Consider the following 72,089-nt stretch of genomic DNA (forward strand, 5'->3'; position numbering starts at 1 on the left):
GATCCTTGGTTTTTCGGGTTTTTCCCCGCGTAGAACTAAAGGTGTAGGCGCAATGTTTCGATGGAATCCCATCCGTCATCATCAGGCTTTAGCTTCCTTCTTCTGGGAGATGGTGATGATGGTGATGATGATGGATGGGATTCCGTCGAAACGTTGCGCCTACACCTTTAGTTCTACACGGGGAAAAACCCGAAAAACCAAGGATCCATATATATATGTATATATATATGTATATATATATGTATATGTATGTGTATATATATATATATATATATATATATATATATATATATATATATATATATATATATATATATATATATATATGTCAAATGCTTGTTAACTATTTTTAGATTACCTTGCTAGGCCCCAAACATGGGACAAATCTTTATTTCCTGTGTCAGCCTAACCTGAAGACCATCGACAGGCAGTAGTCACACCGGTGACAGCTTATATTTGTGTAAATTTTAAATTGCTAACAAAGAATTAAGGGAGACTGATATGCATTTCAAACTTATTAGTTTTCATCAGTCAGCCATACCCTACTGAGATTCGAACCTGGGCTGATTGCACATTAGGCAGTTGTTTTCACCTCTAAGCCACAGGATCTCTCTCGCTTTGTTAGCTGAGAAGCAAGGGGAGATATATGTCAAATGCTTGTTAACTATTTTTAGATTACCTTGCTAGGCCCCAAACATGGGACAAATCTTTATTTCCTGTGTCAGCCTAACCTGAAGACCATCGACAGGCAGTAGTCACACCGGTGACAGCTTATATTTGTGTAAATTTTAAATTGCTAACAAAGAATTAAGGGAGACTGATATGCATTTCAAACTTATTAGTTTTCATCAGTCAGCCATACCCTACTGAGATTCGAACCTGGGCTGATTGCACATTAGGCAGTTGTTTTCACCTCTAAGCCACAGGATCTCTCTCGCTTTGTTAGCTGAGAAGCAAGGGGAGATATATGTCAAATGCTTGTTAACTATTTTTAGATTACCTTGCTAGGCCCCAAACATGGGACAAATCTTTATTTCCTGTGTCAGCCTAACCTGAAGACCATCGACAGGCAGTAGTCACACCGGTGACAGCTTATATTTGTGTAAATTTTAATATATATCAATATAAAAACATATACCTTTTATAGCTCACTACAGAGAAAAACATTTTCAGGTGATATATTCTTATAATGAAATGTTTATATTTTATTGTCCTCATTTTCATTGGGGGAAAAAGCTATAGTTCTGAAAGTGTTTGAGTCCCATTTCCTAAGGCACATCAGAGAACAACAGTAATCTAGCTTCCAGTTCAGTTCAAACATAACAAATTTCCTTTGTTCAATCTCCTTAATATATAATATTCCTTGAAGTTCCTTTTACATAGCATTTGGAAGTGCATTCTTACGGAGGAAGAATTCCACAAAATATGCACATGTTTTTGTAGAAATTTTGTACTCCTAGGAGAAAACATAATTTATTTAATACCAGTACTTTGCTTTCCGCCAAATGGTATTTTATTGCTTGCACAGGAAAACAATTTTATGTATACCCAAAATAACCCATGAAATTTTAATTGCTATGAACATATCTTTTTTTAAAAAAAGAAATTTCTCAACTTTCAATTGTCCATATTTTCCTTTAACCACATGATTTTTTTGGTCATTGTTTTTTTTCTTTTTTCGTTTTCAGATATTTCTTTCAGCATTATGTCTGTAGCCACTACCTTTTCTTCTGGTTCAAGGGTATTATTAAGCAAAACCTGTATCTAAAATAAAGCAAAGAGTAATAAGGGCAAGTGTTAATCTAAGCAGTGTATTTTATGACATAATTTAACATAATGAAATGTATATCAGATACCGTAATCCTTTTCTTTATAGAGTAGAAGGAACTGCACACACAGAGATAAATGGAAAGTCAAGTAACTACCATTCTTGTCAATATTCCAAAAGTCCTTCCAGACCTGGTTATATCACCAAGCTTGGGTCCCAGGAAACCAATAACATCCTAAGATAGGTCCACTATTCATTCTCCCATGCCACTGGTTTGTATATCTTTTTAATATCCTTTAATTTTTTAATAATGATTGGTTTATATTTTGCAATCATTGTATCTACATAATTGTTTTTATTTGATTATTGTATTCATTGTATTTACATAATTGTTTTTATTTGAGTATTGTATTGTTTTTCTATGGTCTGGCTGGAAAAACTCAAAGAAGTAGTGCAAGATTGGAAGATGTGGAGAGACCTGGCCCATGGAATCCCCAAGAGTCAGACACAACTGAATGGATAACATCATCATCATCATCACACAAGTGATTATACAAATCAAATATATAAATGGAAATGGCTTAACTCTTGTTCTTAATAATTTTGGGGGCAAAGGTACAGGAGACATTTCACTGGGAAAAGTTCTAACAAGCTTGCTTTCCATTTTCTCCTTCCCTAGCAACCCAAAACTGCTTCTAAATGCCACATAAAGTATAAGGGGATGGGATTTCACATAGTAAGTTAGAGAAAAATTCAAATGGGGATATCTTATAGAAATAAAAGCTGCCCACAGAAAGTATCTCCTCTAAGTATTAGGTGGACATTCAGACACCCCAGATTTATACACCAGGTATTGGGCTAGTGGTTAAGGCATCAGGCTAGAAATTGGGACCCTTCCTTGGACATAAATAACCGGCTGGATGACCTTGGGACAATCATTCTCTCTCAACCCAAATCACCTCACAGGGTTGTGATTGTGGGGAAAATAGTAGGGGAAAAGAGTATTTTGTAGATTTGCCACCTTGAATTTTTTTATAAAAATAATAAAGGCAGGATGAAAATCCAATATATAAACTATCAATATAGTAGTAGACTGCAAAATGAATATGTGTTAAGTTTCTTATTGCTATTTAAGAACTGGGAGTAGAATCCAGATCTCAGAAAGTAATTGACCCCTTTATTCTGCCCTGGTCAATTCCCACACGAAATATTAGGTCCTTTTCTGGACAAAAGAACATCAGCAAATTGGAACAAGTTCAGAGGAAGATAATAAGGGGGCTGGAAATAATGAAGGACAATTAACACAATGGCAAGAAGCTGGAGCAGATAATAATAGTTTTGTGATACAAAGAAGGTAACTGACTTGTATGTTTGCCCAAATATCAGGACCACAGCCAATGAGCTAAAGCTACAAGAAAGTAATTTCATTCAAGATCACAGATGGAATTTCTTGACATTAAGAGTCAGCCACTGAAATAGCTTGCCTTACAAAGTGGTTATGTTTACTTCGAGTGGAGGTCTTCAAATTGAAGCATGGTAGCCAGCTAGCCAATTAATGCTTTAGCAAATGAGCATGCACTGAGCATGGAATTGCATAGTTGGCTTCTAAAATCTCTTCAGTGTTATGCTGTTATGATTGTGTTTTATTTATAGATCATTACGTTTACGTTTTACGTTTTACGTTTTATTTAATTTATATACCGCCCTTCTCCCTGGGGACTCAGGGCGGTTCACAGGGCATATAAATAACAATACAATACTATACAAAAGTTAAAACAAAGATTAAATCAGTGCCCAATTAAAAAACAATAATGCAATCTAAAATGACAATTTAAAACCCAACTCCCCCATCAGGCCAGACCGGCCAATTCAAACAAATGGGTCTTCAGACCACGACGGAAAGTTCGAAGGTCCGATGCCGTCCGGAGCTCCACCGGCAGTTGGTTCCACAAAGCCGGGGCACCCACAGAGAAGGCTCTCCCCCTGGGGGCCGCCAGTCGGCATTCCCTGACCGGAGGCACCCTGAGGAGGCCCTCTCTGTGGGAACGCACAGGGCGGAGGGGAGTTGAAGCCGGCAGCAGGTGGTCCCCGAGGTACCCCGGACCCATGCCATGTAGGGACTTAAAGATCATAACCAAGACCTTGAACCTCACCCGGAAGATTTTTATCCCACTTTTATTTTGTATCAGCAAACATACAGTAATAGTCCTTCCTTCTCTTATTTTCCCCACAACTCTGTAAAGTGACTTGGTCTGAGAGATAATGTGTGATCCAAAGTTATCCAGTTGGCTTTCATGTCTAAGGGAGATCTAGAAATCACTATCTACTGAAGACCAGCAGCTTAACCACTATACCAAACTGGCTTGTATTTTAGGCCCCAGCCTGTCATTCAAATGCTAAGTACGGCGTTTGGCATAAAAATAATTGAACTATTCCATTTCAGGGCAAATACTTTTTGTTACCTCATTATGCTATATTTTCATATTCTACTTACCATTTGCATTTGAATGTCAGTAGTGACAGTGGTTATGAGAACATCCAGTGTGAACCTGTGACAAAGAGCATTGTTACTTTTTATAAAGGAAAATTTTTTGAAAAGATGCTCAGTTTATGCTGCCATATTTTCACCTTTCAGTGAAAGAATAAAATTGAACTGTTAAAGCAGGTTGATTTAGGGTTATGTAGTTAAGATTCCCCTTCATGGATTACTGCCTTGTCGTGGCGAAGGGGTTTGTGTAATTCAATGAAGCTCTGAGCTATTCCGTGCAGGGCCACCCAAGATGGACAGGTCATAGCAGAGAGTTCTGACAAAACGTGATCCACTGGAGAAGGAAATGGCAACCCACTCCAGTATCTTTGCCATGAAAACCCTATGGACAGTACCAAAAGGCAAAACAATATGATGCTGGAAGATGAGCCCCTCAGGTCGGAAGGCGTCCAATATGCTACTGGGGAAGAGCAGAGGGCTAGTACTAGTACCGCCAGAAAGAATGAAGCGACTGGGCCAAAGCCAAAAGGACACTCAGCTGTGGTGAAAGGAAAGTCCGATGCTGTAAAGATTTTTTTCTCCATAGGAACCTGGAATGTAAGATCCATGAATCAAGGCAAGCTGGATGTGGTCAAACAAGAGATGACAAGACTGAACATCGACATCTTAGGTATCAGCGAACTAAAATGGACAGGAATGGGTGAATTTAATTGAGATGACCAGGTATACTACTGCGGGCAAGAATCCCTCAGAAGAAATGGAGTAGCCTTCATAGTCCATTAAAGAGTAGGAAAAGCAATACTGGGATACAATCCTCAAAATGACAGAATGATCTCAGTTCGAATCCAAGGCAAACCATTCAATATCACAGTAGTCCAAGTCTATGCCCCAACCACCGATGCTGAAGAAGATGAAATTGACCGGTTCTATGAAGCCCTACAGCACCTTATAGAACTAACACCAAAAAATGATGTCCTTATCATCATAGGGGATTGGAGTGCTAAAGTAGGAAGCCAAAAGATAACCGGAATAACAGGCAAGTTTGGCCTTGGAGTACAAAATGAAGCAGGGCACAGGCTGATAGAATTTTGTCAAGAGAATACGATGGTCATAGCAAACACTCTTTTCCAACAACTCAAGAGACGGCTCTACACATAGACATCACCAGACGGTCAACACAGAAATCAGATTGACTATATGCTCTGCAGCCAAAGATGGAGAAGCTCTATACAGTAAGTAAAAACAAGACCAGGAGCTGACTGTGGCTCAGACCATGAGCTTCTCATTGCAAAGTTTAGGCTTAAACTGAAGAAAGTAGGGAAAAGCACTAGGCCACTCAGGTATGAATTAAATCATATCCCTGTTGAATATATAGTAGAGGTGACAAATCGATTTAAGGAATTAGATCTGATAGACAGAGTGCCTGAAGAACTATGGACAGAGGTTCGCAACATTGTGCAACAGGTAGCAACCAAAACCATCCCAAAGAAAAAGAAATGCAAGAAAGCAAAATGGCTGTCTGAGGAAGCTTTGCAAATAGCTGAGGAAAGGAGGGAAGCGAAAGGCAAGGGAGAAAAAGAAAGATATGCCCAATTGAATGCAGAATTCCAGAGAATAGCTAGAAGAGATAAGAATGCCTTCTTAAATGAACAGTGCAAAGAAATAGAAGAAAACAATAGAATAGGGAGGACCAGAGATCTTTTCAAGAAAATTGGAGAGATGAAGGGAATGTTCAATGCAAAAATGGGCATGATAAAGGACCAAAATGGCAGGGACCTAACAGAGGCAGAAGAGATTAAGAAGAGGTGGCAAAATTACACAGAAGAACTATACAAGAATGAGCTTAATGTCCCTGATAACCACAATGAGGTGGTCACTGACCTCGAGCCAGACATCCTAGAATGTGAAGTGAAGTGGGCCTTAGAAAAGCTGAGCAACAACAAAGCTAGTGGAGGTGACAGTATTCCAGCTGATCTATTCAAAATCTTAAAAGACGATGCAGTAAAAGTGCTACACTCAATTTGCCAGCAAATTTGGAAAACTCAACGGTGGCCACAGGATTGGAAAAGATCAGTTTACATTCCAATTCCAAAGAAAGGCAGTGTCAAAGAATATTCCAACTATCGCACCATTGCACTCATTTCTCATGCTAGTAAAGTTATGCTTAAAATTCTACAAGCTAGACTCCAGCAGTATGTGGATCGAGAACTACCAGAAGTACAGGCAGGATTTCAAAGAGGCAGAGGAACTAGAGATCAAATTGCCAACATACGCTGGATCATGGAGAAACCTAGAGAGTTCCAGAAAAACATCTACTTCTGCTTCATTGACTACGCTAAAGCCTTTGATTGTGTGGATCATAACAAACGGTGGCAAGTCCTTAAAGAGATGGGTGTACCAGACCATCTTATTTGTCTCTTGAGAAACCTCTATGTGGGCCAAGAAGCAACAGTGAGAACTGGACACGGAACCACTGATTGGTTCAAAATTGGGAAAGGAGTCCGGCAAGGCTGTATACTGTCGCCTTGCCTATTTAACTTATATGCAGAGCACATCATGAGAAAGGCAGGACTAGATGAATCAAAAGTTGGAATTAAGATTGCCGTAAGAAACATCAACAACCTAAGATATGCAGATGATACCACTCTAATGGCAGAAAGTGAAGAGGAACTGAAGAGTCTCTTGTTGCGAGTGAAGAAGGAGAGTGCAAAACTTGGGTTGAAACTAAACATTAAGAAAACCAATATCATGGCATCCGGCCCTCTCAATTCCTGGCAAATAGATGGGGAAGAAATGGAGGTAGTGACAGATTTTATTTTCCTGGGCTCCAAGATCACTGCAGATGGGGACTGTAGCCAAGAAATTAAAAGACGCTTGCTCCTGGGGAGGAAAGCAGTGGCAAATCTAGACAGCACACTAAAAAGCAGAGACATCACCCTGTCAACAAAAGTGTGTATAGTCAAGGCTATGGTCTTCCCAGTTGCAACGTATGGCAGTGAAAGTTGGACCATAAAAAAGGCTGAGTGCCAAAGAATTGAGGCCTTTGAACTATGGTGCTGGAGAAGACTCCTGCGAGTCCCTTCGACTGCAAGGCGATCAAACCGGTCAGTCCTAGAGGAGATCAACCCTGACTGCTCTTTAGAAGGCCAGATCCTGAAGCTAAAACTCAAATACTTTGGCCACCTAATGAGAAGGAAGGACTCACTGGAGAAGAGCCTAATGCTGGGAAAGATTGAGGGCAATAGAAGAAGGGGACGACAGAGAATGAGGTGGCTGGATGGAGTTACTGAAGCAGTAGGCGTGAGCTTAAATGGACTCCAGAAGATGGTAGAGGACAGGAAAGCCTGGAGGAACGTTGTCCATAGGGTCCTGATGGGTCAGACACGACTTAGCAACTAACAACAACAACAAATTAAGATGGGCAGCTATATAAATTTTCTAAATAAACAAACATCTATATGAAAAGTTCACACTGCATGTGATCCAATTCTTTCTCAGTAAATCTAGTGAGCCTAAGAACATCTAGATTTCAGCTGATGGAATGCTAATAGGAGAACAAAAGAATAACCAGTTTAGAACTGGTTCAGGTTGCATAAAAAAGAAATTAATAAAAATTACTTCCCAGCTTTCTGTGAGTTTACAGTCCCAGTATAAATGGATATATAGAAGAATTTTTCTGGATTTATACCAGAGTGTTGCTGCTTACAGCAACAGATTTTCTAAAATAAATAAATAAGGGAGCAGTTTTTTTGTTGCTTAATGTTGATGTCTAATTCTGTTGTTCATGCATAATGGAATAAAATATTTCAGGACAAATATTCTCCCCCAACCCCAAAGATATGTAACTTGACTGTCATTACCTAATGGGAAGATTTTCTGATACAAATGTCCATGCTGTCAAATATCCAATCTCATTCTTGGCCACATTCTGAATTGCTTTGGCTGTGATAATTGGTGGATTCATCTCATCATTGTGGATATAATGCAAGTATCTGCACAGAGGTTTATTCACAATAAATCACATTTGTAAGAAGAACATTCATTTCTAAAACACTACTAAACGTACAATTATAAATGGGATCTTTTATAAATAATGGAAAGAATGGGGGGATATACAAAGTTACCATTGTTATAGGAATTACAGATACGTTTTGATAACGTTACATTTGGAAACTTCAGACAAAGCTTGTATTATGTCTTGAACAATTAAGTGCATGACCCACCAAAGCTTTGAGACATTCACAAAGTCATTAAAAATGTTTTTCCTTTAAAAACATATCAACCATTACAGTCACCCCCATTATGGAACAGCGCTGCAGATAGTTTCTTCTAAAAACACAAACAACTGAGGAGATAGACAAGGATCCTGATTTCAGAACTTTTAAAATTATAGTCTAGTGTTTCTCAACCTTGGCAATTTTAAGATGTATGGACTTCGATTGCCAGAATCCTCCAGTCAGCATCCCTAAAGCTCCCAAGGTTGAAAAATACTGCTATAGTCAGACTTCTATTTTCAGTCAAACAATAAGATTCAGTTTTCTGTAAGAAAGACAATCAAAGAAATGCACAGAAGAATGCAGATAAGACCAATTGTGAGATTTGTTACATGAATTTGTTCATGTTTGTTACATTTCTAACATTTATCTTGGAAACATGATTTTTTAAAAATATTTTGGTTTTGCCAATTTAATCATCTGAAAATAAATTCTTGAAGAATGTGCAAAAGTGAGAATTTCTAGGTGTATGTAAAGTAACTTTATTCAGAAAAGTGATCTTACGATCAAAGAAATGAACAAAGGAATTTGAAAAATGGAACTCCAACCTTACCATGCAGCATTTTTTGTAGTTTTGTGTTTTATCAAGAGAAAGGGATGTTAAACATAGACAGCATTCAACTATTAAGCAAACTTTCATGTTTGCAACTTTTTTTAAAAAAAGAATAAATAATTATACAATCATGAACTTAAGGAATCGCTGTCCATATCTAGCAAGAAGTGAATGAACTATGTAATGTTGCTATTGCCTCCGGCTTGTGAAATTATTTATTTTTTCAGTCAGTGCAAACATTAATTAAATCACCTCTGAAGTAACCACGGCATGCGAGTGCAACTCAAGGCAAAGAATATATTGGATCTGTATGCATCTTCAGTCTCATTCTTTTTAAAAATTTTCCATAAAAATTCCCATTCTTCCTCATTTCCCATCCAAATGCCATAGCAACAAATAGCTGAACTAAAACAAACAGGAACCCTGCAATAATAAATGAAACAACCTGTTAATATAAAGAGATGAAACTAGTCTTTCTGATTAATATAATCCTAAATAGAGAGCATTCTATATTTTCAGTTGTTCCAATAGTAGTCATCTAGCATACCCAATTAGACACTTCTTGCACAAAATAAATTTACTTTCATATGCATTATAAGTTGCATTTTCTATCCCTGTGTAGTTAAATGATAGAATCCCTAAAGCATGCAATGTTGTTTTTCAGCTTCTACCGATATGGTTTATTGGGATTTTAGTTAGGATTTATAGGGACGCGGTGGCTCAGTGGGTTAGGACGCTGAGCTTGTCGATCAGAAGGTCGGCGGTTTGGCGGGTCGAATCCCAAGTGCCGCGTAGCAGAGTGAGCGCCTGTTACTCGTCCCAGCTTCTGCCAACCTAGCAGTTCGAAAGCACGTAAAAATGCAAGTAGAAAAATAGGGACCACTACGGTGGGAAGGTAACAGTGTTCCATGCGCCTTTGGTGTCTAGTCATGCCGGCCACATGACCACGGAGACGTCCTCGGACAAGCGCTGGCTCTTTGGCTTTGAAACAGAGATGAGCACCGGCCCCTAGAGTCGGAAACGACTAGCACGCATGTGCGGGGGAACCTTTACCTTTACCTTTAGTTAGGATTTATTACTTCTGCTCTGTCCCAATACTTTGTTTTTGTTTGTCTTCTCTGTACATTTGGTGCTTATTTTTACAATCAATGTCTGGTATTTACATAGCTTTAGACATGTGTTTTGTGGGAAAAGAGTAGATTTTATATCAAGGATGAGATGATAAATTCTATTTACTCATGTTTGGAATTGTTCATCCACTTGTTGAAGAATTCAGAAGCTAGGTTTAAACAGTCGCGAAGCCCAAACCAGCATGCTGTTCTAAGAATGCCTTCTACATCACATCTCCAAAAATAATAAAAATGAGAAAGAAAGAGAAATCTATTAAATACAATGCATTACATCAAAGAATCAATACTATTTAATGCATACATTTTAGCACCTGGGCTTGTTTGCAAGGTCATATTTGTAGTGCATCTTCTCTGGTCTTGACTGAATAAATAATTTGGAAAATTGATGAGTTACTATCTCTGCCTTTTATCATGAAGGTGGATTTTATTGATTTTTCCTCCTCCTTCGTTAGCTTTTTATTTATTTTTTTGTTATGACAAAAATACAGACATTGTCAAAGAAAAGGAAAAATACAGAGAAAGTGCTTTTTAAAAAAAGTTAAAATAGTATTCTATCATAATTAATTTTGTATTTTGTATTTCTTTTTTTGTCATTTTAAAAGCAACACAAAATAAATAAAACATTACTTTTTTGGTATGATCAGTTCTGTTTTGTTTTGTAGTGTGTTTATATTCCTTACTTTATTGTAAGCCACTCCGACTCAGTTTGGACTCAGGTACATGTAAATTGAATTAAATAAATATATACACTGTTTATTACATGATTAATCATCCATTTATACAAACGAGGATCACAAACACAATAAAAGAGCTCTTAATAAGGAAAGAGACTAAAAGGATTCAATCCCTGCAACATAGTAATACACTATTACACACAGTTCAACACACACACATATATATAAACAGCGGTAAGATATAAACAGTGGGTGGCCCTTGGACTAAATGCTTTTTGCTCTGCCTGAACCTCTCTCCAACCCTTGCTGACAAGTATAATTTCCTGCTATTTTGACACAACGAAAAGATACATTTGGTTAAAAGAATAAAGATATCCCTAACCCTGCAAAATTAAAAAGACAAAAAACCCACCAAAAATCTGGAAGGGGGGAAATCTATAAATTACTGATTCTGCCTAGGTGTACAATTCTGATTTTTTTTTAAAAAAAGTGTCAGACTCTGCCCATCAAAAAATCTATTAACCCCATTACGCTTGGATAGTCAGCTTTTGTTGAAAATGTTATATGGACAATGCTTCTTTAAAATGCATGTTTTAACAATGTTCTACACTTACTAAATTTGAGGAGAAAGTAGTGGATTATATAAATATGACTGTGACAAAAGTTAAAATTTTCAGAAGGCAATATTTTCTTGAATTTCATACATATTACATGGAATCTGACAACTGGACAATGTAAGTGGATTCTTTATGCCTTACTATGCTCAAAAGACTGATATTGCAGCTTTGGAATGATAAATCCATGGCCCCATTTATTTGGTGGGCTGATGACCTGATTACACTTGTCATCTTTGAATGGATTGTCCATAGATGTAGACTTTGTATGGAGAACTTTATTTGTATAATGAAATCTGGAACTCATTTATACAAACACAAAAGTTTAAACACCAAAGATAGTTTATTCCATTGTATTAGAAATAAATATACATGTACGTGAGTAATGCCTATACTAAATAAGAATATATAGAATTGTACCTGTTATAATGATATACGAGGGCAATTCAGAAATAAATCTCCCTTTGGTTATCGATGACAGACACTTGTAGATACAGAACTTTTAATATACACATAAGAAAACTACAACATTACATTGCTTTTTGACATAAATCGCCATTCAAATTGAGGCATGTCATAATGTCTTACAAGGTTTGAAATTCCTTAGTAGTAGTCACTCGGCACCAAATCAGGGCTATTGGGGAGGGTTGATCAAAGCATCCCAACGGAACTGCTTCAAAAGTTCTTGGGTGCATCTAGTGGTGCGTGGGCAAGTGTTATCATGAACCAACACCACTACAACAATGTAATGTTGTAGTTTTCTAATGTGCATAATAAAAGCTCTGTAGCTCTAATGTGCATAATAAAAGCTCTGTATCTCTGTATCTGTGAGTCTGTCATTGATAACCAAATGGAGGTTTATTTCCGAATTGCCCTCGTATTATAGTTCAGGGGGAGAGGGGTGTCTGGTTTTTTTCTTTCATTTTTTTTAAAAGGAGCTTTTTATGCACTGGATCTTTTTTGAGAATATATGTATCTGCATTATTTTTATGTTTTATTCCTTTTCTTTTTCTGTTATTTTAAAAGCACTAAAATATAAGTAACTAAAAGAAATGTTAATCCCTGATTTAAGCATGAACTAAAAACATGTTTGAAGACAATTTGATGACAACACTATGTGGCTATTTTCTGAAAAATAAGAGAGTGGTGTGTAGGTATTACACAGGAAATATTTAGTATGAAGTATATAAATTATATTTATTTGAACATTTTAATTGGAAAGGAATTTCTCCAATATCAGTGAAACTCATTATTACTTTGTATTTAACAACAAATTCTTCAATATTTTAATCATATTTAAGACTTACTTGGTGAGTGGCTTCATAGCCAATGCTTTAGGATTCTCACGAAGAAGATTTGCATAGCGATGATATATTGGTGTTATTCGTGGTAGTAAGTATTGCTTTAAAGAAAAGAAAAAGACATCATTATTTTATAATTGGGAAAAAGACACTGATTCTTGACCAGTGACAAATCAAATCCTCAAAATATGGAAAGAACACATTTTTTGAGAAATTATGGTCAGTCCTATTAAACTTATTTCCTAACTATAGGTTTGATATTTCTTGTTATAAAGATGCTTTCCCATTCTACTTCTCTCAAAGAAAAATAATTTTTATATTCTCCAAATGTACCTCCATTTCCTGTACTTGAATTAAGGAGAATATATATGTGATGGGGGAATGGTCTAGTGGTGAAGACGCTCGCCTCCCACTCAGAAGGTTGGGAATTCAATCCTAGACAGCAGTAGATGTTTCTCTCTTAGGGCACAAAGAAAAAAATATTTTCTGCAATCTCCACATAGGCATCAGGAAGGGCATCCAGCCAATAAATGCTCAACTTCACACAGTCACCCTGACTCTACCCCAAATTAAAGGACTAGAGGGTCATTTTTTAAAAAAAGATGTACGCACACAGAGCTTCTGATTGTATAATTTTTATCAGAATCCGATTGTTAGCTTGTAACATTTTGCAAAATGCTCCAGAACAGAACAGATCAAAAACTTAGTTTCTTTCCTTCCTTAGTGTGTTGAGAATATTTAGGCTGAATATAGTCAATTTCAGCATCCACTTCTGTTACCTTTAAAACTGGGTATAATTCAGGATCTCTCTGAAGAAAATCCCTGTCGAAAATGCCCAGTACTTGCAATGCCATGTTCCACACTGTTAAATCATCTTCTTTTTCAAGGTATTTTGTCAAATACAGTGGAGTCTCATATCCAGTGTGATTAGACCTATATAAAACAATTCATATTTAATGTGTGGTTCTCAAATATTTTTCAATAAATCTCAATAATATTCTTTTACATGAATAGCATATTTAGAATCCTACAGACAAACCTACTATAAATATTAATCATGAACAAGTATTACATGGAGTTGTAAAGTTTGTAAAACAGAATCCATACACATATACACAAGAACAGATGAATAAGAGCAGTGACATGAAAGAGACAAAAACAAAAGCTGTTTGGTAGGAGTAACATATATGGTTCACTTCGGAAGGTATCAATATTTGTACTCCTTTCTGAAAATTTAGTAATTAGCAGAGATTGCCAGTCCTACCATAGCTTAGGAGAGTTTTTGAATCCTGAAAAAGGGTGCATTTATAAGTACATGGTTAGAGCTTCAACAATATTATGATCAACCAAAGAAACGACATTTGAGAAAAAAGGCCTTAAAACACACAAACGCATACAAAGCTAACTTTCCATACTATGTCAACTGAAAGAAGTTGAAGTGAATATTCCTTTTAGACAATATGGTTTCATTGACTTTAAAACCCATCAAAACCTCTACCTGAGAATTGTCTTTTAAAAACGGAGTTTTAAAACTAAGAGGGCTGACAAGCTTTGGACTCAATCTTGTCCCGTTCTACTTTTTTTTTTCCAATGCTTGCTACGTTAGAAAACCTTTGGGATGAATCAGATTATTGAACTGCAAAAATTAAGGCATATAAAAATATTATGATGAAGACCTGGGGTAAAGCAGCAGCACTGGGAACAAGAAGAACAGAAGCACAAATGAAAAATATTTGTAGATTGCAGAAATAAAACAATTGCTTGTAGTTTATAACCTTACTATTGACACAATATTCCTTTGTAAATAAAATCATGTAAGAAATTCTGCAAAGCACCTTCCCAACTTACTTAACTGCTCTCAACATGAGGATGCCACACAGACCACCACTTCATATATGCATTGCACCTGAAATGGTTTAAATTGGTTTCAAAACCATAGTGACACTAAAGGTATTTACAGAGGAAATGTGTATTAGGCAGTTTCCGTGTTCAGAATTTAGAGATGTCCAAGTATCATTATTTATCACAGACTTTCCCAAGTTGGGATATTCAGCATAAAAGCAATTAAAGAGGAAAAGATAGAAAAAGAACACAGGATATTTTATTAGTTCAGGACTTGTCCATCTTGAAATACCTATTAATTTTGTCTTTAATTTGCTTCTGAGTCAGTAGCCAGGGAGAAGAAAATACTGGCAGAATTCAAGATATACTCACAGTTCAAAAGCTTATGAATGGCGAGGACTTGAGCTGGATCAGGAAGTAGGCTGAGGCCAGAGAAGGCAGGTGGTCTGAGGCCAGAGCTGGAGCAGAAAAAGGACAGGAGCAAGAAACAGGATAGAGGCAGGATAGAAAGTACATATTTGGAATGCAGATTTAAAAATGCCAGTAAGAATGATTGGCAAGAGAGGCACGTGCATGGCCAAGGCTGCAGTCTTAAATACTTTCAGCGGAAAGTCGTAAATGAGATTTACATTTGAGTATAGATTCTCGGGACTGCATTACACAGCATCACAGGCTGAAGGGTAAAGGGACTGAATTATGAAGGATCTATTCCTACAATAAGCAGCCTGGAATGTATTGTAAACATGTACATTGGGTGTGATCAAGCAAAAGGCCATTCAATGTAAGGGCGAAGAAAACTGGCCAACCATTGCTCTTTGTCACTCTTTCTGCTGCCCAAGGAACAGTAGCAGTTCTGTCCTTTTCCCCAGAGCTTATGACCTATTTTCAACCATAGGCTCCTGCTACCTATTTATAGTGAAAAAACTTTACTGTGTAGCAGAAGGGATGATGATAAACCTCCCTTGTTCCCAGCAACCTTGTTCAAGATGTCTTTTTCCTTTCTCCTATGCGTTCCTGAGGGACGCGGTGGCTCAGTGGGTTAGGACGCTGAGCTTGTCGATCAGAAGGTCGGCAGTTTGGCGGGTCGAATCCCGAGTGCCGCATAACAGAGTGAGCGCCTGTTACTTGTCCCAGCTTCTGCCAACCTAGCAGTTCGAAAGCACGTAAAAAATGCAAGTAGAAAAATAGGGACCACTCCGGTGGGAAGGTAACAGCGTTCCGTGCACCTTTGGCGTCTAGTCATGCCGGCCACATGACCACGGAGACGTCCTCGGACAAGCGCTGGCTCTTCGGCTTTGAAACGGAGATGAGCACCGGCCCCTAGAGTCGAAAACGACTAGCACGCATGTGCGGGGGAACCTTTACCTTTACCTTTACCTATGCGTTCCTAATATTTATGCAAGAATATATTTGTGAATAAGTGGTGTCTAGTAGCCCTATACATCATCTCACACGTGTGTTGCTTTCAAATATTTCTGTAGAACCAATGTTATTGCCCAACCTTTCCTATGCACAGATGCAGTTACCTAAGTAAAGTGGGAGGAAGAAATTGCAGATGGCTAGTAGAAGTCAGTTCACATTGCCATGCACCTCTTCTGCTTGTGGATTCACACTGGTTCAGGAACTAAGTTAAGGGAAAGGGAATGCATTAAGACATGGGTCCTCAACCCCCGGTCAGTGCACCAGCACAGGGCTGCGGCATGTTAAAAACCAGGCCACACAAACAAGAGAAACCCCATCAAAAGGATGCAGGCAGCGTGTGAAACCACGTCTCCCCCAGTCTGCAGAAAAATCTCTCTCCACGGAACAGGTCTCTGGTGCCCCAAAGGTTGGGGAGGGTGCTGCATTAAGAGATCCTTTCATTGTGCAGAGTTCTCTAGTCACCAAGGCTAGGAAAGGTGTTACAGTGTGTTACAGACCCTGCAATATGTATTAGTTTAAAATCCATGCCTTATTTCTTTCCTCAACTCTTGTTGATTAATCCAGTAGATCAAAGGATCCAGCGAATGTGGTACATTGAGGTACCTGCACTTAAATTACATTCAAAGATGGTGCAAGAAGAAAGTATAGAGAAAAATGTATTGGATGTTTCTTAAAAAAGGGATCAGATGCAGAATAAATGCAGAACTCAATAATAAGTGTAGAGAAATCTACTACAGTGCATAGCTTACCAAATCAAATGAAAGGCATCTTCCATTAACTGTAATCTGCTGACAGAAGGAATAGCCTGCAAAGATACCCATGTATTATAGTTTATTTAAAACAGTTGTCTTCATATTTATAGTAGTTCAAAGTATCTGCAATGCTTCTTCAAACTCCTAAAAACATTTTTTTATATTGATCTGCTATTCAAGATGACTTCAAAAAAATATACGACAGGTTCTAATTTGAAATAGTAATATTGCTAGTAATTCACAAATATCTCCAAACCTTATCAATTGGTGGAATTTCTAAATTATATTCATGCACAAAGAATATAGGCTATCCATTTCCTCATTCCTCTAAGATTTATTTATTTATTTATTTTATTACATTTATATACCGCCCTTTCCCGTGGGACTCAGGGCGGTTTACAGGGTAATTAAAAACCAAAAATACAAAAGTTAAAAACCAAATTTAAAAAAGATTAAATTTATCCCTGTATAAATAAAACCCCAATTAAAATAAATTAGTCCTCAGCCTGATAAGATAAACATGCCAGACTGCTGAGACCTTGATATGCTGGAACAATATAATTAAAATGGGTGTGTTAAACCCATCAGAATACTTCTGTGCTTTTTTCTGTTTCATTTCATTTCATTTCTGTTTCCTTCCCACTACAGATAGGTAGGAAGCCAAATCCACGGTTATATTAAACAATACACTACCTTCATTCATGTCCTCAATCCATAAATTATATTTAGTGATCTCTATCAGGACTACATTCTTCTGAATTTCACGTAAGACATTTTGGAAGAGAATATATTCTTTATTACATTTTAGAATATGGATTTAATACATACCAAAAGCTGACATTTTTGTGTAGGAATGGAGACTAAGAGTAAAACCTTGCAAATGCTTGTGCTCTTTGACTCCTAAAATTCCTAGACATTTCAAGAATTACCCCTAGCCTCATCCACTATAGGAATATGATTCTCTCTATGACCAGAATTAGCTAAATAAAAGAATACCAGAATTGGAAAAGATATTGGAGGTCTTCTAGTTCAAACCCCTGCTGAAACAGGAGACCCTGTACCATTTCAGACAAGTGGCTGTCCAATCTCTTCTTAAAAACCTCCAGTGATGGAGCACCATGAAGGGAAATCATGATTCAAAATGCTTTAAGAAAATGCTGCACTGTAGACCAACATAATCATTCTTATAAGAATCATCTACATAATCATGATAAAAGCTACCGTACCTTTGGATCATCTTCAAGCACTTTGGCCAATCTTCTCCAATACTTTTGACCATAGTTGATTCTATAGTAAGCACTCAGGTTCACATTTAAAACAATCCAATCGTGTTCTGAATCTGATATTTTCATTTCAGGAAATATTTCTGTAAACACATGAAAGGAAGAAAACTTAGCACAATTTTTTTAACAGTGCCCTTCTGAAAACCTACATATGCTCATGATGACATGTTGCATAATTTCCAATGTAAAAAAAGAAGCAAGTATAGCATGTGCAGCTTATCATGCTGCCCACACATATGCTGCATAGTTCTCAAAACCATAACATTGATAAAAGTCATTGATACGACTTTTTTCATAATCATGTCACACTGAAATATTTGGATCTGTTTAGAGTACTGAAATTCTTTTCCCTCTTTTGAAAGATGTAAAAGTATAATAAATTGATTTGCTGATTGCAGCATTCATTTTCACTTTTTCACTTTTCCTAGCCTAAGATGGTAGAATTGGCTTTTGGGAAGAAAAGGACAGAACTGCTACAGTACTTTGGTTGCACCAACACCATAGGACAGAGATTCACTATATCTATCCTAAATTAAGCTTTACTCTCTTAAACTGCCTTCCTAATCACCAGTTTAATTCTCTTCTCACCTGCTTTCCAGTTTCTTTTCTATCAGGAGCCTCAATGATTTTTAATCAAACTCGTTGCCATTCTATTAATTATTGTTAATTATTCCTGCTACCCCATCCCCCCAAATCTTCTGTTAAAGAACCAATATAGAAAGCAGAGGAAATTACAATAACTCATCATTAGATACTTCGGCTGCAATTTGCTTCTTTCAAATGTTCAGAATCATATATTGCTGACAGTAAAGACTTTCTTAAATTCAGGAAAACATACTTACTACTACGTTTATCAAGCCATACTAAAGGTTGTAATCTTCCATTTCTTATCCAAGAAATAGGAATAATCCATGTGCTACTTAATAAAAAAACAACAGTTGATAATTAATCCATAAACTGAAGTAAAATACCATTCAAATGCTATTACATAAATTAAGAAAAAAAATTCTTAGAGAAAAACTCTCTTTTTTTGGAAAATATTATAGTTCAAATGTGCAATGCAAAATCTGTTTATGCCTAAAAGCTGCATTACTCACACTCCACTGTGCAGTTGTGAATTGGAACTTTTATGCGTACTTGAATTACATGGATGTCATCTACATTTAAGCCTAATATAATATGTATGGGACTGTCTCACCTCTAATATGGTAATGTCTATAAGTATATAAGAAATATTCACTTTCTATACCTGACAACTAGAATGCATAATGATGCTCATGGATTTCCCTTTTCAAAAGTTTCTCTTTTATAAGTCATATTCCTTGTATGGAAATAAATAGTGTTGATTCCAAGAGAACCTATTCTCATGGAAAAGGCACATTTCAAAGATAAGCAAGTTCTACTATGTGATTTTAACTCTTTTTCAGTTGAGTACATTTTGCATTCCAATGACACAGCTGAGAGAAATCTACTATTGTCAGCTTTTTCCAGGTTTCAACCCAACAATATAAGCTGCTTTATATTTGTGTGCATGTATTTGTTAAAAGAAGGGACGCTGTGGCTCAGTGGGTTAGGACGCTGAGCTTGTCGATCAGAAGGTCGGCAGTTTGGCGGGTTGAATCCTGAGTGCCGCGTAACAGAGTGAGCACCTGTTACTCGTCCCAGCTTCTGCCAACCTAGCAGTTCGAAAGCACGTAAAAATGCAAGTAGAAAAATAGGGACCATTACGGTGGGAAGGTAACAGCGTTCCGTGCGCCTTTGGCATCTAGTCATGCCAGCCACATGACCACGGAGACGTCCTTGGACAAGCGCTGGCTCTTTGGCTTTGAAACGGAGATGAGCACCGGCCCCTAGAGTCGGAAACGACTAGCATGCATGTGCAGGGGAACCTTTACCTTTACTTTTATATTTGTTAAAAAGTGCTATAGTTCTGTCTAGAAGATTAGAAAACTTGTTTTGTAACTTCTTTAAGCCCATCTTGGCTGACTGATATTTGATTATATTCTCATATAAATATTTACACATTCAATGCAAGCTGCTGAAAATGAGGACTGTGATAGTAATAAGCATTCCACAACATGGACTGACAGCTGTAGGATATTTACTCTTATGTTTTCTAATAAATAAATAAATAAATGTTATTATAGATACTATAAGCCTCAGATTAAGTCCTTGTTCTTAACTTCATTATTTACTTTATTTCTAATTCTTTATTTTATTTCTAATAACTTAGTACAGATTAAAGCATAATGAATTGGCCCAGTTTGGGTGGTTCTCCAATTTATAGTTTGTACAATACAAAAATCAGCTGAATAGCCAAGTGTCCCATGTTCCTGCTCAGAAGCAGAACATCCAGATTCACTTATAGTTTTGTTCCATACAGTATTAACCTTGTGAACTCTAAAGCTTCCTCTTTCTGTTATGTATTCAAGATAGACAGTGATTAATATTTATATGTTATTTATATGTAATGGTGTCAGTTTATACATATGTTGTATATAGCATGTTTAAATGTGTGTTATGTATGTGTACACTTTGAGAGCAAGGAACTAAATTTCATTTTTAATGTGTTCCAATGTGCCCACAGTAAAAAAAAAGACAATAAAGGATAAAGGTTATTTAATCAGATGCAATGTAAGATTCATTTTGGCATTTATAAGTAAAGTCTAAGAAACAAACTTTGTTCCAGAGGGTAAGCACAAATCATAGTTTGCAGATTTGGGAGCTGCAGAAACAACAATTTGTGCTCAAAGAAAAGAATAGTTTGTACTGGGAAAGTGTGCTAACTGAATTTATTTCTATTGTGAAAACCTGCAGACCATATATTTAAAAAAATTCATACTATCATCTGTATTTACATATGGTTTACCAGACAGTTTTGACTGATTTAGTAATTTTGACTATTGGATTTTTCCTAAGGATCTAAGATAACTAATATATGTTTATCTGTCCATCTGTCTGTCTATCTACAACACACGCACACTAATACAAGTAATGCAACCTTTGTAATTGATATTAACTGAGATTATATCCATTGCTATTGTGTTCAAGTACTTTTCCAAATTTTTTGGAATGGCACCAAACACATCAATTAGTATTTGCACCCTATTTTTAGACCACTAAGTCTCTGTTTAAAGTCTTTATATTATTATTATTACTTTTTTTGAAAAACACGTACTCTGAGTTGTGTTCTTTTTTTTCAGCAAAAAGTGCTTCCTGGCTAATATTGCCAGTTGAGAAATCTACTGTCAGGAGTGGAAAGCCCTTCTGGTAGGTCCAAGAATCCATTATTATTTTTACTGATGCTGGCAACTGGAAGTCATTTTGCTCATCTATTACCTTCCAAAAAAATTTCAGGATTAAAATACAGTTGTTATGTTAAATACATATATAGAGAAACTTTCAAGTAACATGAATCACTCAGATCCCAACAGAGATCAAGTCCACATTGCAGATCAGTTTTCATCAACCATGCTTCTTGCAATATGCAAGCAGTGAAGGTGCTGAATTAATGCTGAATCAACGGCTATCAGTTGGAATCCGGTCAAAGAAAGCACCCTTAAGCAAGAATCTTCTTAGGTACTGGCAGAGGTTCAGACTTTCTGCAGAACTGCAAGCATCACACAAAATATTGATGGAAAGTTTATAAAAAGCTAATCTCCAAATCAGAAGATCAACATTTTGATCTTCAAAAAAGGAACATAATCTTGATAAGGTAATCTAAATCTGCTCAATATATTATTTGAGGATAGTTGATTATTGGAACTATCCAAGGTTCTGAAATTCCATTGTGACTCAGACTTCTATCTTGCTTAATAATAAAGAACTCAAGCTCTGTGTTAATTGTAATGCATAGTTACAAGAACATATTCTTCATTTGCTACCAATCAAATGAATTGGTACCAATTTATTAGAGGCACAAAAAGGGATATTTAAGGGCCAATGTGATGCAGGCAAATTATATGCTTCAATATAACTGTGCTGCTTCAGTATGACGATAAGTTCCATATTTAATTGCAGAAAATCATTGGGTGACATAGCACGCTCTCTCTACCCAGCAACAACATAAAGTTGATGTTGTAAGATTTGGAGAAAGATTCTGACACTTTGAAAAGCAGGATTCAAATCAGATAAACATGAATAAACTAATAGGATATTTCTGTAAATCAGTTTAAAGTAACTATGTATCTGTGTTTCTGATTAACGTGGTTCCGCCTTGTAATTATTATACAAAACACTATTATAGTTACTAACCAGTAATCAGAAACAAGGATTAATCCAATTACAAACCACTCTCAGACACTATCCAAGCTTTGTAAATTTTCAATCATTGTTGTGCAAGTCAAAGGTATATACAACCATATACATATACAACACTTCCATACACAACACTGCACAGCTTATCAAAACTGTGAGCATTTCCCTATCTGTTACACACCTCTCTGAGCTTGATTGTTTTCCTGTGATAATGCGCTGATAATGTTACCTAGTTTGAGTAATGAAATATCTGCAAGAAAACAACCAAACTCAGAGTACCAAGGATCTCTTATTTTAACCCCGAGCTACAAATATTCTCCTTTATTAGTATACCAGCAAAAGAAATCCTAGAAAAATAATTGAGGATCTTTGTGAGTCTCAAAGCTTAAAAACAGGCTTTCATATTATTATTCATATCTAATACAATATAAACACTCCAGGAACTAATATGTGTGCAATGCTAAGGCTGGGAGGGCAAAACATGGGTAAAGTCAGTATAGTCTGCTCCACCCCACCCCACCCACCCCCAATACAACAATGAATGCACTGCACATCATAAGGAGAAATTATCAGAGGAACATAAATCTTATTGCCACATGACAGACATGTGTTCCTTACTCTTACAAAAGTGATCATTTTAATAAGAGGCTTGAAGGAACTTTCTTCTAAAATTCAGCAGGGTCGTAGAAGATGAAGAAATGGCTAAGAAGAAAATCCAAAAACTTTTGTTTTCTACAAAGCCCCAGAAAAAAATCAGCCATAACTTCTCCCTCCTCCCTCCCCCTCCCCTACTCTCTCTCTCTCTTTTGAGTATGGATAATGAGATTGGGACTAAACTCCTCATTATGCCCTGACAGAATTAACTTCCCCAGAATTTTCTAATTTTCTCTAATACCATTTTTTTCCTATCCATGTTAGGTAGCAAAATTCATCTACCGATTTCAGTCACATGGAAATAGCAGCTGCTATCTGATACAAATGAGCATTTTTCTTCCTATGGGTAGTTATATCCCCTATGTCTTAAATTATAGCAGATATCTGCCACAGGGTTGCTCTTTACTTCATACATTTTTTTTGCTTTCTGGCTGGACTACATGGCTGCCTGCAGAAGCTGGGGATTATACCAAAGAGAAATAAATGTCTGGACAAATATTGACAAACTCATTTTAACTTAGCTATACAATTGCCTCATTAAAAAGACCATTAACAACAACTGTCCAGACATAGGCCAGATCTAAAAACCAAGGGATTCAAGAAGAACTGTCAGCAACAGTTGGTGCTGCTGACTTCAGAGAATAAAGCAGCCATATACAATGGTCATGACTGAAGTTTTAATCCCTTTTACTTACAGCCAACAATTCCCAATTTATTAAAATCAAAAGTCTAGCAAATGCATTATAAATTTAATCACCTTTTGAATGTGTTTCCACAGATCATCTTGGACGGCATTAGAAAAGGAAAATGCACTCAGATATGACTGCAGTAAAACAAGAACATGATTATTGTTTGTAAAATTTTCAATAGAATGTAATGTAAAGATATTTTCTAAACTTACATTCAGTGCTTTGATAAATAATCCTTCAGTCATAAATTTGGAAAGCATCCGAATGATTGAAGCCCCCTAAAATAGATGCATAGAGAGAAAACATTAATAAACTTGGGAAGATGTTTACTTACATTATATTCAAAATAATTTAAATACATACACTGAATGAAAATGGTAGGTACTATAATCAAAATTGTTTCACTTTCATACAGATTACAAGATCTTATAACACAGAGAATAATTTACTTTTCTCATGCACTGTAAAAATATTCTTCCATTCCATCTATTTATGAATCATATATGAAATTTATAATAATGTATGATTTACCTTATCGTACGTTACTGTATTGAACAGACCTAATAATGAATCTGTTTGACTGGTTTCTGTATCTGATACAGACTTATTTAATGCATGATTTTCTTTAGCCAACATAGGTAGTACAAGCTGCTTGCTAAAGAGTTTATCCTGCAAATAACCATAAAATGTTAATTTTACTTATGCAAACCCAAATTTAGAATTCTATGTTAACATTCATAAACATATTTAGCTCTCCCTACTCCCCTTTCTAACATCATTAATCTTGTTCCCACTCAAAAAAACTCAAAAAAACTTGCTTAAACTTAAAATCTATACAGAAAGGAAGCATAAATGTTAATTCTATCCATCTTAATCTTAATCGATCAACTTATTCACTGAACCTATTATACCATCTAGTAAAGTCTTCATGCTGATCTCTAGTAAACAAGAAGCATAAATTAGTTCCAGTCTGGTTTACAGCACTTAATAAATAGCAGTGTGTATAGACAGAATATGTGTGATTTAAGACAAGGAGGAGGAGGAGGAGGAGGAGGAGGAGGAGGAGGAGGAGGAGGAGGAGGAGGAGGAGGACTATAAATAACTTGATAAGCAACCAGTCATGGTACTTAGTGCAAAAATTCACATGCAAATTGGTAAAGTTTACAAAACTAGGTTAGGCGTAATAAGCCTATGTCTGCATTGTACCAGGCTGCAGATAAGGACTCACATAACACTAGCAATTCAGCAATAACAGAAATAGGGAGAAAGTGTGACAGAACTCATACTTATAGAATTACAAATTTGGAAAGAAGTTAATCCAATTCCCTCCTCAATACAGATTCAACTACAATATTGGCCATTCAGCTGATGTTTGAAAACCTCTCATGAGCAGGGATTCACCATTTCATATAATAGTAGATAAAATAGTCTGGATACAGAGATCTCTCCAAGCTTAGAGCCTGTATTACATAGTTTTCATTAAAAGCACTTAAAAGTAAAGGCAGAGTTTGAATGAAAGATACACAGGAAAGGTTGGTTTAATTCACACCTACCAGTGGCATGATATGTTCAATGTAGTCTAGACCTAGATATTCAAAGTAAGTTGCAAATCCCTCATTAAGCCATAAGTCGTTCCACCAATCCATGGTAACTAGGTTTCCAAACCACTTAAAATAGGAAGGAGGGGAAGAAGAGTCTTTAAATGCATTCTTTCAACTGCTGTTCTCATTCATCTGGCAAGAGAGCAGTTCATGATTTTACTTAATGGGCACAACTTGTCACAAAGGAGTGGTACAATATCTATAGATTGACAGGAGTTTTAGAAAATATATTAAAGATGCCATAAGGATTAAAATAGGGAGTTAAAGAAACAGAAATCTAAGTTTTTATTACATAATACAATGCAACTATTTCAAAGGATTCCATAAATGCAAAACTACTAGTATCTATGAATGTGCTCATTTTCTGTTATGTAATTATTAGTTCTGGCAGTTTCTAGACCATGACTGACAAGATAAATTAATTACAGTCAGGACAAGAATTGCTTCCACTTCCTCCCCAAACTGCTATTTCAACTCTCCCTTTTTAAGACCCTGTAATCCCTTAACTCAGAGTAGAGCTGGGGTGACTGGAAGGAGCTGAGCATTTACTTGCTGGATGCCCTTCCTGACACCACACCCAGTTTGCAGCAGATATTTTTTCTGTGCGCCCTAGGAGACAAACAGCTGTCGCTACTTAGAATTGAACTCACAACCTTCCAAGTGAAAGGTAAGTGTATTCGCCACTAGGCCACCACACCATTCAGGTTGCTATTTCTATATTCTTACATACATTTCTTCAAATGCTACTTCTGGTAGTTTTTATATAAAAAACATAGGGAGGTTAACAGCACCCAAGGAATTAATCCTGTATCTAATTTTATATAGGATCTTCTTTACTTAATCTGAAAGAAATAGAAATCATTTTGGTTTTGATTTTTTTATTGTATTGTATTATTATTATTATTATTATTATTATTATTATTAATAATAATAATAATAATAATAATGATTAGAATTTATATTTTAATGGTTTCTTAGTGTCTTGAAGAAAGACTGACTTAAGACTAAATTTCCATATGGTAATGTTTCATTTCTTTGTTCCTACAAATACAGTCCTGATCTATTCCATACTTCATTTATTCTTCAATTATATAGCTTTTTTAAAAATCAGATTCATATTGGTACCCTGTGCTTGTTATAACTTCTTAATAAGTTTGGGATGAAGAAATCATAAGAGAAAAAAAGGCTCCCTCTCTTAATGATCAACAGTCCTTCCACTTTTCCAGCTATTGTTGCCTGCATGCTACACAACGTATCTAAGTGCTTCATAGAAAGCAAAGTGTTGTTTATTGCAATCTACCACATATCAATGATCCTTTTCTAGGGAACAATAAAAAATACCAAAATTATCTCAGTGAAAATACTAGACTATTTTATTTGTTGTATCCGTATCAAGACAATACATTTTTAATAGTTTCATTAATTATTTAGAGCAATCGCCCCCAACCTTGGGCACCAGAGACCTGTTCCATGGAGAGAGATTTTTCCACGGACTGGAGGGAACGTGGTTTCATGGGCTGCCTGCATCCCATGGATGGGGCTTCACTTGTTTGCAAAGCCCAGTTTCTGGCATGCCCTGGACCGGTGTCAGTCCACTGACCAGGGGTTGGAGACCTCTGCTTTAGAGGTATTTTTCAACTATTTACTGACAACCAGGTTTTTTGATTGCTGTTATTTTAGTTTTATATTATTGTCTTGAATGTTAATATTATATTTATTTCTGTTTTGGCCTCTTATTTAATATACTTTGATCTTAGTTGTATGTTACGATACATAATACAGTTTATTATAAGACTGTTAATACAAGCAAATATTTTTAAAACTAGCTTTGAAGCTGCTTTTCTCCTTCTTGTAGAATCCTTCTCTCCTTCAAGCATAATGTTTTTCCTGATTAATGTTTAAGGCAGTGTTTCTCAATGTCAGCAACTTTAAGATGTGTGGACTTCAACTCCCAGGATTCCCCAGTGTACTAGAAAATCTGGGAATTAGAACTCACACATCAAAAAAATTGCAGAGGCTGAGAAGCACCAGTTTATATTGCTTGATCAGCATTCCCCAATCTATTACTCTCCAGATGTGTTGAGCCCAAAATTTCCATTGCTAAGGAACACAGCTGTTGTGAGTTGCGCTTCATTTTACAATTTTTCCCCCATAGTTGTTAAGTGAATCACTTAACAGTTAAGTGAATCAGGCGATTGTAAAGCTTCCCCCATTGACTTTGCTTGTCAGAAGCCCTCTGGAAAGGTTACATATGGTGATCACATGACCCAGGGACAGTGTAACTGTCATAAATAAATACCAGTTGGCAAGCACCCAAGTTCTGATCACATGGAGATGCTGCAACAATGATAAATGTGAAAAACGGCCATAAGTGACTTTTTCAGTGCTGTTGTATTTTCAACAGTCACCTAAACCAGAGGTCCCCAACCTTTTGGGCACCAGGGACTGGTGCCATGGAGAAAGGTTTTTCCGCAAACTAGAGGGGGTGTGGTTTGGAATACTGCCTGCATCCCGAGGATGGAGCTTTGCTTGTTTGTGCAGCCTGGTTGTTGACATGCTGAGGACCGGTGTCGGTCCACAGTCTGGGGGTTGGGGATCCCTGACCTAAACAAATAGTTGCAAATAGAAGACTATCTGTAATTAGGAAGTAACATTTTGATTGTAATGATGAATGAAAATATTGTACAGGATATTTTACTGCATACCTGGTGTGCTATCTCATGAGCAACAACTTGGCAAATCTGCATTTTATTTGATATATAGTTATCTTCTGGATTACTCAATAAAGATATTTCATGGAAAATCATTAGTCCCCAGTTTTCCATTGCACCGTGATTCATAAGAGGTACTGCAACAAAATCTAATGGAATTTGAATAGGAAAAGAGTCATTTTAACAATTTAATTCTTAACATGATTACATACTATAAACCCTTTTTACATATCACATACTTCCCAAGATACCCAGGATTAATAGTATCATTCATTTAGATCTACAAATGCTACTTTCATGTAATTTACCCAATTTCTATTTCAAATATGTTTATTTTATTATCTCTAGCAAGAATCACATATTATGTCAAGTGAGTATGTTCAACAATGTCTAGAGGGCTCATCAAAACTAGTGATAAACCACAAAGCAGGATTAATAAACCACAATGCTAGGTCCACACATAGTTCTAAGTCAAAATCAAACTAGTCACATTAAGATTTACACAGGAAATTAGAAGAATGTCTTACATCAGTGGTTCCCAACCTTTTTTATACCGTGCACCCCTAGAACACTCCTGATATATTCTCGCACCCCTTACAAAAGTCGAAATAATGGCAACGAATGATGCATACACTATAATTTTGAAAACCCAAGTTTTCGCACCCTCTGGAATATCATCTTGCACCCCCAGGGGTTGCAAGCACCCCCGGTTGGAAAACCCTGTCTTACATGTATTCACATAAGAGCTGAAGTTACTAATTCTCTCAGCAACATTTCAACCCAAAACCTTTTCAGGGATGCCAAAGATTCAATCTAGGATTGAATCTTATCTACACACAAAGTATATACTCTGCATCTGATAACAGAGCATTATTCATTCATAACAATCTAAAATGACCCCTGTTGAATGAACACAAGGAATACCAAATTCAGAATCTTCTTTCTGTACAAATCCAGGCAATAAATCTATGGAAAGAAATACGGAACTGACCTTATGGATAGGAAAGGAGAAGAGTTGTGGGAGCTTAGTGGCTAGAATGCAGCATTGCAGTATTGCAAACTAACTCTGCCCATTGCCAGGAGTTCAATCCTGACCGGCTCAGGGTTGACTCAGCCTTCCATCTTTCTAAGGCTGATAAAATGAGGACCCAGATTGTTGGGGCAATATGCTGACATTTGTAAACCACTCAGAGTGTGCTGTAAAGCACTATGGAGAGGTATATAAGTCTAATTGCTTTTGCTACTATAAGTGCTAATTAGCAAGCCATTAAGAGGCAACTTTCCAAAAAAATTACAGCCCTGAAAAACAGGAAAGCATGAGAAAGACACTAAAAATAATGCCTTGATTTTGTTTCATATAAGATGGGACAAACTTGGGCAGGCTTTCAAACTTCTATTATTCTACCTTACTAGATTCCTGGAATCCTGTTGTATATATATATATATATATATATATATATTATTTAAAAAGTTTTACAATACATTTTAACTTTAATCCCCCCTCCCCCACCCCTATCCAACCCACCCTATCCCTCTCCCCTACTCCCTCCTCCCCCCCCCGACTTTCCAGCGCTAAATACAGGGCATAAAATCAAAAAACAAACATAAACACCCCTATGTTAACAACAATAAACTATAAATTCTATCTCTCTCTAGCTCATATAAAATGAATACAAACAATATTAATATTACAAATAAAGTAGAAAAAAAAGAGGAAAACAGAAAAAGAGCTTTACTCAAAATAAATTTTCTTAATCCCAGTCCTTATTCATATTAATTTCAAAAGAAAAGAAAAAAGAAAAGAAAAAAAACAAAAAAACTTTCACCTGCTATTTGCATTCTCCCACCTTTCTCTAATTTCCAAACAAATTCTCAGTTACACGCCAAAAGCGCCTATCTCTGTTAATCTTAATAATCTCCAACCAAACTAAACTATGATCAATAATAGTTCTTGCATGTATCACGCCAAATGTCTCGCAATTCCAAATCATCCTTAAGTTCAAATAAAAGTTCAAATACAAAGAGTATATAAAAAAAGATTTAGGCAATCTCTAAGACAACTTATTATTAATTAGGAGCTTACATACCCATTCTTAGTTCAACACATACTTTAAGTCCATAACCCTAATATACTTTTCTAGCAAGCAATCTTAAATTGTGTAAAATATTAACAAAAAGAAAAGAAAAAACTTTTTTTTTCTCCTCTATAATAATTTTACTCCATTGACATTCTAATCTAAAAATTAATCAGCAATCTTAACGCCCCAAAACTTTTGGAGCACCTCTGTCATGACCCCCAAAACTTCTTTAGACCGCTCTCCTCCGACATCTTCACTGTAAGCACACTTTGAAGATTCCATAACTTTCTGCTGGTCTTGCTCTTGCTCTCGTCTCGCTCTTCTTAAGGTGGCACGCGTCATCTTCTGGCCTCCTGCAACCACCGATGAGACTGTGACTTGATCCCCTCCAACACCATTGTCCTCTGTCTGTCTATCTGCAACGTCTTGAAGCTTTCCCCCACCGTATCCTTTTGCAGCTTCCAAAAATGATAGGGGGGTTGCTTTTAACACATTACTATAAAAATCACGTGCCTGAGCCACAGTAACCAAACGATGTCTTTTACCTTCATACGTCGCCACCAATCCAACTGGAATCTCCCATCTAAACTTAATATCACGTTTCTTAAGTTCCTGTACTAGAAATGCAAAATCTTTCCTTCTCCTTAAGATCTTCGGAGGGATCTCTTTTAAAACCAAAACTTCTTGCTCAGCCACTACCAAATTAGTATCATAAGCAGCTTGAATGACTTCATCTCTCATTACTCTCTTTGTAAAATAGACCACCACATCTCTGGGTAACTTCCTCTGTCTTGCAATCCATGAATTTACACGAAAAACTTTGTCCATATTTCCCTCAATTTCAGATGCTGACTGGCCCAGTACCCCTTCCAGAGCCTCAGAAATCAGCTGCTTTAAATCTTCTTTACCATTCTCCTTTAAACCCCTAATTCTAATAGCATACTGCATCTGATTATACTGAACAAGGCTCAATTCTTCGTCCATTTTATCCCTTATATTTTCATTTTCTAATACCTTTGCTTCTAATATAGAGTTCTTTTGACTGAGATCCTCCACTTTTATATCCAACTGCAGCACACATTCAGCTACGGATTCAACCTTAGACAAGATGTCCACCCTCATTGCTCTCAGCTTCTCTTCCATCTTCTTCTCCAATTTCTCCATTTTCTCCTCCATTTTCTCCTCCAGCTTTTTCAACTTTTCATCCAACATATCAGACATCAATTGTGCATGCTTTCCAAGAGCGTCTTGTAAATCCTTAAGCATCAATGCCGGGGGAGATGCAGGAGGAAGCAAAGCTTGCAATGAGGTCTCTTGCACCAGGGAAGACCCCGCATTCCGGAGAGCTTTAGAAGTTTTAGCCGCCATCTTCCCCCACTTTCACTTATTACGCACTTTCACTTTGAAGCTATGAAATCCATTGAGCTAGAGAGTAAAAATAAAGAGTCCACTTCACCTTGACCTCCTGTACCGCTCTGCCTGCATCTTGATAATCCAAAGTATTTCCTTTTGGCAGGGGTGGTTGCTAACGCCTGGCTCTGCTCCAATAATCCCAGAGCAGAGGCGCTGCGCAGCTTGGAGCAACCCAGGCTTCGGGGGGGCTCATCCTTCAGCCGCCCAAGCTCTCAGCTCAGGCGGCCCCGGAGAGCTCAACCCCTACCTGGGGCCTCACCCCCTCCTCTTCTCCCGAGGAGGGGGCTTCAAATCCATCTAAACAGCTGATCGGCGCTGTTTACGATGGAAAAACACAGCTGCAGAGCGGGCAGCCCGAAAACGGCTGTCTTCGGCGTCACGTCGCCACCGGAAGTCGTCCTGTTGTATATTTTTCTTGACCTAGGGTCGGCAACCTAAAAAAGGTAAAGAGCCACTGGGAACCGGTTCCATGACACATAAAAGAAAGTGGGAGCCGCAAGCGTGCGTCCATGCATGCGCATGCGCAAAAAAACATTTTGCGCATGTGCAAAACGGGTTTTTCTTGTGCATGCGAGGACGCACGCGGTTGCCATTTTTTTTAATGTGTGATGGTTTGCTGATGACGGACATGGATGCAGGAGCCGGAGGGATAGGAATGCAAAATTGCACGGAGGGGCGCAAGGGGTGGAAGATGCCGGGATGGGGAGAGGAAGAGGCAGGGTGAGTGGCTCCGAGGGACTCACGGTCAAGCCGGTGCCCAGCACGATCACGTCGTAGGCCTCGTCCATGGTGCCGGCTACACAGCCGCCTCCCCCCTCCACGAGAGGAGCCAAGATGGACCGCGGGTTCAAGAATCCCGTTCAAGAATCTCTCCGCCGCGGGGAACCGCCCCAGCTAACTTTGCTTTTCCTATGAATGCCGTAGCAGACGCCAATGGGAGGCGTGGCGGGAGACGAGAAAGACGCGCGCATTACTTTTCCCAGATTGGTGCCTACGCTTAGAAGCAAGAAAAAGAAGTCCCGAAGCCACTTTCCCGGGGCTGCTCGTTTGGGTGGGGAAGGGGGAGGTTGTAAATCGCGGAGGCCCTGCCCCTCCTGCTGTCATGGCAACGGCGGTGGCACCACTGATCTGGAAGTAAATGGATCCGTAATTCTGAATAAAGGAGAAAATAATTCCCAACACCCCAGGTGTAGTTCCTCTCCCCATCCCCACTCTCAAGCCTCTGTCAGAAACATCTTAAAAAGATTTGCTGCTTGCAGCGACTCCCAAGATAACTCCGCCAAGGAAAAGAGATCCACGATACGGGGTGGGGAGAGGGGGAAGGGCAGTAGTTGCACCCACACTGGTTGCATGTTAATAGTGTCGGGGACTGCAGTTCACGGCACTTCGGTTACTGGGGAATATTTTTGTCAGTTGCAAAGCTGCTTTCCACGCTCCAGCTGCGTTCCCACTCGTCACCAGCCATAAAATGGTTGATAGGGCTTTGGGTCGACTGAGCAATGTAGGACCGCAGCCTTTATGATCTCCTGCTTCCCCTTGATTGCGTTACGGGGTTGAGGGAGCCGACCTGTCAGCTTTGGACCGGCCTCACCGTCCCGAGGCCGCGTCGGGTTTGTTTTTTTTTGCCCGCCTCGAACGACTCGCGTGTAATCGCGTCCTGATGATAAAGGATTCACGCAAGAGGGAGGGGAGAGAGCATCCCCCGATATACTCGGTGAGGCTGAGACCGCTTTAAAGCTGGGCATGAGGAACGTGTGTCTTTTAAAAGGCGAATCATTTCAACTTTTTGGGACTTTTTTGGTTTTCTATCCCGTTTTAACGAGGTTCTGATTTGGCTCTGTTTGGTTTCTTTGGCGTGCCCGGGGGTGGGGGGGGTCGGTCGAAGAAGAGAGATTCAGGGATTTCGAAACGGCGAAGATGAGAATACAGCATGCTTTCTTTCGTCTGCCCTCTCACCGCTTAACAGCGGCGCCGCTGCCCGTTCGCGCGGAGGTCCGCGCGCACCTCTCCAAAGGTTTGGGGAGGTGCGTGTGCACCTCCGCTCATTCGGAGAGGTGCGTGCGCACCTCTCGGAATGGGCAGCGGCGCCGCTTGTTGGGAAAGCTGCCATGGCCCGTTTGCAGAGCTGCCGCTTTCGGCAGCCTGCAAACGGGCCGCGGCAGCTTTCCCAACGAGCGGCACCGCTGCCCGTTCGCACGGAGGTCCGCGCGCACCTCTCCAAAGGTTTGGGGAGGTGCGCGCGCACTTCCGCTCGTTCGGAGAGGTGCGCGCGCACCTCTTGGAAAGGGCAGCGGCGCCGCTCATTGGGAAAGCTGCCACGGCCCGTTTGCAGAGCTGCCGCTTTCAGCAGCCTGCAAACGGGCCGCGGCAGCTTTCCCAACGAGCAGCACCGCTGCCCGTTCACACGGAGGTCCGCGCGCACCTCTCCAAAGGTTTGGGGAGGTGCACGCGCACTTCCGCTCGTTCGGAGAGGTGCGCGCGCACCTCTTGGAAAGGGCAGCGGCGCCGCTCGTTGGGAAAGCTGCCACGGCCCGTTTGCAGAGCTGCCGCTTTCGGCAGCCTGCAAACGGGCCGCGGCAGCTTTCCCAACGAGCGGCACCGCTGCCTGTTTGCGCGGAGGTCCGCGCGCACCTCTCCAAAGGTTTGGGGAGGTGCGCGCGCACCTGCGCCCATTCGGAGAGGTGCGCGCGCACCTCTCCAAACGGGCGGTGCCACTCTCCATTTGGAGAGATGTGCGCGCACCACTGCCCGTTCGAAGAGGTGCGCGCGCACCGGGCGGCTGGGAGCCGCAGGGAACGGCTCAAAGAGCCGCATGCGGCTCCGGAGCCGCGGGTTGCCGACCCGTGACGTAGCCTATCTCAAAGGGCTGACATTGTAAACAATATATAGCATCTACAAGAATCTACATGTTATAATTTGATATTTATTGTCACAGGGTTTCCATAGTATTTAGTCCCCTAAAGACATTGAGAACATGAATCCCAGAAACTGGGCATTTATTTTATTTTTTGTTTTGTTTTGTTTTCTTATTTATTCTATAGTACTTATAACCCAACTCCAAAGGATTCTGGGCAGCTTATAGCCTCAAACAAAAACAAAACAAAATATTCCCTTAATAATAAGCAGCTGTATCCAGAGCAGTATTTAAAAAATCCCCAAATAAAGTTCAGCTGGAACTAAAATGCATTGAAATGTAACAGTAACTGTAGCAAGATGGGAGCTGCAGGGTGGCTAGCTGGAAAATTCTGGGAGTTAAAGTCACACATCTTAAAATTGCCAAGATTATGAACCCCTGGATAAGAGTACAGTACTCCATAAAATGCAGATTATTGCATGAAGGCTTGGTATTTCACCTCCATCTTTCAGCAGAGCCTTTTTTGATGAGCAGAACTGCAGTTGCTGCCCCATCTGGCCATCTTTTATGCCTTATGTTAACCCAGAAATATGCAAATTCCCTCAAATTTGGAGATGATCCCATAGGCCAGCAGTTTCCAACCTTTCCGGCTTGGCAGACAGCGGAGACGGAAAGGGGAGAGAGAGGATGCTTTTGCGCATGCATCTCTTTCACCAATGCAGCTTCACATGTGTGCGCTAGCCCACCATAGGCCAGGGGTTGGGGACTTCTGCCACAGGGGCTTGTGCCCGTTTGAAAAATCTTTGTGTGATCTATTGTAAGTCATTCTAGCTATTTTTAAACAGAAAAGCGAAGTATAAATATTCCAAATACAATATAATAAAATATGGTATGCATCAAAATGTTAATTGGCAAAGAACCAATGACTTTCTGAACACTAGAAATGCAGTTTTACAACAGTTACATTACAAATTACTAAATTAAGACCAGAAATAAGATACAACAGCATTTTTGAAGCTACTATGCTTGCAAGTCTCAATAGTCTTTTAAACATTTTTAAAAGTTAACAAGCTAGCATACCTGTTTTTGAAAGAGGATAACTGATGTTTAGTAAGTCTTCCAGAAATGAAAATATTGGTCCTGTGATATTTAAAGCATAATTAGCATATCCTTTTTGAATAGCATCCTTCCGAGCCCAAACACGTATCTATTAGAAAGAAGTATTTCAGATAGTAAGAATCAAGTCCATAATTAGCTCAACTTTTCCTTTAGTGTATCTGTCTGTCTTACAGTGTACACATATCTTCTAATACCTTTTAGTTTTGTCATACAGCCAGCCAGATGTTTAGACTGGATTTGGTTTTTTTTATCTACCTATTATTATTTGGTTAGCATTGCAGTTTCCTTAACTATTGTGACACAACCAGAGTTGTAGGGAGTCAGCAAGCATGCAAATTTGATAAATATATAAATATAAATGAATAAATAAAAACAACTGTTGATTGGTTTCACATAACAGTAAGTTACATATTAAGGTTTGCAAACTACAATGGCTGAGTTCATACAGTTTTTAATTTAATTGCATTGTGCTTCTCACTGATCAATGCCATTTATATGTTACTGAATCAATTAAATTTAGGAATGTCTGGTGTAACACAAAACTTAATCACAAATGCAAACCCATACTGTTAGTATAATGTAACCTCAAGACGTTTATTTACCTGATTGCCTCTTTCAGTTGTGGTGACATAATCAAACTTACAGACCACAAAAGCAGTAATATATGTAGACATTTTCAGTGTTGTTTCAAATGCTGTGATAGTCCAGTTAATTGGTGTAGTTTCATTCATCAAAGCACTCAGTGCACTGTCGTTCACATCTTTATACTCAGATGCATCTATTTAAAAATAAAGAAGCAATCCAAATATATATTAGCTTTTTTTGTACCTTCAAGTCACTTTTTGGCTCCTGGTGACTGCCTGGATGAATCCCCAATTACTTTGCAAGATTTTTCAGAAATGGTTTACGCAGGGTTCTTCCTCCCAGGTTCGAGAAAAAGTGACTCGCCCAAAGTCCCCCAGCTGGTTTTAAGTCTAGAATTTATCTTTTAGTTTCTAATCTAAATCTTAATCTCTACATCAAAGTGGCTCTTATGTCCACTATATATATAAAATACATAAATAAACTGTAGTTTGTTACTTTCCATATGCTTCATATTGCATTGCAGAATTGAGGAATCCACAGCCCATGTCAGGTCCTCCTAGCGCTAATTGTGCCTCCACTCCCAACAATCCCAAAACCATGGTTATCAAGTTCAGCAACAAGATTTTCAGCAGTTATGGAAGGGGGGAGGGGAAACAGCATCTTTTAAAAATAAAGTCAGTCAAAGTAATGAGCTAAGCCTGAAATACCTTAAAATTTCAAAAGCCCAATAAGTGCAATTACAAAAAAAGTTGCCTGCTTCCATCATACTTGCCACTTCAGGGAAGGGAAAGGGAGGGGAATTCCCCTTTGCTTGGGAATCCCTCCGCCTGACCTCCAAGCAGCTGAGGCTCCTGGCTGCATGCTGGACTGCTGGAGATGGCGCTGGAGGGGGGAGGCGGAGGCCAGCTATGCTGGTTTTAGGGACGGACGCTGGATGCTGGCTGGTTGGATGGGGGGTGGAGCTGAGGGGATTTATTTATTTATTTATTTATTTATTTATTTATTAGTTTTTATAAACCGCCCTTCTCCCGAGGGACTCGGGGCGGTGTACAGAGGAAGGGAAGGTATACAGACCGAACAATAAAATAATAAGAAACACTAATGAACACAAACTGGGACCCCAATTAACGCTATCATGCCAGGCCAGCCTGCTGGAACAAAAAAGTTTTTAAGTCACGACGGAAGGTACGGAGGTCAGGGGCCATCCGGATTTCGGTAGGTAAGGTGTTCCAGAGGGCTGGCGCACCCACTGAGAATGCCCTCCCCCTGGGGGCCACCAGCCGACATTCCTTGAGCGGTGGCACCCTGAGGAGGCCCTCTCTGTGGGAGCGCACAGGACGGTGGGGTGCTGACATCGGCAGAAGGTGCTCCCGTAGGTAGTCCGGACCCATGCCATGTAGGGCTTTGAATGTCATTGTTAGCACCTTGAACTTCACACGGAAGGCAACCGGAAGCCAGTGCAGCGCACGGAGGAGAGGTGTGATATGGGAGTATCGGGAGGCTCCCAAGAGTGTCCGTGCCGCCGCACTTTGCACCAGTTGAAGCTTCCGAGTGGATCTCAAGGGCAGCCCCATGTAGAGAGCGTTACAATAGTCTAGGCGAGATGTCACAAGGGCATGGGTGACTGTACGTAAGGAATCCAGGTCTAGATAAGGCCGTAGTTGGCGAACTAGTCGAACCCGGGAGAAGGCCCCCTTGGTCACAGCTCCAATGTGGTCTTCCAGGGAGAGCTGCGAGTCTAGGAGGACACCCAGGTTGCGGGCCCTATCAGCAGGGGGAAGTAACTTGTCCCCAATGTTAAGCAGTGGGACGTTCTGACTCTCCTGGCTTGCCGGTACGTACAGCCATTCAGTCTTGTCCGGGTTCAGTTGAAGCCTGTTTCTCCCCATCCATTCCCGGACCGCTTTCAGGATTGCCTGTATATAAGGCACTGGGAGCAAGTCACTCCCAGTGCTGACTTTATTTGTTGTTATTTGCCATCAATAAACACTGGTCAGAACGTTCCTGCCTAGCCAGCTACCTTGTTGACCATCATTTATCATTTGTGGAACCAGGGCTGGTAAGGACTCTGACAGTATGCTGATGGGAAAGATAGGCACAATATATTTGCTTCTACCAATAACATACCAATATTCTTTTTTTTTCAAAGCACAGAAGATTTAAAATTGAAATCCACACCTTAGGATAATTAATAGTCTGCCCAAACTCTGCAATGCAATTTCTAGCCTCCTTCATAAACATATTTCTCAAGTCAGCACCTTTGGTATAAAGCAGAGGTCCCCAACCTTTTGGACACAAGGGACCGGAGGAGAGAGGTTTTTCCACAGACTGAGGGGGCGTGGTTTTGTGTGCTGCCTGCATCCCGCAGATGGGGCTTTGCTTGTTTGTGTGGCCTGGTTACTGGCATACCGCAGCCCGATACTGGTCCATGGACTGGGGGCTGGGGACCCCTGGTATAAAGGTATACAGGTAGTGACATTCCAATCCGCCATCAGCCATGGAACCTCACTAAGTGATTCTGGATCAATCACTCTCTCTCACCATGTTGGAATTGAATAGTGCCTTGGAGACAACTTTTTTTTTTGCCCCGTGAACTCTCTTATGTCTGGATTTAGGTTTTGTCTAGTGGATTTAAGTTTGTCTGGTGGAGTTACTTGAGCAACTTGCAAGTGCCTTGTGGACTATTGGGCATTGCTCTGTAAACTAACCTTGGTCTGCTTGTGGCTGGACTTGATTGGGACAGTTCTGGGTTTTTGGTGAAGGGAATTGCTGGGGAATATTAATAAACTCACTAAAGCACAGTTATGTGTATGTGTGAGTGAGCGGGGCAACACACTGTCTCAAGGTTGACTCAGCCTTCCATCCTTCTGAGGTAGGTAAAATGAGGACCCAGATTGTTGGGGGCAATAAGCTGACTTTGTAATAATGCCGCTGGGGGGGAGGCGAAAGCCCTAATAAGCAGGCATATACATAGAATGAAGGCTATTGCTAAGCACATTGGTTTGTGCTTAAATTGTAAGCCGCCCTGAGTCTTCAGAGAAGGGCGGGATATAAATGGGATTAAAATAAAATAAAATAAATAAAATAAATGCCCAACCTCATGGCTGACATGAGGATAACATGAAAGCTGACTCCCCTATCTCCATCTCTCATGAATGCAGCCTTCATCTTCTTAGAGGAAAAAACAAATACACAACCAACTTGAAACATCTGCAAGAGATGCTAGTGAATCAGAATCATATATGAAAGAGCTTCCTGTGTTGTAGATACTGTGTAAATCTAGCTTCTATTTTCTACCAAAATTATTCTGAGAATAAATATTATTGTATTTATAAATGTATATTTCCAGTACAGTAGCAGGAAACACTTGCTATAAGCAACGTCAAGTTGGAAGGATATTTAATTTTCCAATCTAGTGCTACTTGATTGGATAGCCACACAGTTTCTTTGGTATTTATAGCAGAATTCATTGAGATAGAATTTGTTTGAATTTGAATTTGAATTTATTAAATTTATATTTGTTCCAGATGTGATTGCTGTTAAACACTGGGCAAGCAAAGCACATGAAAATAAAGTGGGGAGGGGAAATATAGGAGCTGAGTAAATAGTTCAGTTTTCAATGTGGTGGAATTCAGATTTTACATATTCAAAGCATCTTACTGTTTAACTATGATACTATTGTTGCTACAACCTGCGTAACATAATATTGGCATCTTGTTTGGCTTTGGAAGCTAAACAAGAATGGACTTAATTAGTAATTGGATGGGAGATGATCAGGATTTTCCAAACATGAAGTGGAAAAAACATTTCAGAAGAATACTGCACAGTGTTAACACTTCCCTACCGCTACTAAGAAAGCTACAAAATTGTATGTTCATGAAACCAGCAGGAGCTGTGCTCAAATAAGACTTTATTTATATTAATTACCTAAAGCTGGCATATTGGAAAGTGCCACATAGCTGGGATGGTGAATAATGCTGATATTAAAGGTAGCTTTCATTGCAGGTTCATCAAAGCATGGGTAAACATATCTTGCAGCTGTTGGTTGTAGCTGTGAAACAATCATCCACCTAATTAGAATACAAATAGAATTCAGTTGAATCATTTTAAAACAATCATGCAAGCAAAACCAGATATTTGCACTGATACCTTCAAGATGGTGCTGCTCTAATCCAATCCAGTACCAAATGAAGTTATGTACACATGGCCTTAAATCCTTGATGTCATCATAAAGTGATACATGGGACATAAACATCACAATATACAAGAAACTTACAGATTGCCATCCAGCTTCCATTCAGCTTCCTACTTGCTTCCAGCTTCCATTCAGTACAAATTACCTAATCTACCATCTATATTCGGGCTTTACACTACAACCACATCTGTTCTGACTCACTTAACCGAGATGATCAATGATTAAATTAAACCAGGGTTTGATCACCCACCATCAAATCCAATAGTGAAAGCAGTCAAACGAGATAATTCCTAGGAAGGACATATTAAAAGACAGATCACAGAAACAGCAACAGCAAAACATCACTGATTATCACCAATCACAACTCAAGGCATTCAAATGCATGATTAAGCTACAGAAAATACTGAAAACTTTCTTAGGCAATGGCTGGCAGGCCCATACTTGAAACTGATCCTCCTAAGCAACAAGGAGCAACAGGTTGGGAATGATGCCAGGGTGGGAACCAGACACTGCAAGAAACCCAGATATCTACTTTGCCCCTACATCTATAGCAAACTTGTTAAACTCGTGATGCCACGTGACATCATGCAATGTATCTGGACAGTTTTGCCATTGCTGGCAATGGGGTGGGCACAGCTTCCGCATGATGCATCCAGCCCATGGGCTGACAGTTTGACACCCCTGATCTATAGCAACAGCACGATCACAGGCCCCAGCAACCATATACACAAAGCTAGAGGTGCCTTCAAATGTTCTTCCTCCAAATGTCATATCCACTATCATCTGCCAGCAATGCTCCTCTGGATTCAACATAATAGACCAGATTTTGCACAAAAGATCTAATGAACACAAGCTTGACATCAGGACTCAAAGCAAGAGCAAAATTGGAGTATTTTGAATTTCCAGGATCCTCCATAGCAGACCTCAAAGTCTAGAAAAGTGAGGCTTTAACAATATTGTTAAGCAAGAAACTCAAAAAGTATAGGAGTTCAGGAAATCTCAGAAGGTCTCAACAAACACAGTGGGGTTTTTTTACACAATTATTAATTTATAAGGTGTTTATAATCTGACTCACATGTACCCTGCATCTGCATAACCAACCTATTTTCCCTCCTGTTCCCCCAATTCTCCACTTCACCTCAAATGAATCCTACATCCAGGGGTTTCAAACTGCCGGCCCACAGGCCAGTTTCATCATACCGAAGCCAAACCCACCCCATTGCCAGCAATGCAAAAAGAGTGCTGAGTTTGACACTCATGGGCTAGCCATTCTGTGCATCTTATCAAGTGAACAGCAGGTCACGAATTTTTTAATAGAAAGCTGTTAAGTAGTGGGTGACACGTGCAATGACCAGGAGACGGCAGTCAGAGTATATGTCTTTATTGGTTACAAGATGGAACTGAGGAACTTTCCCCCCAGGTGCCCACATCCCCACAGTCAGCCAACCCGCTGGCTCTATTCTCCCGCCAAACAGGTGACAACCAGCCCGGTGTCCTATATTTCCCGCCGGACAGGTTGACCAATCAGATTGCCTGACCGATGCCACCTAGTTTCAGGTGGCATACACAACAAAAGCATTAGTCAAAATTGGTGCTACTGGATTTCCAAATTTTTCCCACCATAGACTAATATAGCTCTTCTCCTACAATCTCCCAAAATAACATTCACACATACTTAACATCTTCTGAGGTATAAAAGAAAGAAATATTATTCTAATATGTAATTATGGAATGCATTTGTTCAAAGCCTCTCAGAGGCTTACATTGCAGAAAATTTAAGATAGCCATGATAAAATTAAGAACATAAAACAAAACTTTATAACAGTAAAATAAGAAAAATAAATAAAACAGAACATAACCCTGAACAGGTTAAAATTTATTTGGATCAGCTCCATTTTCTATATCTTCCTCAGAGATTTCATTGATTGATGAATGATGGCCACTAGAAGTATTTTTTTCATATATGATCTAATAGGTTGTAGTGATTCAGGATAGAGCAGGTAGTCCTCTAGGTATAGTTTATTGGTCAAAACTGTAAAAAGGTAATGGTTGCAGGGCCCACAGTATATATTTCAATGATGGGAACCAGGTAAGGATATAAATTTTATACCAACCAAAGGCCTTTTTATATAGGCTTTTATCTGTTACATCAAAAACCATGAATCCAGAAGGATCCTCAGATCATAACCCGATTCCTTCAGAAGTGATGCTTTCCTGCTTCCCTTCCTGCCTACCTAGAGGTAGGAACTCTCATAGGAGTTGATGCAGAACATTGACGGACAAACAGTGCATCTAACTTGGCACTATTCAGCTTCAGCCTGTTCTTTCCCATGTTGGAGATGGGAATGCACCTGTCTCCCCCAACTTGCCACTTCAAGTCTAATTTACCACCCAAAGAAAGGAACATGTTCCATACTAAGTTTCACCCCCCCCCATAATTTTGAAGATTTTAATGGTGGGTGGCATGAAACATTATACAAATAAAGTGCCAGGGGAGTTACCATCTGACCTGCTGAAATACTGTATCAAGCACATGCCCTTGTATTTGGCATTATGAATGGTACTTCTCAAAGCATATTTGTTAACCCTTAGTTTCAGTAAAAATTATTCTAAAGAAACGAAGAGTCCTTCTTGGTTTCAAAAATGCTATTTCTCTTTAGGTGAATGGTAAGCTGAGGTGCTTTAAAGCAGGGGTCCCCAACCCCAGGTCTATGGACCAGCACTGGGCTGTGGGATGCCAGCAACTGGTCTGTACAAACAAGCAAAGTCCCATCCACAAGATGCAGGCAGCACACAAAACCACGCACCCTCCTGTCCATGGAAAAACCTCTCTCTACGGAACCGGTCCCTGGTGCCCAAAAGGTTGGGGACTTCTGCTTTAAAGCATATGGAATCAGGCTAAATATACCTACTTGTTTTGTTTAAGTGAAAATCCTCACTTTTCAATCTTAATTCCAATACAAAAAGTGGGGAAATGTACAGTCAGGGACAAAGGCTTAAAAAAATACATGCCCCAATTTTTCATTCTTATTTTTACTTTCTCTTTAGTCATAAATTAGAGAGAGAGAGAGAGAGAGAGAGAGAGAGAGAGAGAGAGAGAGAGAGAGAGAGAGAGAGAGAGAGAGAGAGAGAGAGAGAGAGAGAGAGAGAGAGAGAGAGAGAACTTATGGATAAAGATGTCATGGAAATTTGCCAAATAAAGGAAGCACACTTATTGCAACTTTTTATTCTTTCCAAGAAACAGGAACCCCCGACCAATAGAAGAAATTCTTTGGGATTGAGAGATGGGAAATCTAAGAGATCTGATTCATGAACAAGATTTGGGGGAGATTCGCGTTAAACAAAGAAAACAAAAGTTATTTTGCTATTGTATAACCAAAGCCTCGCCCTCACGACAGGCGAGCTGAGGGATTCCAATTGGAGTCCCTCAGGAACGGGGAGATCAGCAGGCAACTCGCGCGCCGGATTAGCGTGGAACGCCCGCCGTTTCTCAACTTGTTAGCAAAGTTTCTTCACGGAGGCTGCCCTCCGCCCCACACAAATCTGTATGTGAAGGGATTAGGGCTTCCTCGTGGTTTTTGCTGCGATAGCATTCAAGGGGCTCTAGGGACAGCAGAAACTTCACTGTTATTGGATCTTGCAGCAGCCTCAAGCTGATCTTATTTTATCTATGCAAGTGGGAGAGCGGGGGGGGGAGGGGAGGTGGAGAGAATTTCTAGCTTCTTGTCATTATTTTTCCATCACAATATATTCCATATTCCTTGTGGTTTGTGTTACAGTTTATGCTTAGCCAGTTTTAAATGCATCTTAAAGGGTTGTCTGATAATTTAATGTAGGAAGTGACTTGTATACATCTGGAGTTCTGAAGCATGGCAATTTCACTGATTAAATTACAGGAGGAATATATATATATATATATCTCTCATCCCCACAAAATTCCTTCAAAACACCAACTCTCTTCCATATACTGTGTACAGTATGATTTGATCTATATTGTGGTCCTCAGTTTTCAGGGTGGGGGAGGGAAAAGTACAGGTAGTCCTCACTTAACTGCCACATTTGGGACCAGCAAGTCCATTGCTTGGTGACATGGTCATTAAGAGAAACATCACATGATCATAACTGGCAATTTTACGGCCAGCTTCTTCATTGATTCTGCTTGTGAGAAGCTGCAAAGGTCGCAAATGGCAATCATATGACTGCAAGATGCTGCAGTGGTGGGAAATGCCTGCCAGTTGTGAAGTATTCAAAGCTCATGTCATGGTTCCGATGAATAATACAAATCAAACAAATTGCAGGCATATTATTTATCTAAAAAGTCTTAGTAATAAAACAAAACATCGGCACTCGTGGAGGGATGCCAGAATCTGAAATCTCCTCCCCCCCCAAACCCATAGTAACACACACACAATCCCCGCCCTTATCTACACGTCATAAATCACGTTATCCAATTAGTTTCACATATGAGGTCTCTCCTCCCATTCTGTACGGGGCTTCTTATCTTCTCAAAATAGACGTTAGAAAAATTCCCTCCCTTCAAGATTCAAAGTGAGGCAGTTTAAACAAAAGGCTCTCTTACATTGTCAGTGCAAAAACATGTCAATGTTTGCAGCATTGACATCTCAATCACATGGCTGTAGGGATGCTGCAACAATTGTGACTTTTTCAGCACCATCACAAACAGTTGCTAAACATACACAAAGTTGATAAAGAGGATTCGTTGTTAGATAGGGAGAACCTGTATTACTTTTGGCTGCAAAAAAGTTACCAATTTCTGTTATGTATTAGCACTACATGTGAATCCAGTCAACTGCAGATTAGTCCACACACCATACTTAGCAGAATATGTGAGCCCCACCTATAATACTTCACAATTTCTATTTGTTCAATTAAGTAAAGGGTGAGCCTGGTCCAACCTAGTGTTTTCCAGATGTGTCAGATGACAATTCCAAAAAAGAATAAACAGATGCACATGAGTTAGAGAGTGCCAGGATAGGAAAGAGGGGATTAGTTATTAGCATGTTTCAAAACATCCTGGTATTTGGACAGCAAACATACTGCCAAGTGAAGAGAGGATTTGGCCTTATGTCTGACTTGCTCAGAAATATAAAAGAACAAGGATTGTCAAGGGCATTACAAAAAAAGAAAGCCGATTTATTTTAATTTCAACAAGTTTTCAAATAAAAGGAATGCTCACCTTGTGCAAATAAATAACAAACCTCTTGACTTCAGGTTTGATGCATCTTGCCAAGTGTTGCCGTGCTCCTTTCCTACTAACAGATCCACCATCCCAGACTGTAATTTGCCCCAAGCCTCTCTTGTCTTACGTTCTATAGGAGATTATTCTGAAATGTTATCTGTGATTTTGCAGAGCTTGTTACAAGTTTGTTTCCTCCAACAGAAACATGCAATCCTTACAACAAGATAAATTATTTTTACATTCCTTTCTTCTTTATAAACAATGCAGTGGTTAAGAAACCAAGAAACTCTGAGTTCTAGTCCCACTTGAGGCTTTTGAAAAAAAATGGCTGGGCGATTTTACGCCAGTCACTGTCTCTCAGCCCAACTCACCTCACAGGATTGTGGTTGTGGGAAAAATAAGAGGAGGGAATGTTAGATAAATTCTCCACTTTGAGTTACTTATAGAATAAGTAGGATAAAAATCTAACAAAATAAATCATTTTGAAAATAATGTCTTTCTAAAAGAGAAAGGGTGGTGACTGCCTTGTCACATGCCTTACACTAGAGAATTTGTTTCATTTTTATTCACTTTATTTTTCTCTATTATTATTTTTTTTTTTGCTTTATTCTTCAGTAATGGCATAGCCTGTCTCACATTCCAGGGTTATGTGGGAAAACATAAGGTAAAAAGAGCCATGTGACTACCATGTGGCAATGGCAGCAGAAATCACCAAGCAGCTACATTAAGACAGAAAAGTAGGGGCACTAGGGTGCAAAAAGCAGAGGATCTGAGGGAGAAGAAAGCTGAGATAGCCACCTTACATCCTACTGGCAGAACAGATAGTAGTCAACTACAGAAGGGTAGGAGAGTAATCCATGCCTCTTTTATGTACTCTTTCCATTGGAAATTTTGAGATTGTTTCAAACTGACAGTGCAAAAATTGCCCCAGCTCTACAAAGCTTATTTTTTTTCTAGCAACTCTCACTTTTTATCTAGAAAAGTGCTGACAAATTTTAAAAAGCACATTCAAGCATGCCCATTTTTTTATTTTAATCAATTTTACCAAACATCTCCCCAACTCACAATAAAATAGCACTGTTCCAATATTTATTTATTTATTTATTTATTTATTTATTTATTTATTTATTTATTTATTTATTTATTTATTTATTTGTTGAGTTTATATACCGCCCTATTCCCGTAGGACTCAGGGCGGTTTACAAGCAATTAAAACATAAAATACAAAAATTAAAATCAGTTAAAACAATTAATTAAATTTAAGCCCTAAAAATTAAAATCTAAAATCCAATTAAAAATTAAAAACCCCTCAGTCTGGGCCAGACAGCTCGAAGAGCCAGGTTTTCAGGTCCCGGCGAAATGAACGAAGGTTGGGGGCAGTCCTAAGTTCCGTGGGTAGTTGGTTCCATAGGGCCAGCGCAGCCACAGAGAACGCCCTCCCCCTGGGAATAACCCGCCGGCATTCCTTAACCGGTGGTACCCTGTGGGAGCGCACAGGACGATGGGAAGTTGATGCCGGCAGCAGGTGTTCCCTTAGATCAGACATGTCAAACACAAGGCCCGGGGGCCAGATCCGGCCCGCGAAGTGGTTTCATGTGGCCCGTGAAGCCATCCTGGAAACAGTGAGGGAACGGCCCCCACTGCCTTGGCCCTGGCCCAGAGACGCTCCTTCTGCCAGAGACCCTCAGATCTGTCCCACTCCTGCCCAGGCCCCCATAGGCACCCTTGAAGTGAACGTTGTAGAGCTGGCCATGCCCACCCAGTAGGCCATACACACTCTAGCCACGCCCACCCAGTAGGCCACGCCCACCCTGGCCATACCCACCCGGCCCCTTGAGGGCAACCACAATGTTGATGCAGCCCTCAATGAAATTGAGTTTGACACCCCTGCCTTAGATAGTCTGGACCCAAGCCATTTAGGGCTTTATAGGTCATCACCAGCACCTTGAATCTGAGGGGTTCCTACAAAGATGAGCAGGTCAATCGATTTTCCAAAGCACCAAAAGGCAAGTCAACAAACAATGGACAGAAACTAACCAAGGGGAGAAGCAACCTAGAAGCAGGGAGTTGGACTAGAAGACCTCTGAGGTCCCTTCAAACTCTATTATTCTGTGTTCTATGTTCTCAATGTTCTAAATTGGGTGCTTCACAGGAGAAGCAATACAGCTGGCTGAACCATACATGCATTAAATTCAGTCCCTGTATGATCAAGCTGCACCACTGTCCCACCCTGTATCTCTTTCCCCCCTCCCCCCCCCAGTAAAGAACAAGAACTAGCCAACAGTGCAGCAGCTATGAAAGGTCCTGGGCAACTCCAGGGAATATCAGCTGACCACAGAAGTGTTACTTAATACCCTTTATAACAGGGGTCTTCAAACTTGGCCCTTTTATGACTTGTGGACTTCAACTCCCAGAATTCCTCAGCCAGACACGCTGGCTGAGGAATTCTGGGAGTTGAAGTCCACAAGTCATAAAAGGGCCAAGTTTGAAGACCCCTGCTTTATAATTTAAAAACAGGTCATCATCTGGGCCAACCACCTGGATGCATTGTCACCAAAATTCCTTTCATTCTATTTTGGAACAGGGCATCCCTTTCCTTAAAGAAATTGTTATTTATCTGCGTGATGCTTATGGGACGGTGGCCTGGCTTAGAATAACTCCCTAGATGTGTCTTCTGCCTTTCTTTGCAGGAGGAGGATTACAGGGAGCGAGTTCTCTCACCAGCCCTATGATCAGCCTCCAGTCCGCTCAGGGTCTGAGCAAGCGGCCTCCTCGGGGCACCGACCTACCTGCTCTCGCCTTCGTCCTCGTAGGTGTTCAGGAAGAGGCCGGAGTAGTCCGGCCCCAGCTGAATCTTCCCCTGAAAGGCGAACCGCAGCTCGTAGAGGCTGCCGGCTCTCAGGGTCTCCAGCAGGTCCAGCACCAGGTATTGGTTCTCGGGGGCCACCCACACCTCCCCCAGCGGGATGCTGCGGCTGGCGTTGGCGGGCGCCTCCTCCAGCGGGCCCCACACCGAAGCAGCCCGGTACGTCAGCTCGGCGCTGTGCAGGAGCAGCGTGGAGGTGGCTTGGTGGCACCGCACCGTGACGTTCACCTGTCCCGAGTGCGTGCGGGGCTCGGGCAGGCCGGGCGCCAGGTGGGGCCAGAGCAGGAGCGAGTAGTGGATCGGCGCGACGTGGCGGGGCAAGCGCTGCTGGTCCCAGGGCCCCGAGGGCCGAGCCGCCGACTCGGCGCTGGCGTTGGACCCGGGCTTGGTCGGAAGGGCCGGGAGCAGCTGGTCGGGTTCCTTCGGTGCCCAGGCGCAACGCCCGTAGAGGATGGCCAGCGCCAGGAGCGCCAAGAGCAGGGCGGCCGGGAGCAGCGCCAGCAGCAGCGCCAACTTCTTTCCCAGGTAGAAGCCGGAGCGCAGTTTGGCGCCCATCTCGACGCCCGGCTTCCCCTCCGCGGGAAAGAGCGAAGAGCTGCGCCTGAAGACGCGGGGGGCGAAATAAGAGCGGGAGGGGGAAGGAAGGAAGGAAGGAGGGAGGAGGAGGGGTAGAGGTGGAGCGTCGCTTTTGCGAAGTCTCAGAGAAGTGGGGGGGGGGGGCCCGGCAGCGTCGGCTCGGGGCCTCTTTCTAAACTCAGGACCGGCGGCGTCGGCAACCCCACTTGGCCAATGAAGTATGCGGTTCGGTTCGGTTCGGTGCAGAGCTGGGCTCCCGAAATGGCCAGACGACAGGCTGCATCCCGCTTCAAGACCGACATGATAGCAGTGTTCCAACATCTCAGGGGCTGCCACAAAGAAGAGGGAGCCAAGCTATTCTCCAAAGCACCTGAAAGCAGGACAAGAAGCAACGGATGGAAACTAGTCAAGGAGAGAAGCAACCTAGAACTAAGGAGAAACTTCCTGACAGTTAGAACAACTAACCAGTGGAACAACCTGCCTCCAGAAGTGATAAATGCTCCAACACTGTAAGGGGCCACATCAGCATTGCGGTTGCCCTCAAGGGGCCAAGTGGGTGTGGCCTGGGTGGGTGTGGCCTACAGGGTGGGCGTGGCTAGAGTGCATATGGCCTACTGGGTGGGCGTGGCCAGCTCTACATCATTCGCATCAAGGGTGCCTATGGGGGCCTGGGCAGGAGTGGGACAGATCTGAGGGTCTCTGGCAGAAGGAGGGTCTCTGGGCCAGGGCCAAGACAGTGGGGGCCATTCCCTCCCTGTTTCCAGGATGGCTTCGCGGGCCACATGAAACCACTTCGCGTGCCGGATCTGGCCCCCGGGCCTTGTGTTTGACATGTCTGGTATAGGGTTTCCTGCCTTAGCAGGGGGTTGGACTAGATGACCTCCAAGGTCCCTTCCAACTACTCCTTCTTCTCCTTCTTCTCCTTCTTCTTCTTCTTCTTCTTCTTCTTCTTCATTATTATTATTATCCTCTCTGAAGGAGGGCACTCTTGACTAAGAGCTCAACGGCACAGGTCCTGCCGCACCCATAGAGTCCCATCCCAACAATCCCCAGGCTATCCTATTTCTCCAGAAAACCGAGAAAGGCTTGGGGTTGCTTTCCTTGGCTTGTAACCCAGCAGAAGGCAGCAGCAGGCACGGAGGGCGGATGAGAATTGAGAATGTACTTGACATGTCAGCTGGGACTCTTCTCGGAAGAGAAGGGGATGCTCGAGAAGTTTTGGTCCATGAAGGTCTAAACCAGGGGTAGGCAACCTTGGCTCTTTTATGACTCATGGACTTTAACTCCCAGAATTCCTGAGTCAGCATTCCAGAATTCTGGGAGTTGAAGTCCATGAGTCATAAAAGAGCCGAGGTTGCCTACCCCTGGTCTAAACCAACTCTTCAGCACATAGGTCTTCTAGAAGGCAGCTTCTAGTGTAACCCTGACGTTTGAAAACTTCTGCTTTATTATCAGAATTATAGGGGTAGGGATAAAAATCCAAGAACTTTGGGTTTATTTAGAAGAGGTGATGTGTTACAGATTTTTTTTCTTTTTTAAAAAAAAGCTTAATAATTGCTAGCAAAATTGATGGTGTGATCTGACAAAGAACATGAGAACAGTGGTCTCTATAATAGCTTTCTCCAACTTAGGGTGTGGTGGATTTGTATTTGTGTATTAGGTAGCAAAGGGACGCAGTGGCTCAGTGGGTTAGGACGCTGAGCTTGTCGATCAGAAGGTCGGGTCGAATCCCGAGTGCCGTGTAGCAGAGTGAGTGCCTGTTACTCATCCCAGCTTCTGCCAACCTAGCAGTTTGAAAGCACATAAAAATGCAAGTAGAAAAATAGGGACCACTGCGGTGGGAAGGTAACAGCGTTCCGTGCGCCTTTGGCGTCTAGTCATGCCGGCCACATGACCACAGAGACGTCCTCGGACAAGTGCTGGCTCTTCGGCTTTGAAACGGAGATGAGCACCGGCCCCTAGAGTCGGAAATGACTAGCATGCATGTGCGGGGGAACCTTTACCTTTACCTTATTAGGTAGCAGGCAGGAGCCCTGAACCCTGACGAAAGAATTATATTCTTTAAAAGCAAACAAACATTACTTGGTTCTTCCTTTTTCAAACTTTCTCCAGATCAATGTCCTTGTTTTACTTCATTATGCCATACACACTCCACCTACACTGCACTGTTTACACAATCCAGAACTTTGCCATATCTCAAAACTTCCTCCGTTGTCATTTTGGCTATCAACATGAGAAATAAAAAAGAAAGTGGTATGGGATTTTTAGGGATTTTTTTAATTGGAGGGTTCTTTTTTCTTTTTTTCTAAATTAGCTACATCTGATTTTATTTGCCTTAAATTTAATAAATAAAATGAAGGAAAACTTATGCTAGCTAAAGTACTATCACTATTTTTTCCTTATACTTAAACATAATCAAACTGTAATTATTGATTTGATACAAACGAAATGCATCATGTTTAGCAAATCATTCTACCGGTGAAGTGGCGCTATATAACTACACAATTTCCCTAGTGGCTCATTCTAGTTGAACTCCCCCTCTGTTTTTAGTTATTTGTTTGTTTTTTTGGCATCCAATTGGGTATTGTGCTCACAAATAACCTCTTCACTTTTACCACAAGGACTAGCAAATATCCTGTCTGGTGAACATTTCAACAAGTTTCTTGGAAGAAAAAGAGTTAAAAATATACGAATGTCCAAATATTTTGTGCTTCACCCCAAAGTATGGCTGTTTGTCAAACTGGCAACTACTCTATTGTCTGCATTCCAAGGCCATTTTCTGGCAGAACATCCAAACCTAGTCATTCCTTAAGAACATAAAAAGGGCCCTGCCTCTCCAGGCTAAAAGATAGTCTAATCCAGCATTTAGTGTTTTGCAAACGACCATTCATATGTATCAGGAAGGTCATAAGTTTAGATAGAAGGATGATTCAGAATGCTTTAATTCTCTAAAGCTTTTATTGCTTGGTGGTGTAATGACTGGAACTGTACACTATATACCAATTATCATAGAATTATTGTATTCCAGAATATTCAACTTCTGCCTGTTTGTAACAGTAGCAGCAGCCACATCCATTGCACCTCTCAAAACCTTTCCCAATCAATACCTGTCTACTAAATATGTACAAGTCATTTCAATTTCTTTTTGTGTCTCCATTTGCTTACATTGAACAGCATTCCCTATTTTAAGATTAATTCAACCAATGTAGAGAGATTGTATTAGCTTTCACCTTACTTACTAACCCTAACCAATTATGAACAATTTTAAAAATATTGGTCCCAACATGAATCCTAAGGACTTCGTTCTAAACATCTTTGCATTCCAGCTGGGATGATTTAAAGAAACTAGGAGAGATCCAAGACTAAAGTCAACACATCAATCCCAAAGAGTTTAAATCCCTTGTAAAAATCTCAGTTTATGGAGTGGTGTTGAATGGTTTGAGATGCAAATACTGCACAACGGGGTGAGCTCCCGTACTTGCTCCAGCTCCTGCCTACTTAGCAATTTGAAAGCATGCAAATTCAAGTAGATAAATAGGTACCACTTCAATGGGAAGATAAGAGTGTTCCATGTGCCATTGGTGTATAGCCATGCTGGCCACATGACTATGGAGTTGTCTTTGGACAATGCTGGGTCCTTCAGCTGAAATGAGCACTGCCGCCTAGAATCAGACAGACCAGACAGAAGAAATCTTTATCTTTAACTATCAGTGACATAGAGAACTTACCGTTGACAGTGGCAGCGTTATGTGGGGACCAAGGTGAAGTGCTGGAGGTCCAACATCTTGAAGTATTTAAGATGAAGACACCAACTTGTCATTTGCTTGATGACCATGCATAGACCAACCAATTAAATGTTTGCAATTAGTTGTTTAGACTATTTATATTGCCTGAAGATGGAAAAAGTAGTACTTTATCTGTGTAAATGGTATACTTTGATGTGGCAAATAATTCATATAGACTTTGCAGGATCATTTAAGGCAGATCATTTTTAGTTATGGTGAATGAAAGTTCAAACTGATCAGAGATATTTCCAATGACATCAATATGCATATGACCATACTAACAAAAACTAGAGTGTAAGTGAACAACCAAAACAAAGAAGGAACTCAAACTTTTATAGCAATTGCTCATGATAGCAGTTGGAGATGACACACAGACCAGCTGAAAAGAACAGAGGTACAGAAAATAGTTGTGGCTGATATGGTCAGAGACTTAACGGTAATTACAGTGTTAAGCATCAGTAACATCTATTCCCAAAGTACTCATAGCCAGTGGTTTATCCATACTTGCCAGTAAGGTCAGAAATATCAAATATTCCTATTTGTGATTACAATTTTAATTTTCTTGCATATGAAAGCCACCAAGGTAAATAAATATGCCAATATAATAGATTAGGGTTGGGATGCAGTGTAGGCTATAATGTATAGAGTTATTGTTATTATTTTTCAATATTTATTTTTATTAATTAAAACAGGAAAAAATGCATAGAATTATTTTTAAAAGAGTAAAAAAAGCTAAAGAAAGAAACAAAAACATACTGGGCATATATTTACAGACAGACATCAACAAATGGAAACTATTATTTGTTGCAGTTATCCCTTATATCAAAATACTCAGAAAATTCTGAAAATGAAATTTGAATTAAAGCCACTAATATTTTATTAGATATGATGTCAGAGAACATAAATAAAAGACATCGCAATTTATTAAGATAGTGGCAAAAATTGTGAATCTACCCAAATTCAAATAGAATTTGTTTGCATTCAGCAAGACAACACACATTTAGAATATGGTTTTGAGGAAAAATGTTTTTTAAAATAATTCAAACAATCCAAACAGAAATGAGTAGTAATGTCCACGGTAAAGTATAAAAATATTCAAGTAGCAAGGAAGGGGGCAGGGAGGAAAAAAGGAATGCCTACCAGAAATTTGTTTAAATCCTTTAATTTTTGGTCTGCTTTTAATTTTTTCTCAAAATCTATCCATCTATCTATCTATCCTTTTTTATTTGCATGTTTTACTTAACCAATAAAATGAGGTATTTAAAAACAAAAATTTCAATAGATTTTTAGATTACATCTTTTTTAACAAAAAATGTTTTAGAAATGACTTCATTCCATTTATGAAGTTGGAAATGCAGTGAAATCAATTCACTGCAATCAACACTTTCATTTAAATAAATCGTTCAGTTTGGAAAAGAAGTTATTGAATGCATTAACTTAATTTTGAGATTTAATTAACTTAACTTTGAGATCTAATATTTTTGAATCTTTGAATCCATTTGAAACTTATCTCTATCACATGGAGTTGACACCAAAAAGGCTATTTCTGTACTTATAACCCAAAGACATACTGTTCAGTATTGGAAAGATATACATATGGCTCCAACTATTCAGTGGTTGGAAGAATTAATGCAGATAAAGAGTTATTATTGTTTAAGCAAGTCTGTGTTGTTAACTGGGGCTGCATCTAGTTGTAATTCTTGCAAATTCTCTACAGCAGAGATATCCAACCTTGGCATCCTTTAAAACTTTTAAGACTTAGCTGGCTGGGGAATTCTGGAAGTTGAAGTTCATAAGTCTTAAAGTTTGCTAAGGTTTAACATCCTGCTCTAGAGTTCACTGCAACAAAAAGTCTACTCCTGACTAGCATCATTTGACTAATTAAAGAAAAGACACAGCAGAAGTAACAGGAAGTCATCTGGGTCACCAGAAAAGGACTTTTAATAAATTTTTCTACAGAGCTCTAAAGCTGTTTGTTTACAGATACCCAAATAACACCATAGGCTATACAGAATGGTTGTTCCATTGCATGATGAGAATACTTTCATATGAGATACTTTTATATGTAAGAATTCTTCTGTGAGTCATATTGCTGTCATTGCATATTTTTTCAGTCTCCCATTTGCTATTTTTGCTTCAGAGCCCCAAAATGAAAAACATACAGGATTCAGTTGTAAATTTCTCTTTTAAAAAAAAATCTCAAAAGTTGATCTCAAAATTATGATTTTAAATGGAAAACAATCGTTAAAGGTAAACTAAGGCAGAATTTAGAAATGGGTGAACCAGTTAACATTGAAATCAGTTTATATAGGCCTTGCCTGTATATGCTTAACATGAATATAATTGTTGGTGTAAGACGGATGGAAGAGATATTATAAACCAATATAATGAATAAATACAGAACACTGTTCCTTTTAGGTATGTTGCTTCTGCTATTGTTCACTAAGATTCTTCTACTACATTATAATCATGTGGACTAGCACACTTGTTGGCACTTACAGGATGTTATAGCACCATCACTAAGAAAGGCTTTGAATTTTGAAAAACCTCTATGCCAAGAATTCATGACAATTTTCACTGAACATATACATTTTCCAGGTTAATCTGTCCCCAATATAGCCCTTCAGGTCTACCAATGTTGAATCCATTACCACCATTGCCAAATCAGCAAATGCTAGTTTAGTTTTCAATCAGTACATTCTAAGTCAATCCCCATATCTCGATCTGAACAATCTTACACACCACTCAGTTCAGCTGGCAAAAATATTGCTTGATGTTTATTTATTAAACATCAACAAAAGAACAGTTAACTGGAGAACATGATGAAAGGCAGGCAAAAACAGGGAGAAGACAAGAACAGTAGGGAACAATTTACATTATTTATGTATCAAAAGGCAAGCCCTTTCCAGAGCCACTAGAAGCAATGCTGTGGATAATTAGCATGGAGAGCCCCAAAGGAAATGGTCTTTTGTTATTCCAGCCTTGGAATTATGTAATGAGTACATAAGACATGGAAAATAGAACACCAGATGATTTCTCCTTTCTTCTGCACCGTTAAAAAAAAAGTAACAATTTGGTGAACAGGGATAATGAATCCAACCATTTTAGGAAAACAATGCCCCTCTTTCCCTTTTCTCCAATGGAAAACAATGCCCCTCTCTCCCTTTTCTCCAGAAATGGTGTGATAGTACATGAACCTTTTTATCAGAACACTGGATCGTAAATCATGAGCTTCTTCTCCACTAGGCAGGTAAGTAGAAGTAGGTATGGCTGGGCTACAGAGCCAAGAGGTGCTTGGGAGGTATATTTTGTGCTGCCAGACATGGATTGTGATTTATGTAATGCTTTTCCAGTTATTTGTCCTCTTTTTTTTTCTTGGAGGCTTGGACAGGAAATACAGGGCAACTGATAGACTCTATTTAAAAAGAAGCTCATGGCGCAGAAGACCCATTTGGAAGACTTTGATAACATATGAAAAAAAGAAAAATTCTGGGTTTTGGCATCTTGTTGTCAATTCAGCTCCATAAAGTGATTCTGGGCAGGAGAGCACTTGGTGTCATCCAAGAATGGTACAAACATGTTTACAACTTATTGAGCATCATCTCTAGTGATACATAACCTGCCCATAATCTCAAAGTCCCTCCTCAACTGGCCTTATTATTATTGTTCATGGCACAACTGAAAAGAATTGAAGCAGTTGGAATCTGGCTCAGTGGAACTCTAAAATTCAGTAGAGAGTGGTAGATTACTGTTCTAACTTCCTTATTTAACTTTTTCAGTCAATCCTTACTGATACACTTCCGGTGGCGGCGCGGCGCCGGAGACAGCTTTCTCGGGCTGCCCGCGGCTCAGCTGTGTAATTTTCACCCGAAACAGCGCCGATCAGCTGTTCGGGTGAATTTGAAGCCCCCTCCTCGGGAGAAGAGGAGGGGGTGAGGCCCCAGGTAGGGGTCGAGTTCTCCGGGGCCGCCTGAGCTTAAAGCTTGGGCGGCTGAAGGATCGAACTCCCCCGTAGCCTGGGTTGCTCCCAGCTGGTCAGCGTCTCTGCTCCGGATTTCTTGGAGCAGAGCCAGGCGTTTGCGACCACCCCTGCCTGAAGGAAAGACTCTGGAATAAAAGGAGCAGGCAGAGCGGTACAAGAGGAAAAGGTGAAGAGGATTATTATACTTTACTCTCGAGCTTAATGGACTTTTTAAACTTAAAGTGAAAGTGCGCCACAAGTGAAAGTAAAAGATGGCGGCTAAACCTCCTTCAAAAACTCTTCGGAGTGCTGGAACTTCTCCGGTGCAACAGACATCGTTGCAAGCCTTGCTTCCTCCTGCTGCATTGACATCGAAGGATTTAGAAGATGCTCTTGAAAAGCATGCCCAGGTAATTTTAGTAACATTGAGTGATAAACTGGCAAAAATGGAGGAGAGAATAGAAGAGAGGATGGAAGAGAAATTTAGTGCGATGAGGGTAGACATTTTGTCTACAGTGGAAAGTGTGGCTGAATGTGTACAAGGTTTGGAAGAAAAAGTGGAAGATTTGACTCAAAAAAATGCTGTATTAGAAGTTAAGGTATTGGAGAATGAAGACAAAGCGGACAGAGAGTTAAGCCTTGTTCAGTTTCACCAGATGCAGTATGCTATCAGAATTAGGGGCTTAAAAGAAAATATTAAAGAAGATTTAAAGCAGCTGATTTCTGAAGCCCTGGAAGCAGTATTGGGTCAGCCAGCATCTGGAATAAAGGGATGTATGGATAAAGTTTTTCGTGTGAATTCATGGATTGCCAGACAGAGGAAGCTACCTAGAGATGTGGTGGTTTACTTTACAAAGAGAGAAATTAGAGATGAAGTTATTCAAGCTGCCTATGATACTAAAGTAGTGGTTGCTGATCAAGAAGTTTTGGTCTTAAAGGAAATTCCTCCAAAGATTTTAAGGAGAAGAAAGGACTTTGCATTTTTGGTGCAGGAACTTAAACAATGTGACATAAGGTTCAGATGGGAGATTCCAGTTGGGCTGGTGGCGATGCATGAAGGTAAAAGATATCGTCTGGTTACTGTGGCACAGGCGCGTGAATTCTACAATAATGTTTTAAAAGCAACCCCACTATCACTTCTGGAAGCTGCAAAGGGATCTGGAGAAGGAAAACCTCAAGAGGCCGAAGATGGACAGACAGAGGAGAATGGTGCAGGAGGGGATCAAACTATAATTTCATTGGCTGATGCTGGAGAGCAGAGGGTGACGCGTGCTGCTTTAAAAAGAGCAAAACAAATAAAAGAACAAGACCAGCAGAAGATTATGGAATTTTCAAAGCGCACTTACAGCGAGGCAGTGGGAGGAGCGCGGCCCAAAGGAGGCAGGGCCATTGATGAGGTGCTCCAAAAGCTTCGGGGCGATAAGAATGGCGACTAAATTTTTGACTTGGAATGTTAATGGATTAAATTTGCCTCAGAAGAGAAAGAAAGTTTTTTTATATTTAAAACAATTTAAGACTGATGTTATATGCTTGCAAGAAACGCATATTAGGGCTATGGACCAAAAGTTTTTACTGAACTCAAGACTGGGTACGCAATTTGTTGCCTCTGCAATGAATAAGAAAAATGGAGTGGTTGTTTATATTAAAAGTGCTATAACAGCGAACTTAATTGAAGCAGATAAGCATGGAAGATACGTAATGATAGACTTGTTGCTAGAAGGCAAAAAAATGCTTTTAGTTGGACTGTATGCTCCTAATCAACAACAACAACAGGCTGACTTTTTTAGCTTACTTCACACAAAGCTTACTCAGTTGGATTACAAATCGTTTATTTTTATGGGGGATTGGAATGGCGTTTTGGACGTACAGATGGACAAGGCTGGTTTTTTTAAGCGTATTCCGTGTCATGCCAGACTGCCTAAGTCTTTTTTTGAAATGAAGGATGATTTGGAATTGCGAGACATTTGGCGTGACACACACCCGCATGAAAAGGATTATACTTTTTTTTCTGATAGACATCAATCTTTTTCTAGGATCGACTTTATTTTGCTAACTAATGATTTCTTTTCTAGGATTAAGAAGATAAAGATTTGTGCAAGAGCTATTTCTGACCATAGCCCAGTATGGTTAGAGATTAATAAGGATAACAGAGATAGGCGTTCGTGGTGCGTAAATGAGAATTTGAAACCAGGAAAATGTGGAAGAGTGTAAACAGCGAATGAAGGATTTTTTTGAAATTAATATGAATAAGGATACTTCTATGGATATGGTCTGGGATGCTAGCAAGGCCTATATGAGAGGAGTGTTGATATATATGAACAATAAACATAGACGTACGTTGGAAGCTAGAAGGAAACAATTGGAGAATGAAATTAAGGAAAAAGAGAATGCTTTGATTTTGAATCCATTGGATGTGAAGACTAAGGAGGCTATTAAGCTATTAAGAGGACAATTTGATAAATTAATGGCTGATCAAGTGGCAACCAATTTGAGGTTTGCCAGGCATAATACTTTTTGCAATGCTAATAAACCAGGTAGATGGCTAGCTTATAGACTAAGGAAAAAGCAGAGGGCTTCTAATATAGACAAAATTGAACACAAGGGAAAAATGGTGTTTCAACAGGATTTTATTAAGGAAGCCTTCGTGGATTTTTATTCTAAATTATATGCTAAGGAGAAGATTAATGAAAAAGACATTGATGAATATTTGGAGAATGCTAGCATCCCGGTGCTTACACAAGTACAAAAAGAGGAGATTAATCAACTGATTACAGAAGAAGAAATATTTACAGTAATTAAGGAGTTGAAGGTAGATAAAGCGCCAGGTACAGATGGTTTGACTGCGGCCTACTACAAAAATTTACAATTAGAGATGGTTAAACCGTTAAAGGAATTGTTCCAGACAATCCAGAGAGGGGGAAAGGTGCCTCCATCTTGGAGAACTGTCTTTATCTCTTTGATTCCGAAGGAAGACCAAGATGCTACTCAAGTAAAAAACTATAGACCGATATCACTATTAAATACAGACTATAAGATATTTGCTAAGGTGTTGGCTAATAGATTGATGAGGGTTCTGCAACGGGTGATTCATGGGGATCAAACTGGGTTTATTAGTGGTAGGCAAATGAAAAATAATGTGAGGCATATAGTAGATGTGTTGGAATTTTTGGAAAGGAACAACCAGATCCCTGCGGCGCTAATTTTTTTAGACGCTGAAAAAGCTTTTGATCAATTGAATTGGCAATTTTTGATGAAAGTTTTAGACAAAATGAATTTTGGGGATAAATTTTTGCAACCAATCAGGGCATTATATCAAAAACAAACAGCCCGAATAATAGTTAACAATAGCCTGACAGAAGTATGTAATATTGAGAAGGGCACAAGGCAAGGGTGTCCGTTATCGCCCTTGTTATTTGTGTTAACATTGGAGATATTATTGGTAAAAATACGAAATTCGGAAAGAATTAAGGGTATACAGATTAGAGATCAGGATTATAGATTGAGAGCGTTCGCAGACGATCTGGTTGTTACAGTGACCCAGCTGGAGAGTTCTGTTGTGGACCTGATGGAGATAATAATGCAATATGGGAAGGTTTCTGGATTTAAAGTTAATGCACAGAAAACTAAAATTTTGGCTAAAAACATGACAGCATCACAAAAGGCCCTCTTAGAAGGGTTAACTGGATTTGAGATTGTCAAAAGGGTTAAATATTTGGGGGTGTTTTTGTCACCCTCTAATACAAAATTATATAAAAATAACTATGAAAAATTATGGGGAAAAATCCAAAAAGAAATGGAGAGTTGGGAAAAACTGCAATTGTCTTTGTTGGGGCGAATCGCAGCAGTAAAAATGAATGTCCTGCCTAAATTTTTATTTTTATTTCAAATGATACCGGTTCTTAAGAAAGATTCTAATTTGGAGGAATGGCAGAGAGGTATCAACAAATTTGTTTGGGCAGGGAAAAGGCCACGAGTTAAACTTAAGATTATGCAGGATACTCGTGAAAGAGGTGGTCTTAAAATGCCTAATTTTAAATTATATTATGAAGCTGCTGCGTTAGCAGGTATAAGTGATTGGATTAATTTGACACAAGAGAGATTATTAAATCTTGAGGGCCACGACTTGCTGTTTGGCTGGCATGCATATTTGTTGTATGATAAGAAGGTAGATAATGTGTTTAGAGTGCATATTTTAAGACAGGCATTGCTGAGAGTTTGGAAGAAGTACAGACATAAGTTAGATTGTAAGATACCATTGTGGGCAATTCCAAAACACGCAATAGAAAATATACATGCTGGTTTCAAACATGATGTGACTACGTACAAGGAGATTCTAAGCTTGGAAAGAAATGTTTGGTGTTTGAAGCCATATAGCCTCTTGCGAGACGAGAAGATTGTTCAAAATTGGTTTCAATATACTCAGCTACGGGCCAGGTGGAAAGAAGATCAGAAGAATGGTTTCACAATGACTGATGAAAATCTGATAAAGCAAATTAGAAATCAGGGACCAGCACATATTAAACGGATATATCTTGCATTGATAGAGATTGATTCAGAAACAGAACTTGTTAAGGATTGTATGATAAAATGGGCCCAAAATATCCAGGAAGTTATCACAATGGACACGTGGGAAAAGATTTGGGTGAGGAACGTAAAATTTACACAAGCTCAAAATTTAAGAGAGAACTTTTATAAAATGTTTTATAGATGGCATCTAGATCCTAAAAAGCTTGCAAGTATGTATCCGAATTATCAGCCAAAATGCTGGAGATGTGGTGATGAAGATGCAACATATTTTCATGTATGGTGGACTTGTAAAAAGATCAAGGTTTTCTGGATAAAAATTTGGTGGAATATGCAGAAGATTTTTAAGCAAAGGATAAAGTTCTGTCCGCAACTTTTCTTGTTGGGAATAATTACGGATGCTACGGTTGTGGACACTAAATTGATGTTAAATTTAATTACGGCAGCAAGACTTTTGATAGGTCAGTATTGGAAGAAAGAGGAACTGCCGACCATAGAAGAGTGGACTTTAAAGGTCTCCGACCTGGCAGAGATGGTGAAGATTTCGGCTTATTTGAAAGATCACTCGCAAGAACGTTATATTATGGAATGGAGAAAATGGATTGAGTTTATCCAGAACAAGTATAGGGTTAAGAAGTTTCATGTAGCATTTGAATAAGTCTTCTTTCTTTTTTTTTCTTTTTCTATTTTAGCTTTTCTATATATATTTAATATTACTAAGGTTTGTTTTATCCTATATAAGCTAGAGAGTGATGGATTTTAGAGTTTATGGTTTTTAGTATATGGTTGTTTATGATTGTTTTTTTTTTATATATACCTTGTATTTAGCTCTGGGAAGTCAGGGGGGGAGGGGGGGAGGGGGGAGAGGGAGGGGGGAGGGAGAGGGGAGGGTAGGGGGGATTGTTAAAGATAAACTGTATGTTAAAACTTTTCAATTAAAAAAAAATCCTTACTGATACATAAAGATGATGGTAACCAACAGGAGCTCCAATTTTTAAGAAGGGGGATTAACCTTACCAATTACCTATACACTAAACGTTTCTATTAATGCTTGACTAACAACAACAAGAATACCAGAAATACTGTTTACAAACTTATCTATGTTTGCAAAAGTAGGCATTATTTCTGACATAAGGCAAAATAGACTAAAATGAGTTGGGAAAATGAGAACTAAGCAAACATCTGCCCTCAGCAAATGGGGATGCAAATTTTCTGAGGAAAAAATCCATTTGAAATATTAGTTGTATTTATCAAATATTTCTTGTAAATGATAGCATTCAACTAAAAGACAGTTTTAGAATGCATGCAGTAAGGATATTTTAGCAAGATGTGCATAATTTGTAAAATGTACCATGCCTCCTAATTATCCATTTTATGAACATAATTTAAAGGTAACATTTGGGTTTGGATTGAGAACATACTTATTTTTAATTAAACATTTTGTGAATTTGTGTCTGATTATAAAAACCTTATGCCTTTAGTTCTGATAACAAAGAGCAAGATGAACTGTGATTTTGAGGAAACGTATTCTATACTTTTACCTCATTCGTTTGAGTTAATTTCAGTCACATTGTAAACCTCAACTGTTCTAATAAAATCCATCAGGTAGAAATGGATAGGGTGAATTCAAGCTCCTTCATTTTATCCTTATTCAGCATCAGCAGCTTAAGTAAATTATTTTTAAATGTAAAGTTGGCCTAACCCTTCTTCAATCTCTACAGTTACCTATAATGCCCCTTATTGTTTGTGTCCTCACTAGTTGTGGGACTGCCTTCTTTGGGTGAAAAATCTGCCTACCCAGTGTATACCCGCTAGGCTAGAGCAGGGGTCCCCAACTCCCGGTCTGTGGACCAGTACAGGTCTGCAGCATGCCAGCAACTGGTACGCACAAACAAGGAAAGCCCCATCCATGAGTTGCAGGCAGCACACAAAATCACACTCCCTCTGGTCCACAGAAAATACTCTTTCCATGGAGCCAGTCGCTGGTGCCCAAAAGGTTGGGGGCCTCTGGGCTAGAGCACTATAGGTACCAACCGGCCAAGCAACCAGGCTGGAGGGAGGTAGACCAGAGGCCAGCTTGTTTCCTGAAGTCAGAATGTCCCTATAATGTTAACATTTTAAAAGGCTGTAAAATTATGTTCCTTTGCAAGGCTTTAGATAAACAAAAAACCAATTAGATGGAATGCAATCCTGAGAGTTTAATTGTGGTTTAACTTACTATGTTTTATAATTGTAAACAAGCTACAAATTTGACAGCAGATATATAAATGATTATGTAAATAAATACACGCTGCTAATATTCACATTTCCAAAACAACTAATTTGCAAAACTTTGTACAGCTATGATTGCGGCTTCTTCAAGAATACACTGCAGAATTGGAAAAGATACAAAAAAGAGCAACCAAGAGGTTGAATTGGGTTCCTTAGTCAAAACAATCATAATGTTCAGGGTTTTAGAGAGTACAGCATCAAGGGAAGCCATTTTTATTGCCCCCTAGAAACTGTTTTAAGTATTATGCAGGTTAGTGCCAAGAAAAATATCTCCTTTTGTTATCCCAGGAGCACTGGAGGAGTGCACCGGGCCCAATCAAAACATACCAGAGGTGGAAACATTTTTAAAGCTTTATTTATGTGCAAAGAAGGGTGTAAGGGAGTAATCGCCAAAGCAGCACACACTATCCTTGGGTGAGCTATTTTTGTTTTATACCCACTACATTAGGCAAACAAAGTCACAAGTTTCTGAATATCTAATCACAGACCCAGCTAAATGTCATGCTATACTGGGATATTCAGGAATCAGGAATACTTATGCAGTTAATTAAATATACTTCAACAGCAAAAGAAAGCCATATATTCTGATATCACTAGCCAACTGTTATATTCCCATAATGCTTTATGTTGCTTCAGCATCTGGACGTACAGAGGTTTGAAAGATAACAAACCTGCTTGTATTGCATAAATCTAAGACTTATCTAGTCTTATCTATTGACTTTTGAAATGCTCCATTGTTGCACTTTAAAGCACTTGCAGTTAAGGTTTCTTCTAGTCTTTTAATTATGCATCAGATCTGCTTATCACCTACTATTCTCTGCTTAGCAACAGGCAGGGTCATCCAGAGAAGAAACATGGAGAAGGTTGGTTCAGCTGGTCCATCACTCTTTCCTAGGGAGAGCCAATACCGATTTTCAGGTAATTTTGAACTCACAAATGTAGGCAAATATATGTGTCCCAGGATAATGTTGCAGGATCCAATCTGGGTCAGTCACTGGGACCAGAGGTTTAGTCTTCTGAGCTTTCCGACTCATGCTGGAACCCATCCTCAGGGAACTTTTCTCTACCAGAATGTGTGGTAGAGGATCGCAATAGCAATAGCATAATAGCACTGCTTCACAGTGCTTTACAGCCCTCTTTAAGTGGATTACAGAGTCAACCTATTGCCCTCAACATTCTGGGTCCTCATTTTACCAATCTTTGAAGGATGGAAGGCTGAGTCAACCTTGAGACAGTGTGTTGCCCCGCTCACTCACACATACACATAACTGTGCTTTAGTGAGTTTATTAATATTCCCCAGCAATTCCCTTCACCAAAAACCCAGAACTGTCCCAATCAAGTCCAGCCACAAGCAGACCAAGGTTAGTTTACAGAGCAATGCCCAATAGTCCACAAGGCACTTGCAAGTTGCTCAAGTAACTCCACCAGACAAACTTAAATCCACTAGACAAAACCTAAATCCAGACATAAGAGAGTTCACGGGGCAAAAAAAAAGTTGTCTCCAAGGCACTATTCAATTCCAACATGGTGTCAATACAGAGTTGAGCAGGAATCACGACAACCAAACACACAGTTAGAAAACAAACATGTTATTCCCAGCAACGCCTCCATCTGTCTGCTGTGATAAAAAGCCAGCTTCCAGTGCAGCCCATCAAGAAGGCGGGGCTTTCTCCTCTCAGATAGTCTGTCTGACCTTCTCTGCTCCTACCTTTTCTCTGCCCTACGTGTTCTTGGATCAGGTGCAGAAGGCAGTTCCCCTTCCTCCTCTTTGCTGGCTGTCTGCTGCCGTAAGCTTTCCCCAGCTGAAGCCTCAGACAAATGCCTTCCGGACAGCCATTCAGAATCATCAATCAACTCAGTTCCTGACATGCCAGGAATGGACTCAACCTCCCCTTTGGGGACATCTAAGGAGGTATCTGGGGAATCATCCAAGGGAGATATCCCAGCCGGCGTGAATTGAACTGCTGGCAGTCAGCAGAATTAGCCTGCAATACTGCATTCTTACCACTGTGCCACCTCTTCCCAAAATTGAATCCTGCAATTTTGAACTATTGTTTGCAAATATTTTCTACATTGTGTAGAAAACGAGCAGTTTCTGGAAAAGGATGCTCGTTAGCTGACTATACAAGAGTGTTCTCCTTTTGAAATTGAAACATATGTTTCCATTTTCACAAGCTAGAAGTCCTGGAGCATAACTCTGACACCGAAAAGTAGTCTGTAATGGAAGGTCAGGAAATCCTACATGCATAACATTATTAAATGAAATTGGCACCTGCAAATACACATTTGGATTGCGTGTAAAAGTACTTCTACATATGGACACACTGAAATGATTAAACATACATAATATTTGAACTAGGTCAAAGATGAACTAGAAAAATGACAGTATTTAAGAGTCTCAGAGCATCTACAAATCCAGGCATCTCCTGCTTTCCAGGTCTGGTTTTTGGCCCTAATCCAATAAACACAAGCTATCATATCTTTCTAACTTGCATTTATAAAAGGAAAATAAACAGTTTTAATAGTTACCAATATTAAAATAAGGGGTTTAAATATGCTCATACAATTTGTGTGTGTGTGTGTGTGTGTGTGTGTGTGTGTGTGTATTTCTCTTTGCCAAATATGGGCAGCAGGCACATGCTCAAAAGTTTAGTTTTACAGAGAAAAGCAATTGTAATTATTTTGTAACTAGGAAAAGGAAACCATAGAAAGTGGGTGTTGTGTTTCTGTTTGACAAATGAAGTTGTTTAGGTCAGGTTTGTAATTTTTGACCACCCACTAAGTGATAGAATTCATGAAAAAAACTAAAAGAATAAAAATGTGGGATGGATCAAGAAGTATTTCAGAAAATGGCTGGCTATATTTTAGAACAGGGGGCTCAGATGTAGCAAAATAAGAGAAATTAGAAAAACATCTTGACGGGTTTGTACATGTTTAGCCATAATGCAATTTGTTTGCTTTAGGGCCGTGGTGGCGAACCTATGGCACATGTGCCACAGGTGGCACACAGAGCCCTCTCTGTGGGCACCCATGGTGTTGCCTCACTCCTAGGCCTTCAGCTGGGTTTTATAAAACCTTTTTGCTTTAGGCCTCCGCTGCTGCGTGCAAGAAAAAAAAAGTTCAATCAATCAACTTCAACTTCTCGTGGGAAAAAAAGATCTTGCAAAGTTGGGAGTTGATTGATTGAAGTTTTTAGTCCCACCCAGTCTGCCGTTACCACCGCAGCCACGCCCACCCAATGGGCCATGCCCACCCGGCACCCGACGATACGTAAGTGGGTTTTGGCTGGCAGTTTGGGCACTCGTTCTCTAAAAGGTTTGCCATCACTGCTTTAGGGCAATCCAATCACTGTGATTTATTTAATAAACTTTAGTTAAATCAAAATGGGATGTAGTCTAATATGCAAACCTCATCTGTATATGCTGCAGCTTAGGCTTATCTAGAGCCAGTTACCTAGAGCAATTGCAAACATTCAGAAACTTTTGTAGTTGTTACAACTTTGATTTCTTCCAAAGTTAAGGTAAAGGTAAAGGTTCCCCCGCACATGCGTGTTAGTTGTTTCCAACTCTAGGGGCCGGTGCTCATCTCCGTTTCAAAGCCGAAGAGCCAGCGCTTGTCCGAGGACGTCTCCGTGGTCATGTGGCCGGCATGACTAGACGCCAAAGGCGCATGGAACACTGTTACCTTCTCAACGTAGTGGTACCTATTTTGCTACTTGCATTTTTACGTGCTTTCGAACTGCTAGGTTGGCAGAAGCTGGGACGAGTAACAGGCGCTCACTCTGCTACGCAGCACTCGGGATTTGACCCGCCAAACTGCCGACCTTCTGATCGACAAGCTCAGCATCGTAACCCACTGTATTCGGATTCAAAAACAAGATCTTCATTTCTTAACTAAGATGAGCAATGTGTAATTGCTATCCAAATAAAAGTCCTTTCCTCAAAACTTCATTTTTAAAAACATTAGTACCCTGTATTTCATAAAATGAAATAATCCATATAAAATAGGAAAAGGAAAAGGTGATTGATGCTAGGAGAACTAAAGAAAAATACAAAATTTATCTAGATCATCCAGGGCCAAAGACCAAAAGGCAAATAAAGGTTTTACACTGTATATGTGTGTCTGCTAGAGAGGGCATTTGACTTCTGGATGCCAAAATTCATAGTTGTCATCAGTATAATAATTCAAGCTGAGAAAATATCCAGATGGATTCTGCAGACCAATTTCAGTCTGCTTTGCACTCAAGCAGCTTTGATTATTAGATGGACCACTGTTGGGAGGACAGGGCAAACACTACCCATCTAACTCAATTTAATATAACCAACTCATACTTCATTAAAATCCAATTATTTTGCTTTTTATGGAGATCTTTCCATTGGAGTTTCCTTAGAGTTATATATTGTTATAGCTTCTCTATTTCTGCAGACTCTGAATGAACTAGACTATTAATATCAGAAATTTAAAAACAAACTTCTATTAATACACTGATAACTAATTATGCATCACCATCCAGGTAGCATGAGCATACTCACCCCCAAAATATCTTTCCCAAGAGGCATGTTTTTTATAGCTCTCCAAAACTGTAATAAATAGGCAACTCAGATATCTTGGGGTAAGTGTTTCAAATGTTTGTAAGCAACTGGGGTGACTCAGGTAATAGCATGGTAAAGATTGGGACATTAGGATGTGACACAGATAGGAGACAAATAATGAAAAGGAATACGAAGGCAGAAAACAGAAACTAAACGCAAATTGACAGCCCATAGTAAATGGCTAGGAAATGGAAATTGATTATAAAAATGTGCATTGCAAGATTTTTTTATCCCTTCCCCTTTTTTCATTTCCCACACTTCAATAGCTAGCAATAAAAGTTCTGACACATAGTTGTCCATACAAGTCTCACATATAAGGTATCACGGGCAGAACAGTTCCTTGGCAGAAGTTTCATCCTAAATAGTTAATTCTGGTACAGAATTTCTACATCTCTTTTTCTGAGCCATACTAGAATTCTCTTTTCCTCACTTATTATGGCTGGATCTGTATACACTTTACTTTTATATTGTTTAAATGAAAAAATGTACAAATGTTTTCAGTTATTAAATGCTACCATGAGGTATCTTTTGCTGTTCTTGAAAAAGCTAAGTGGTGTCAAAACTAATAACTATGCAAATGGTGACCACTAGGAAAGTTCAACCTAGATAGACAGGAGAAAACAAACACCGTCTGGAAAAAGGCAACTACAAACTACTTCCATATTGTTGCCAAACAAATGATACGAATACATCCATGTAGTCTGTTGTGATTCAGGGTCAGCCTGTGGGTTCGGCAGTTGGGTCGGACGACTCAGGAGGAGGAGGGGGGTGTTGAAGACCTTGCTGAGGGGGTTGAAGATCTTGCTGATGAGAGCCCTCAGCCAGGCCCCTCCCACTTGGTCACCACGGAGACCCAGCTGTGTGAGCCTGACAGCGTGGATGAAGATGACCCACAGTTGGCCCTGTTCAAGGACACCCAACGCAGGAGGCAGTCAATTAGGAGTAAACAGAGGAAGGCAATGGGGCTTCTCGGAAGGAGGCAGAGAGAAGCCACGCCCTGAACTCTATATAAGGGGAATGTGTGGGGAGGGCTGGTTTGCTGAAGGCAACCGCTTGGATAGTTCGTGTTTCTTAAAGCTCCTGTTTCTTGGTTCGTGTCTTGTTTGTTTTTGTAGCTATAAATTTGGCAGGCGTAATTCCAGCCTCTTGCCGTTTGTAAAGGGGTTGTCCCTGCCTTTTCTGCAGGGCTGGTAGCAGGCTGGTACAGAACATAGTCATCAGAACTCAACCTGAAGAGACCTTTATCTTTTACCTTGTTCCCAAAGCCACCAATGTAATTACCTCAAGCTTGGAAGGAGCTGTGCAGATAAATAGTGTGATTTGATTAAAATACAGGACCAAAGAACCTAAATAGCTGCTGGAGATGGCTAAAAGGTTCAAGCCACTCCCCTCAAAACATACCCTTCTGTATAAAGTTATTAAACCATTCAAGCCTTCGGAGCAATATAAACATGATTTTTAAAAAAAGAAATACCGGTAGATGGCAGAAGCTACGTTACTTGCTTCCTAAATATAAGACCATAATAATCATTACTGCAGAGTCCACATAATATTTTCTTCAAACAAGCCTGTTCCATCTCACTGGGACTAACACCACCAAAAATTTAAAATTTAACAGATTAATATAAGCTGCCAGTTTTTTGTTAGGTGGTGGAAACTTCTCTTTTCAACCTTGTTCCATACCCCTTTCCAAGAATTGCTTCTTTTTTCCTTTCAGGTCCTGCAACATTTGTTGTCAATCTTTTTGGCAAAAACATTTGTTTGAAAACCAGTTTGCTGCCAGAAGATTACAGACGAAAACCTGAATGTAGAGCACAGCACTTTTGCAGGGCAAGAGGCAATTAACACTAGCCTTTTTGAAAGTTATGCACAACTGTCGTTTACCAAAAGCTAAAGAGTTTGTTACTAAAAGCTATTTGCTCGGTTTAGTGTTTTCTAGATAAATCACATTTTGGCTTGGTTTAGTATGTTAGGAAACTGCAGTGAAATAGAAGAGGAGTAAACTTGTTCAGACCAGGGAAGCAGCTAGCAAAAAAAAAAAAAAAAATCTGCCCCTCCCTCATGAAGAGGCAAAGCTCTAGTGACTGAAAATTGCCAATAAACAAAACTTGAGCTCATTGCCACTAACTACTACCTGTCCATAAGAAAGGACAATTAGGAGATTAGGAATTGCTGCCAGAACGTCTGCCTTGCCCACACAAATCTTCAGCTGACCTTCCCCAGAGGAAAGGGAAAGGGAAGGACAGGATGGCTTTGCAAAAGACAAGTCAGGCATGTATAAATAATGGCTGTGGGTGTTTGGTTTTTTGCAAGATTAGCCCCATAACCAATGTTTTTCTAGATCAAGTAATCTCAAAATGTGGTCTGGTGATCCTTGATGTTAGGGTTAGGGCGAACCCTTCAGGGGGTTCATGAGGTCAAAAAAATATTAAAATTGCTGTTTAAATTTCTGATATTGACAATGACTTACACAATGACGCATTGACACATAACCTATATAAAACAAACACCTTTGAGGGTCCTTATTATTTGTTAAGAATGTAACAAGGACTTGAGAGAAAAATGTGTTGAGAACTATTGCTATAGATAAAGGCTGTTGCCGTCATTTTATTTTTAATCCCGTTTATATCCCGCCCTTCTCCGAAGACTCAGGGCGGCTTACAATCTAAGCACAAATCAATGTGCTTAGCAATAGCCTTCATTCTATGTATATGCCTGCTTATTAGGGCTTTTGCCCCCCCCCAAGCAGCATTATTACAAAGTCAGCTTATTGCCCCCAACAATCTGGGTCCTCATTTTACCTACCTTGGAAGGATGGAAGGCTGAGTCAACCTTGAGCCTTAGAAAATCTGCTTCAAATGCCCCTGTCTGCATTCAGTTTTTAAAAAATATTTTTATTATTTGCCTTAAATCTCTCACGGAATTCCAAATTGTCCAAATTGCTTATGTGGGAATAACTTTTGGGTGCAGGAGGAATTGCAGCTTAGACAACCATCATGCAAAATGTAACTAAACTCACAGGCTTGGGAAGTCTTGGAATCCTCTCTAATTTTCTGGGTAGTAAAAGTAAAGGAGAGGAGAAATGCTTTCAGAATTGTTAAGACTGATGGCAGCCCTTTGAGATAGTCTAAAGAAGCAGAAGCCATGAATACTAACATTAAGTTTCTTGTAAGGATACAGTGAAAGAATCTTACAAATCTCATCCATTGATTGCCAAGCCCCCTTCCCCAGCCAGCTCTACCTCGCAAGATTCTGAGTTGCTCCTTCAGCCTTGCTTTATTTACCTCGCTGTTAAAGAGATATCGAATTTCAGCCTTCAGTTCCAATGCAGCCATTTGTTGCTCACCTGTCAGGCCTCGCCATCAGCTGATTCAGTGCATAGCCAGAGAAAGGCAGGAAAGAAAGTGGGAATACAACGCTCCTATCTTCCATTGTGCCACACAATCTTCAGGTTTCTGGAAGTGTAGACCACAATTTCCCCAAATTTCATTCCCACTGGAGTCGTGAGTCCCAGCACTCTGTAGGTTAGCCAATTTAAATGATGTTGCTTCAATAACTGTTGCCCTTTATCTTTTGTCCAATTGAAAATCACAAACACAAATGACAAGCAAACATTTAACTGGTCAACTCCTACCTCTCTGCTGCTGCAGGCCCACTTTCCCTCACTGTAGGCAATGCTTATTTGAGATCATTTTATTAAAAGTTAAGGCTAGATTCACACCTCAAAACAATCTCAAAGAAGATACATAGTGCCCCAATCTCATCTCTACCCCACTCCCCTGGAAAATAGATTGGAAGAAGCAGAGGGACCCAAAGCCACCTAGTCACCTTCTATAACTGATTTTGGTTTGGAATCTCAGATTTCCCGGGATTGACTTAATACATGAACATTACACAATGCTGGTTTCACAGAAACAAGAATAATTTTTTAAATATATAAACTAGATGCATTCATAGATACTCATACCTCATTGATGCTTATTCCTGGTGGTGTGATGCAAGAGTAAAAATAAAAATATGTGACCTTTCTCTAAATTGCAGCATTGGAGATGGAAA

The 72,089-nt window shown here is 39.7% G+C and overlaps 1 protein-coding gene across 1 annotated transcript; it reads right to left on the reverse strand.

The window, feature by feature from the left end:
* Nucleotides 1-1,203: 1,203 nt before the first annotated feature.
* LVRN (laeverin) lies at nt 1,204-48,878 on the reverse strand (the record flags this gene model as incomplete). The annotated part of the gene is made up of 20 exons (XM_083356275.1): nt 1,204-1,764; nt 4,263-4,317; nt 8,117-8,248; nt 9,336-9,506; nt 10,320-10,427; nt 12,809-12,903; nt 13,582-13,735; nt 16,816-16,871; nt 18,045-18,184; nt 18,944-19,017; nt 21,280-21,440; nt 23,770-23,835; nt 23,914-23,979; nt 24,233-24,370; nt 25,255-25,368; nt 28,008-28,162; nt 35,439-35,565; nt 36,080-36,255; nt 39,990-40,132; nt 48,247-48,878. 20 exons carry the CDS (start codon nt 48,876-48,878, stop codon nt 1,618-1,620), a joined length of 2,910 nt encoding a protein of 969 aa, XP_083212401.1. The 3' UTR covers nt 1,204-1,617.
* Between the last annotated feature and the right edge of the window lie 23,211 nt (nt 48,879-72,089).

This window comes from Vipera ursinii, assembly GCF_947247035.1.
Source record: "Vipera ursinii genome assembly, chromosome: 2".
Lineage (NCBI taxonomy): Eukaryota > Metazoa > Chordata > Lepidosauria > Squamata > Viperidae > Vipera > Vipera ursinii.